Source organism: Triticum dicoccoides, chromosome 3A, assembly GCF_002162155.2.
Source record: "Triticum dicoccoides isolate Atlit2015 ecotype Zavitan chromosome 3A, WEW_v2.0, whole genome shotgun sequence".
Classification (NCBI taxonomy): Eukaryota; Viridiplantae; Streptophyta; class Magnoliopsida; order Poales; family Poaceae; genus Triticum; species Triticum dicoccoides.
Window position 1 is genome coordinate 551,806,587 of NC_041384.1, and position 53,533 is coordinate 551,860,119.

At 44.4% G+C, this 53,533-nt stretch overlaps 2 long non-coding RNA genes and 1 pseudogene across 5 annotated transcripts; all 3 read right to left on the reverse strand.

The window, feature by feature from the left end:
- Positions 1 to 17,407: 17,407 nt before the first annotated feature.
- Positions 17,408 to 18,315, reverse strand: LOC119272101. The gene is made up of 3 exons (XR_005134691.1): positions 18,193 to 18,315; positions 17,619 to 18,092; positions 17,408 to 17,530 (listed from the first exon to the last, which is right to left on the reverse strand). It is a non-coding gene; the product is annotated as an uncharacterized LOC119272101 (long non-coding RNA).
- Positions 18,316 to 25,219: 6,904 nt separating this feature from the next.
- LOC119273856 lies at positions 25,220 to 25,358 on the reverse strand (annotated as a pseudogene).
- A 12,334-nt stretch (positions 25,359 to 37,692) lies between these two features.
- Positions 37,693 to 40,267, reverse strand: LOC119269129. Of its 4 annotated transcripts, XR_005133474.1 has the most exons (8): positions 40,151 to 40,267; positions 39,761 to 39,904; positions 39,414 to 39,680; positions 39,209 to 39,311; positions 38,964 to 39,094; positions 38,794 to 38,875; positions 38,583 to 38,715; positions 37,693 to 38,519 (listed from the first exon to the last, which is right to left on the reverse strand). It is a non-coding gene; the product is annotated as an uncharacterized LOC119269129 (long non-coding RNA). The 4 variants fall into 4 exon arrangements; XR_005133473.1 differs by having other exon boundaries at positions 37,693 to 38,715; positions 39,236 to 39,311; XR_005133471.1 differs by having other exon boundaries at positions 37,693 to 38,715.
- Positions 40,268 to 53,533: the final 13,266 nt, after the last annotated feature.

Genomic DNA, 53,533 nt, shown 5'->3' on the forward strand with positions numbered 1-53,533 from the left:
GGGTGAATAGGCAGTTTTTATGAAATTCTTCACCGAGGAATTTGCCGGTGAGGAAATTCCTTAGCGAAGAACTACTAGCAGCGGAATAAGTACTCAAAAGTAAACATAACAGAATACAAGCATAGTCATCATGATGAAATGAAGACAGGCATAGAGTACATGAAGCGTAATCATAGGATAACACAGGATGAAGACAAACAGACTGAAGAAATTGAACTGAGGAAATTGAGAAAGTCTTCAGTCAAAGACTCAAAGTCTTCAAACACAGATATGAATAAACACACAGCACAATTATGAGGAAATGAAAGAGTTGAGGAAATAGAACCAGTAAGCTTGGTGAAGACAATGATTTGGTAGACCAGTTCCAACTGCTGTCTCAGTTGTACGTCTGGTTAGAGCGGCTGAGTATTTAAACTCGAGGACACACAGTCCCGGACACCCAGTCCTGAACACGCAGCTCAGGACACCCAGTCCTCACCGTATTCTCCTTGAACTAAGGTCACACAGACCTCGTCCAATCACTCGTGGTAAGTCTTCAGGCGACTTCCAAACCTTCATAAACTTGGTCACTCGGCGATCCACAATTCCTCTTGGATGCTCTAGACCATGACGCCTAACCGTCTGGAAGAAGCACAGTCTTCAAAGGTAACAAGCGTCGGATCCACTCAGGATCAATCTCTTCAGTGATGCTCAATCACTTAGGGTTTGTAGGTGTTTGGGTTTTGAGTTTTTGGTTTTTCCTCACTTGATGATTTTCGCTCAAAGTCCTTAGAGGATGGGTTGCTCTCAAATGACAAGTGTCAGTTTCTCTCGGAGCAGCCAACCAGCTAGTGGTTGTAGGGGGCGGCTATTTATAGCCTAGGGAGCAGCCCGACATGATAAGACATAAATGCCCTTCAATGATATGACCGTTAGGTGGATAGATATTTTGGGACAGCTGGCGCATAGCACAACAACGATCAGAATTTTGAGTAGCAAAATCCTCAGGGCTATCATGTTCCTCACTGTGTAGGCAATCCACACCGGCGAATTCCTAACTTCTCAGTCAGGACAAATTCCTCAGAGACCAGAAGAACTTCGTCTCTGTCACTGAAGAAATTGATTGAACTGTATGAGATTTCCAATGGCTTCACTCGAAGGGATTGGTAGGTGTAGGATTTTGAGTTGAGCATCACATGGAAATTTTTCCTTAGTATTTCCTCGACCCCCTTTAACAGTACGGTGTTTCCTATGACTCAAGAAAGAGAAAAACAAAACTATGAAAACGAAAGTCTTCAAGCTTCATATTCCTCGCATGAATATCAAGTCTTCACGGACACACCAATTTCTTCACTTTCAAAGTCTTCATGAAAGTCTTCAGAAATACCAAAATCTTCAGTCGAAGATATTCATTTTTAGGGGTTGACTTTTCCTGTAAATATCAAACTCCTCATAGACTTATAAACCTGTGTACACTCACAAACGCATTAGTCCCTTAACCTATAAGTCTTCAATACACCAAAATCACTAAGAGGCACTAGATGCACTTATAGCGCACGGCTAACAGGCTCTGTGCTCTTGCCGGCCGTGGGCACTAGAGGCGGGATCTTGCTAGCCTGGGATGCAATCCGTTTCGACGTCAACACGCTTGATGTCTCTGCGTTCGCCATCTCGGTGCAAGTGCAGCCAAGAACTGGAGAGGCTGCCTGGACGCTCACCACCGTCTATGGGCCGACCGACGATGGTTTGAAGCCATTATTCCTTGATGATCTGCATAGGATCAGGGGCCTGGTGAATGGAGCTTGGCTTCTAGTGGGTGACTTCAATCTTATTTATCAAACTAGGGACAAGAACAACGCGCATGTAAACCGTCGGCTGATGGCGCAATTCAGTGATGCGCTGCACTCCAGCGACCTCTTGGAGATCAAGCTGCCAGGGAGGAAATTCAATTGGTCGAATGAGCAACACCCACTATGGTTCGACTCGACCGTGCTTTTTGTACGCCTCAATGGGACTCAATGTTCGGTGCGGCCAGACTGCAGCCCTTTGCAACTGCAATGTCTGATCACTGCCCGTTGCTGCTCACCTGTGACGCAACCACTACTAGGCGACCCCGCTTCCGTTTCGAAGCTTTCTGGCCGCACGTAGATGGGTTCCAAGAAGTGGTTCTGCAAGCCTGGTCACAACCCTGAAGGGCGACCGGCGCCATCAAAACCCTTGACGAGAAGCTCAGGCGAACGGCACGGGCCCTTCAGCTTTGGCACAAGAATTACATCGGAGACACCAAACTGCAGCTGCTGATGGCCCAGGACACGATGTCACTGCTTGATGCTGCACAAGAAGAGAGGCAGCTTCAGCCCGATGAGCTTCAACTCAGGAGCGACCTTAAATCGCGTATCTTGGGCTTGGTGGTCATTGAGCGCATCAAGGCTTGCCAGCGGGCGAGGGTGAACTGGCTCCGCACTGGCGACGCAAACACAATTTTTTTCCACATCAAAGCAAATGCTAGAAGGCGAAAGAATTTTATTGCGATGCTTGCGGCCGACGGGGTGATTGCCACTGAGCAGAAGCACAAGGAGGAGATCGCCGCCCAAATTCTTTCGTGGGCTGCAAGGCACGGCTGCTGCTACAGCGTCCACGTTCAACTGGGACGCACTAGGCCTCCAAGCCGCCAATCTTCAGGAGCTCGAAGCACACTTCTCCTCCGATGAGATCCTGGCAGCCATTCGTGACCTACCCGGGGATCGTGCGCCGGGCCCTGACAGTTTCTCGGGTGCTTTCTTCAAAGCAACATCAGGCATCATAATCCACGACCTCTTCCTTGCCTTTCAGCAGCTACATAGATGCAACAGCGCTGGACTGCATTTGATCAATGGCGCCCACACGATCCTCCTGCCTAAGAAGGACGACCCTGCGACCATGTCTGATTTCCGACCAATTAGCCTGCTACATGGTGTTATCAAGATATTCGCCAAAATTCCGGCCTCGCGTCTGGCTAAACGGCTCGATAGCCTCATTGCGCCGGTGCAAAGCGCCTTCATTAAAGGCAGATGCATCCAGGACAACTTCTTGTCCGTCCAAGGAATGGCAAGGCACTTTCACCGCACCAAGAGACCTATGCTCCTGATCAAGCTCGACATTGCCAAAGCCTTCGACACAGTGTCTTGGACATACTTGCTCGATATGCTACAAGCCAGGGGTTTTGGACAAAGATGGTGCGACTGGATCGCCCTGCTCCTTGCCTTGGCGTCATCCAGGGTGCTTGTCAACAGGGTGGCAGGCCCCGTGATTCGGCACCGTCGAGGGCTTAGGCAAGGAGACCCGCTCTCGCCTTTCCTCTTCATCCTGGCCATGAGCCGCTGCAGCAGCTGCTCGTCAATGCTGTGCAGGAAGGAGCCCTATCCAAGATCAAAGGCAAGGTTCCGGCATTCCGAACCTCTATGTAGGCTGACGACGTCACAATCTTCCTCAACCCTGACCAGCAAGAGGTGCTCACCCTTAGATCGATACTCCGTGCCTTCGGAGATGCCATGGGATTAAGAATCAATTTCAGTAAAAAGCACAGTCCTAGCCATCAATGGCGCGAGCTTCTCAATTGATGACTTGGCTGGGTTGCTGGGGGCGCCGCATGGAACCTTTCCTTGCAAATTCCTCGGTCTCCCTTTGTCTCTTCGCAAACTGCGCAAGATTGATTTCCAGCCGCTCATTGACAAGCTAGTGGCGAGGCTAGCAGGCTGGAAATTTATGCTGCTTGCGGCTGCTGGGCGTCTGGTACTGCTCAACTCCGTGCTCTCGGCCTTCACGGTTTATTGGTCCCTTCATGAGCTGCCGGCGTGGGTTCGGCGCCAGATTGACAAGATCAGGCATGCCTAGCTTTGGAAGGGCCAGGAGTTCTGTCATGGTGGGCACTGCAAGGTGGCATGGGGACGCATCTGCCGACCGCGCGATCTCGGCGGCCTTGGCATCCTAGACCTCCAACGCTTTGGAGTGGCATTGAGGCTGCGATGGCTATGGCTGGAGCGCGTGGCCAGGGCAAGGCCATGGATCGGACTACCTATCCCCTGCTCCACATCGGATCGACTGCTCTTCGCGGCTGCCACCACCGCTACGGTCCATGACGGCAAAGCTGCCAGCTTTTGGTTCGATAGCTGGTTGTGAGGGGAGGCCCCAATCACCATTGCGCCGGGGATCTTCATGCTCTCGCGGTGTAAAAAACGGTCGGTCCAGGATGCTCTACGGGACGGGAGGTGTGTTAAGGATGTGCAAGGGCGCGTAACCCCTGCCTTTCCAATGGAGTTTGTGGCCTTGTGGTCTAGAGTTGCTTCGGCCGGCCCGCTCTCTGATGGCCACGACGAGTTCTCCTGGAACCTCACTGAATCCCGGAAATTCACCACGGCATCGGCATATCGCCTGCAGTTCCTGGGCTCTACGCGATCGCCTGCCCTTGAGATCATTTGGAAGGCGTGGGCTCCTGCCAAGATCAAACTCTTCGCATGGCTCCTATCTATTAACAGATTACTTACTGCCGATCGACTCTTAGCGCGGCAATGGCCCAATAACTATTTCTGCCCGCTCTGTCGCCGTAACCTGGAAACCAGCATACACCTTTTCAAAGAATGTCAGTGGTCAAGGCAGCTCTGGGCGGCAGCGGCGGTACGCCTCGCCATCCCATCACTGCACCCCGTGAGTTGGCCTGCCGACGGGGGTTTCCTTGTAGACTGGATGATGAGGCTTGGCGGATCAGCTACGCTTATCAAGCGGTCGCACTCGATCGTGCTCCTTGTCCTCTGGACCATTTGGAAGGAACGTAATGACAGGATCTTCAATGACGCGGAGCATGACCCAGAGGAGGTTCTGAATCGGATCGGTGAGGAGCTCCGACTGTGGGCTCTGGCTGGGGTTAGTCATCTGTTGCTGCGAGAGTAGAGCCAGGCCGCAGTTTTTTTTTCTCTTTCTTTTATTTTGTTTGCCTTGACCACGAGACAGGCCAAACCTTTGTACAGTTGACGTTCTCACGTCGTTTCTTCTGCAATGAGATCGCAGTTCTCCTGCGTTTCCTCAATCTACCTTGATCGATCAGTGTGATGTAAGTCGTTTGTCTTGCTTTGATAATACTACTGATTTTGCTTCCATCTTAAATGCTGCACAATGATTTTGTGTAGACATTCAAGTTTGCCTGCCATTGAAAACCTGAAGCATGATAGACGACCTGTTAAATAAAAACACATACAGCATAATGAATTACAAAATCAAATGAAAATGAAGAACAATAACGTGTGGCAGTTCTGGCTATAGTGGGCCATATACCCCCTTTACCCTTTCACCGAGAAAGAAAAGAAGATGTCAAGGTACAGAAAGTCACCGAGGCAACCACACAACTTTTTCCACGCGCTTATCGCCTTCCTCTCACCGACAGAGCCAAATTTTCCACACTTGTTTGGTCCATGGCCTCGACAATATTCCCATCATACTCTTCTTACAGGAGAGCCGTGCCGTATAATGCCTGCAGCAGGTATTATAAGTTGCAAGATGGCGGTGAGGTGACGCTCATACAGAAAGTTGGAATTGGTAACAAGAAACCCTCCTGACATAGGCACTGTGGTTGCAACTTGCAGTTAAACTTTGTGCGCACCTTTCGGCTGGAAGTAGCATCTGAGATAGAAATCCCCTTCTCCACAGGGACTGTCCAGGACCGGCTACATCTGAAACTCACCATCACTTCGCAGTGCTGCAGCTGGGTTTCTCCAGGTAATTACCATCTTTTGTTCCAGGAAAATAACATTGCCTCCCGCATGCATGATCGCTATCTGTAGTTCCAGGACATGCTGCTTCTTGAACGTGTTTAGGCTGCTTTGAACTAGTCATCCACACAATGTCATCTTTGTTTCAAATAAATTTTATAAGAATCAACCTTTTTGATTCAAAGGAATTGCATGGAGTTTTCGACGATTCTGTTCTTTTTGAAGATTGTTTGATTTGTAGGATCTAGAACCATATGAATTTCACTATGGACTACTTCACTTGTGATTCAAAAGTCCTCATGGATTGTTCCACTGTTTCTATGACAACTATGGCAAGTAGCTGATAATTCAAGAAAGCTTATGCCTTTTCCTATGCTGCAACCAAACAATTTCTAGTGCTTATTCATTTTAATTCATGTATGACTCAGCATGCCATGATATCTAGGAGCTGTTCGGATCCTCTCCACTCCGCAACTCCCCTCCCGGAGCGAGCAGAGCAGTGCCGAACACGTCAACTCCGCAGAGCTGAATCCGTGGAGCAGAGCGCCTTGCAATGCAAATTTACGGAGCTAGGAAACCGGCGCTCTGAGTGTGGCCGAGCGTGGAGTTGATATAATATTACAGACAAAATGCCACCGCTAAGCTGAAGAATCCGATTCAAGTGCTCTGTAGAGCAGAGTTGGTCACCAAACAAATAGCACACTTCCAGTTTTCAGTGGCGGAGTCAGAGTTGAGAATGGGAGTGCGGAGTTGAGGATTTAATGGAGTTGGAGGGTTCCTGAACAGGCTCCTAATTTGCACATTTTTTTATTCTATTTTTGCATAGGATAAAGAAAGTCAGTCTTATCTCTATTGACTGATGACTTGGACTAACTAATCATTAATTGCATAGGCAGTTGGTGCAACTTTCCGCTAGTGATGACAAATTCAAGAACTTGGCAATTACGGATGTCACACACAATATTTTCTCAAAGTTAATTTAACTCTGGGTTTAGGGAACAAACACACTTGCCTTTCATGGTATTTGTCCTGTTAATGGAGAATGATGGTGGCACAGTTTTGGCCGTCAAGGGAATGGGAGCATAGTTATCCAAACTTTTCTATTTGCAAAACAGTAGAGTGATCATCTTTGTGTAGTTCTGCCCTGAATGTAACCATCGCAAGGCTACATTTATTTCGTCCAAACTATCACATGATTGCGCTTTTAAGTAACTATATTCACAAAGTTACACTTTTTTCTTGTTTCAAGGGTATTTTGTTTGTAACTCCAAATGGATCGCCAAGCTTTTACCCCACAAAATGAACTGGAGCGTATTCTATTTGAAGAAAGCGTGGAACCAAAGGCTCTACCATTATCACTTCTGGAGCACATCACCAGCGATTTCTCTATTTACAAAGAAATTGGCTGTGGTGGATTTGCAAGGGTTTATAAGGTATGAATATTGGCAACTCTCAGCTAGTCAGCTGCCCTTGTCCTCATCATTTTTTGTGAAACTTAAGGTGATGGTGCCAAAGCACGTGCGGTTATAGGGAATACTTGACAATGGCACGGTTGCTGTGAAGAAGCTTTTCAAAATGGTTGATATTGATGACAAGAGATTCATGGAAGGGGTTCATTGTTTGATGAAGGCAAAGCACCGAAATATATTACGATTATTAGGATATTGCTCTAACACACAAGGGGAAATGATAGATCACGAGGGAGAGCTTGTCTTGGCAGATGTCCGACAAGGATACTCTGCTTTGAATATCTACCTCAAGGGAGTCTTGATAAGCAAATCACCGGTAGGATCATGTGACACATATTTGGTTCTAGCATCCATGCACTTAGGCCTTTCCCAGTTCTCCACCGTGGACAGGTGCTAAGCATGCCACATAAGCGAAAAAATGACATGGCACAATATTTAAGGAGGGGAGAGAGCATTTTGGTGACCTCGGGAAGAACCAATGCCAAGTGCGAGAACCTAGGCAAACCATTTAAATAAAACAATTTGACCAATGCATGAAAGACTTTAGGTGCTAACTCATTAAATAAAGTGTGCTTAGCAACAACAAGTTAAGCATCTATGCATTGGGGAGTTGAGTTGCTAAGGTATTTAATGCACTTAGAGCAAGTATAATAGTGGAGTTAGAGCCCACTTACATGTCATTTTTGCCTACATGGAGGAGAGAAAGATGAAAAAGTAAGGGGAGTGGGCTCTCATGCAAGAGCCTAAGCTATATGTGGGTTCCTAAACAAATACAATAAATATGAAGAAAGAGAAAGAGAGAAGGTTGAAAAAAGTAGTAATGTTATAGCCAACCTTGTAGCCCACACTACTATACGAGTGACTATAGATGATGGCTATACATGACATGGCAGTTTTTTATAGTCATCAACTAGCTATACTATTAACCAAGCTGTTAGCACCTCATCTAAACACCTTTACATTGGAAGAGGTCTTAGCATTCAATGGCTAATGACTTCAAGCATTTCAAATACTAAACCAGGCTGAACTGCTGCCTATAGATTGCGGATTTTGAAATGCAGGCACCCGTTGGTGGCGACTCGTCGGCCTCCCCACGCCTGCTGGATCCCCACCGGCTGCACCCTTCCCGTCGGTGACACCCCCCACCGCGACCCCCTCCTCTGCCGCGCCCTCGCTGGTGAGTGGCGCTCCCCTGACCATCACCGTCCGCTTGCCCGCTGTGATCTGGGCGGACATTGCGGAGGAGGAAGATGACGCCTTGGGCCGTTCAATCCACCGCCGTCTCTTGGCGCGTCTGCCTTCCATCGTGTGTAATAAATGAGGAACTAAAGACATACAAAATAATTTATCAACAATCAATGTGCCTAATAAAGAAATTACATTTATTTTCTAAACATAAAAAATATTTTAGGCTTCCTACTTGCGCGTAATTACAACGACGTAGGGCAAGTCAACAGAACCTACTAGATAGGGGGCGCGGCTTGCCGCGCGTTGCCCGCCGAACGACGGGGCAAAGAACAGCACCCTGAGATGTTAACGGAGATGGCCCTAACATCTTGAAAACATTCATGATAATGTTAATTGTCTCAAGTTAGTAAATCTAAATGTAAATTGCATGGAAGAACGTATGGGAACTAATTTGGTTGACATAGATAGAGAAATGGTACCATCATAATACGTTTACTGCATGACAGGAAATCCTGGGGGGTTACAAAAGCATGGGATCTTCAACCCGTGCAGATCTAATACAGAGTACTACAACATAGTGTTCCATACATACATACATACATACATACGTACGTACATACATAAGAACTACTCTATGTTGTGTACACAGGAAGGTAATGAGAATGCAGTACACACATCTGGCAAGATCAATCCATGTGGACGAGAAAAGTGATGAGATAAATACATCGGGAGTCCTAGAACTTGCATGTGATGTTTAGTTTAGTGCACAAACTAAATACACTGATGGTCATAAGGTAAATACACTGATGGTCATAGAACTTGCATTGGACGGTCAGTTTGATGCATAAACTTGTAAAATACGTGTTTGAAGTCATCTAACTTGAGCCGGCGTGCAAATACGGTCACAAATTCCGTATCCAGACGTATCTCACGCTTGTGTGACATGCTAGTGTGGCTATGGCCCATTGGCAGTGAATAAAACAGGCCAGAGTGATGCGCACATGTTATTTTTGGCAGAAACACCCACACTTTCAATTTATTTATGTATAAAAGCCTGCGTTGCCTATTTTTCAGCGCGTGTTAGGACGGGAGAAATTGAGGAAGATAAAACAGCATTAAGACGCAGAGCTTGCCACTACACCACATGCACGTACCAGTATGCAGACAAACCGAACTATTTACTTTGGCAACAATTCCGATTAGTGTACAACGAAGATATGTTGGTTTTGTTCCTGCCGTCATGAAATTTATTTCCTCCAACCCAAGATTTAGAGATCGGCACGACGCAATTCAATTCAAATATCCTCTAGAATGAGCGGCGTGACATCCCTGTTAAAAAAAATGTCCATGACCTGCGCACTAAAGATGATGCCAAAATTTCACTCACCCACAAAATGGTCAAATTTTCGTAATTATTTAAAGACAAATCAACAAATATTTTTTGAATCCTAATAAATTTAAAATTTTATTATATAGATAAAAATAAATAGTGTTGAGTTAATGTACGTAAATTCTTCCAGACAAATCACTGAATGTTTTTCTTTTGCGGCTCACTGAATGTTTTGTTTGAATTCAAATAATTTTAAATCTACAAATCTAGATAAAAGTAAATAGTTCAGAATGATGGACGTAAATTCTTTCAGACAAATCAACTAAGTTTTTGTTTGAATTCGAATAATTATAAATTTATAAATGTAGATAAAAATAAAAGGTTTGAATCAATGTACATAAATTTTTTGTGAAGGTTCGAGACAGCGCTGTGTAGCAAAACGGTTCCCTCCATTGGTCTGTCGTAATGGTGGGAAGCTGAAAAAACATATGAGCTTGTGAATGATGATGGGTAAAGTTTTTTGAGACGGGTTTGCAAGATAATTCATGTCTACCTAATTTTCCAGGGAATAGCATTTTGCGGGTGGTCCTCCTCTTTTTGCCGTCTTTAGAAAGCACATGGTGGATGCTGGCAATGAGTGATCGGTGGTTAGAACATAGAACTTGCAGTGGCATTGTGCGGCAATGTAATGGTAAAAATGGAATGGAGAGCACCTATTGTTTTTTTCTGTGACAGGGGTTCGCTACCTCTTGAGCACTGCGTTGGTTTTTCCCAAAGAGGAAGGGATGATGCAGCAAAGTAGCATAAGTATTTCTCTCAGTTTTTGAGAACCAAGGTATCAATCCAGTAGGAGGCTACGCGCGAGTCCCGCATACCTGCACAAAACAAATAAATCCTCGCAACCAACGCAAATAGGGGTTGCCAATCCCTATAGGGCCACTTACGAGAGTGAGATCTGATAGATATGATAAGATAATATTTTTGGTGTTTTTATGATAAAGATGCAAAGTAAAATAAAGGCAAAGTAAATAACTAAGTAGTAGGAGATCAATATGATAAAGATAGACCTGGGGGCCATAGGTTTCACTAGTGACCTCTCTCAAGAGCATAAGTATTCTATGGTGGGTGAACAAATTATTGTTGAGCAATTGACAGAATTGAGCATAGTTATGAGAATATCTAGGTATGATCATGTATATAGACATCACGTCCGAGACAAATAGACCAAAACGATTCTGCATCTACTACTATTACTCCACTCATCGACCGCTATCCAACATGCATCTAGAGTATTAAATTAAAAACAGAGTAACGCCTTAAGCAAGATGACATGATGTAGAAGGATAGACTCATGCAATATGAAGAAAACCCCATCTTGTTATCCTCGATGGCAACAATACAATACGTGTCTTGCTGCCCTTACTGTCACCGGAAAAGGACACCGCAAGATGGAACCCAAAGCTAAGCACCTCTCCTATTGCAAGAAAGATCAATCTAGTAGGCCAAACCAAACTGATAATTCGAAGAGACTTGCAAAGATAACCAATCATACATAAAAGAATTCAGAGAAGATTCAAATATTATTCATAGATAGACTTAATCATAAACTCACAATTCATCGGTCTCAACAAACACACCACAAAAAGAACATCGAATAGATCTCCACAAGAGAGGGGGAGAACATTGTATTGATATCTAAAAAGAGAGAATAAGCCATCTAGCTACTAACTATGGACCCGTAGGTCTGAGGTAAACTACTCACACTTCATCGGAGGGGCTATGGTGTTGATGTAGAAGCCCTCCGTGATCGATGCCCCCTCCGATGGAGCTCCGGAACAGGCCCCAAGATGGGATCTCGTGGATACAGAAAGTTACGGCGGTGAAATTAGGGTTTTGTCTCCTGTTCTGATCGTTTGGGGGTACTTGGATATATATAGGAGGAAGGAGTACGTCGGTGGAGCAACAGGGGGCCCACGAGGGTGGAGGGCGCGCCTGGTGAGGGTGGGCGCGCCCCCTACCTCGTGGCCTCCTGTTTTATTTCTTGACGTAGGGTCCAAGTCTCTCTGGTCTTATTCGTTGAGAAAATCACGTTCCAGAAGGTTTCATTCCATTTGGATTCCGTTTGATATTCCTTTTCTTCGAAACCCTAAAACAGGCAAAAAAAAGCAATTCTAGGCTGGGCCTCCGGTTAATAGGTTAGTCCCAAAAATAATATAAAAGTGGATAATAAAGCCAACTAATGTCCAAAACAGTAGATAATATAGCATGGAGCAATCAAAAATTATAGATACGCTGGAGACATGTCAAGCATCCCCAAGCTTAATTCCTGCCTGTCCTCGAGTAGGTAAATGATAAAAACAGAATTTTTGATGCGGAGTGTTACTTGGCATAATTTTAATGTAATTCTTCCTAATTGTGGTATGAATATTCAGATCCAAAAGATTCAAGACAAAAGTTCATATTGACATAAAAATAATAATACTTCAAGCATACTAACTAAGTAATTATGTCTTCTCAGAATAACATGGGCAAAGTAAGTTCATCCCTACAAAATCATATGGTTTAGTCATGTTTCATTTTCGTCACACAAGAATGCTCTCATCATGCACAACCCCGATGACAAGCCAAGCAATTATTTCATACTTTAGTAATCTCAAACCTATAAACTTTCACGCCATATATGAGCGCGAGCCATGGACATAGCACTATGGGTGGAATAGAATATAATGAGGGGAGTTATGTGGAGAAGACAAAAGAGGAGAAAGTCTCACATCAACGAGGCTAATCAATGGGCTATGGAGATGCCCACCGATTGATGTTAATGCAAGGAGTAGGGATTGCCATGCAACGGATGCACTAGAGCTATAAATGTATGAAAGCTCAACAAAAGAAACTAGTGGGTGTGCATCCAACTTGCTTTCTCATGAAGACCTAGGGCACTTGAGGAGGCCCATTGTTGGAATATACAAGCCAAGTTCTATAATGAAAATTCCCACTAGTATATGAAAGTGACAAAATAAGAGACTCTCTAACATGAAGATTATGGTGCTACTTTGAAGCACAAGTGTGGCAAAGGATAGTAACATTGTCCCATCTCTCTTTTTCTCTTATTTTTTTCTTTGGCCTTTCCCTTTTTTTATGGCCTTTCTCTTTTTTGGGGCCTTTTCTTTTTATGGCCTTTCTCTTTTATTTATTTATTTATTTATTCCTCACTTGGGACAATGCTCTCGAAAATGATGATCATCACACTTCTATTTATTTACAACTCAATGATTATAACTCGATACTAGAACAAAGATGACTCTATATGAATGCCTCCGGTGGTGTACCGGGATATGCAATGGACCAAGAGTGACATGTATGAAAGAATTATGAATGGTGGCTTTGCCACAAATACTATGTCAACTACATGATCATGCTAAGCAATATGACAATGATGAATGTGTCATGATGAACGGAATGATGGAAAGTTGCATGGTAATAATATCTCGGAATGGCTATGGAAATGCCATAATAGGTAGGTATGGTGGCTGTTTTGAGGAAGATATAAGGAGGTTTATGTGTGAAAGAGTGTATCATATCACGGGGTTTGGATGCACCGGCGAAGTTTGCGCCAACTCTCAATGTGAGAAAAGGCAATGCACGGTACCGAAGAGGCTAGCAAGGATGGAATGGTGAGAGTGCGTATAATCCATGGACTCAACATTAGTCATAAAGAACTCACATACTTATTGCAAAAATCTACAAGTCATCAAAAACCTCGGTACTACGCGCATGCTCCTAGGGGGATAGATTGATAGAAAAAGACCATCGCTCGTCCCCGACCGCCACTCATAAGGAAGACAGTCAAATAACACCTCATGTTTCAAATTTGTTGCATAACATTTACCATACGTGCATGCTATGGGACTTGCAAACTTAAATACAAGTATTTCTCAATTTCACAACTACTCAACTAGCACGACTTTGATATTATTACCTCCATATCTCAAAACAATCATCAAGCATCAAATTTCTCTTAGTATTCAAAACACTCTTAAGAAAATTTTACTAATCTTGAATACCTAGCATATTAGGATTTTACGCAAATTACCATGCTATTAAGACTCTCAAAATAATCTAAGTGAAGCATGAGAGATCAATAGTTTCTATAAAACAAATCCACCACCGTGCTTTAAAACATATAAGTGAAGTACTAGAGCAAAAGTATATAACTCAAAGGATATAAGCGAAGCACATAGAGTATTCTAACAAATTCCAAATCATGTATGGCTCTCTCAAAAGGTGTGTACAGCAAGGATGATTGTGGTAAACTAACAAGCAAAGACTCAAATCATACAGGACGCTCCAAGCAAAACACATATCATGTGGCGAATAAAAATATAGCTCCAAGTAAAGTTACCAATAGAAGTAGACGAAAGAGGGGATGCCTTCCGGGGCATCCCCAAGCTTTGGATTTTAGGTGTCCTTAGATTATCTTGGGGATGCCATGGGCATCCCCAAGCTTAGACTCTTGCCACTCCTTGTTCCATAATCCATCAAATCTTTACCCAAAACTTGAAAACTTCACAACACAAAACTTAAAGTAGAAAATCTCGTGAGCTCCGTTAGCGAAAGAAAATAAAAGATCACTTCAGGGTACTGTAATGAACTCATTTTTTATTTATATTGGTGTTATAACTACTGTATTACAACTTCTCTATGGTTTATAAACTATTTTACTAGCCATAGATTCATCAAAATAAGCAAACAACACACGAAAAACAGAATCTGTCAAAAACAGAACAGTCTGTAGTAATCTGTATCTAGCGCAAGATCTGGAACCCCAAAAATTCTAAAATAAATTGCTGGACGTGAGGAATTTATCTATTAATCATCTGAAAAAATAATTAACTAAATAGCACTCTCCAAATAAAAATGACAGCAGTTCTCGTGAGCGCTAAAGTTTCTGTTTTTTACAGCAAGTTCAACAAGACTTTCCCCAAGTCTTCCCAACGGTTCTACTTGGCACAAACACTAATTAAACACAAAAAACACAACCAAAACAGAGGCTAGAAAAATTATTTATTACTAAATAGGAGCAAAAAGCAAGGAATAAAAATAAAATTGGGTTGCCTCCCAACAAGCGCTATCGTTTAACGCCCCTAGCTAGGCATAACAAGCAAGAATAGATCTAGGTATTGCCATCTTTGGTAGGCAATTCTTCAATTAGGCATCTACCATCTTTAGGAATTTCTTTCTTTTTATTTATTATCAAACTTTTAGGCACAAGATCGAAAAATTCATTTGTAACAAATGGTTCCTTAATGATAGCAAAAAGATTGGGATGAACACTTATAGATTTGAGATCCGCATTTTCCTTACTAGATGATTCACCCTTATTTTTAGGAACGTACATAAGCTTGGCAACTTTAGTGGAAGGACTTGGAGTATTCTTTACGGAAGAAAAAGCGGTTCCCAAGTTGGTAATAATATTCTCAAGTTTATCGATCCTAACGGAATCGTGATTTATTTTCTCATTAACTATGGGTTCCTTTTCTTTAATATCTTTCAAAGTAACTCCTACTTTAGATCCATATTGAGAGATTCGGCTGTGGATCTTTTTATCCAAATTTTCAATTAACTCTACGATAGCAACCTTATTTTTAATAATCTCAAGCCTTTGCATTACATGCTCCAAGTTAATATAGTTCCATTAATCAAGAGAGGGGGTGAGCCAAATAAATCTAACATAGCATTATAAGAATCAAAAGTATGGCTACCCAAAAAGTTCCCTCCGGTAATAGTATCAAGAACATAACGGTGCCAAGGAGTAATGCCTACATAAAAATTGTGAAGGAGAATGGTAGTAGATTGCTTCCTAGTAGATCTATTTTGAGCATTGCAAATTCTATACCAAGCATGTTTTAGATTTTCACCCTCCATTTGCTTAAAATCTAGAATTTCATTCTCGGGAGAAGATAAGGGACTAGACATAACGACAAGCAAACAAACTAACACACAAGCAAACAAAAAGCAAGCGGGCAAAAAGAGGCAAATAGAGAGGGAGAGGGAGGATAGAGAGAGAGAGGGCAAATAAAACGACAAGGGTGAAGTGGGGGAGAGGAAAACGAGAGGCAATGGCAAATAATGTAACGCGGGAGATAAGGGTATGTGATGGGTACTTGGTATGTTAACTTTTGCGTAGACCTCCCCGGCAACGACGCCAGAAATCCTTCTTGCTACCTCTTGAGCACTGCGTTGGTTTTCCCCGAAGAGGAAGGGACGATGCAGCAAAGTAGTGTAAGTATTTCCCTCAGTTTTTGAGAACCAAGATATCAATCCAGTAGGAGGCTACATGCGAGTCCCTCGTACCTGCACAAAACAAATAAATCCTCGCAACCAACGCAAATAGGGGTTGTCAATCCCTATAGGGACACTTACGAGAGTGAGATCTGATAGATATGATAAGATAATGTTTTTGGTATTTTTATGATAAAGATGCAAAGTAAAATAAAGGCAAAGTAAATAACTAAGTAGTAGGAGATCAATATGATAAAGATAGACCCGGGGGCCATAGGTTTCACTAGTGACTTCTCTCAAGAGCATAAGTACTCTATGGTGGGTGAACAAATTACTGTTGAGCAATTGACAGAATTGAGCATAGTTATGAGAATATCTAGGTATGATCATGTATATAGGCATCACGTCCGAGACAAGTAGACCGACTCCTGCCTGCATCTACTACTATTACTCCACTCATCGACCGCTATCCAGCATGCATCTAGAGTATTAAGTTAAAAACAGAGTAACGCCTTAAGCAAGATGACATGATGTAGAGGGATAGACTCATGCAATATGAAGAAAACCCCATCTTGTTATCCTCGATGGCAACAATACAATACGTGCCTTGCTGCCCTTACTGTCACTGGGAAAGGACACCGCAAGATTGAACCCAAAGCTAAGCACTTTTCCCATTGCAAGAAAGATCAATCTGGTAGGCCAAACCAAACTGATAATTCGAAGAGACTTGCAAAGATAACCAATCATACATAAAAGAATTCAGAGAAGATTCAAATATTATTCATAGATAGACTTGATCATAAACCCACAATTCATTGGTCTCAACAAACACACCGCAAAAAAGAAGATTACATCGAATAGATCTCCACAAGAGAGGGGGAGAACTTTGTATTGAGATCCGAAAAGAGAGAAGAAGCCATCTAGCTACTAACTATGGACCCGTAGGTCTGAGGTAAACTACTCACACTTCATCGGAGGGGCTATGGTGTTGATGTAGAAGCCCTCCGTGATCGATGCCCCCTCCGGCGGAGCTCCGGAACAGGCCCCAAGATGAGATCTCGTGGATACAGAAAGTTACGGTGGTGGAATTAGGGTTTTGGCTCCTGTTCTGATCGTTTGGGAGTACGTGGATATATATAGGAGGAAGGAGTACGTCGGTGGAGCAACAAGGGGCCCACGAGGGTGGAGGGCGCGCCTGGTGGGGGTGGGCGCGCCCCCCTACCTCATGGCTTCCTGTTTTATTTCTTGGCGTAGGGTCCAAGTCTCTCTGGTCTTATTCGTTGAGAAAATTATGTTCCCGAAGGTTTCATTCCGTTTGGACTCCTTTTGATATTCATTTTCTTCGAAACCCTAAAACAGGCAAAAAACAGCAATTCTGGGCTGGGCCTCCGGTTAATAGGTTAGTCCCAAAAATAATTTTAAAGTGGATAATAAAGCCTAATAATGTCCAAAAAAGTAGATATTATAGCATGGAGCAATCAAAAATTATAGATACGTTGGAGACGTATCAGGGTTGATGTGGTTTCTCCTCCAGTGGCATCCTGTGGATAAGAAATGATCAAGAGAAACGAGCATTAAGCACTAGAGGATAATACACAGGGACAAAAGTATCGTGTCGTGCGAGTTTACCTTGGAGAGCACTATCTGGCTGGTCTATGCAGTACTCTGATGCTTAGGAGGCAACATAGTAGCTCCTTGTTTAGCCTCAGGCTAGGGTTTTTGGTTGACGACAGTCAGTAAAGAGGGCTGGCCGCGCAGGGCGCTGGCCTTATCGTAGAGAGCCGAGGACCAGAACTCCTCAGCCTGAAGTTTTCTTTTGCACATTTTCAGCACTGCAAAGTTTGCATCATCGATTGTGACTATACCTGTTCTCTGTAGGTACACGAGGACGGCAACACATGCAGATTCAATGTATGGGGCATGAAATTCCTTTCTTGTGTTTGAGACGCTTTTGCTCTGGGGAGGTAGGTCAATGGAGACAGAGACGTCAACATCATTGTTGCCCGTGCCGGTAAAAGTGAATGGATGGAGTGTGCCACCAATTGTTTCAATTGCTCATTCAAGAATGAATTGCTTGCTGATGGTGACACAAATTGGAGATAGCTTTGATTGTACGAGAGGTCAAATTTCTATATCAGTACGCCATGAGCCATGAAATTGAGGAACAAAGAGAAGAACGATAGGATAAGAGATTGGAACTAACCGGAGGAAGGCCCTTGACCCGCAGTCCATCATTTGTCTGGACATACACAGACGAGGATGCCATTGCAGAGGATCTGTCATCCATGGCGTCGCCTGAACTGAAAGAAGAGCCCGGTGAAAGGAAGAGGGGAACGGATCTGAAAACACTGTATGCAAGGGAGCTGGTATATATCTAACCTAATTGGATGGGCCTCTTTTGATGGCCCATGTACTTCTCTTTGTGATTTGCGACCCGGCTCTACATTGGTTAGGAGCCTTTTTTTGTGCCGCATAATAAGTGTCATGTAAAAGAACCAAATTTACGTGCCATTAGTCAACCAAAATGACAGTGTTTATAAGTTAAATGAGATGGGAAATATAAGCTGCCAATCGTTGTTGATATTCATGGTATTCACTGGGACACATGCCACAGCCTGGCATTGATGCAAAGTATACAACAAAGTCAGTTTAAACGAGGGATTGCGTAGCCCAGAATGGTATTAGTGAAAACTATAATTTACATAAATTAAATTTGACAGGGCGTTAGATAGTGGGGCAGAGCCCTGGTACACACCATATAATTTACATAAATAAGTTCAGTAGACCGAGGTAGGGCATAAAATAGTAGAGTCACGCATCAGCAGATGCCACATAATTTACATAGATAATAAGTTTAGTAGGGGAGGGCAGTGCATAGTAAATCATCGGTCGCAGCATAAATGTGAGATGCACAGGCTAGATAGCAGAAGACGGCAAGCTGGTACCATGAAACGATTGTTAAGATAACCATGTTGACCTGTCGTTGATGTTGGATCAGCAGTGCTCCTCGGGCATAGTGTCGAAGTCCGCAGAGCAATTCCCTTCACTATCAAAGATCTCCTCGTCATCCAGAATGCTTCTCATGTAGGGTTGATGTTTTGGTGGCACGGATTCAGGGTTCACCAAGCAGTTATCCTCATCATCAGTACAACCTGACTTTGGTTCATATGGATATGTCCCAATGGATTGCAGGTACTCAACAGCAAGGATTGTGTTCTGCTCAAGATACTCGTAGATCTTCTGAGCACTAAGGAGAGTTGCATTTAGCTCAATTTCTGCGTCTGTTGAGCCAGGGGACATGGTCTCATCAATCAGACGCTGAAGCTGGGTGGTCGCTGAAAACCCAGTATCCAGTGAGTTGTCCCATCCGTTGCTGAGGCTTTTTATGATCTCCATTTTTTCATCAAGCTCCTTGTGCAGAGTTTTATTGTCCTTGTTGAGGGCTTCAATGACACTATCCTTTTCAGCAAGCTTCTCCATTAGATCTCTGTTTTTCTTCATGGTAGACTCAAGAGTGCTGCTCTTCTCGGCTAGCTGCTGCACAAGAGATGTATTAACCTTTTTGAGTGCTTCAATACTTTGATCTCTTTCTTTCAGGCGCTGACGCAGAGCCTCGTTGTTAAGCCTAGCAGACTGAAGCTTAGCATAGTTATAATCAGATGGGACCACATTGTGTTCCTGCTCCATGAATTCCATGGCTTTATGCGCAACATGATTCTGTGCTTCTTCCAGATCAATAAAAGCGGAGGTTGAAATGTAGGTCTGACTAACAGGACGCTCCAGTTCACTGGCAATTGGATGGAAATCAACCGTGACTTCAAGGCAGCCGTGATGAATGACACGTGCAGAGTAGGCAGCCGATGGATGGCCAACTTTCTCAAACATAACATCCAAGATGATCTTGGATGGAAGGTCCATAGGAGGCATGGCGAAACCTGGTTCAGAAATCATGACACAGTAAGAATGGAGTGAATGGATTATCGCAAAGGCAGGGAGTAAGGTACACGACATTCGATGTCAACCTATAAACTTCTATAAATAAACAACTCTCCATGTGATCTCATACATCGTAGCTTTAATGTGGTTCAGGCCATGACACATGATGCTTGTTTTTCACTAGGGAGCAAATCAGTACATGTGGTGGATGCAGTAAGATAACAAAGACGTAATTTATAGAATGTAGCTAAATTCAAGGCCCACTTTGGTAGGAGAACATAAATAAATCAAGAAAGATAGCCGCAACCCCTTCTCTGGAAGCACAGTGGATCGAGAATGTAATTTCTGTGATTTTGAATGTATAAATATGCTCAAAGTTAGGGTTTCATCTAGTAGAAATCACATTGGACTTGATAAGGACCAAAGATTATTCATGGAAACAGAATGGATTGGTATAATATATAGACAGCACCATGAGTGTCTCGATGCTATAAATCGAATCATTTTAGCAATAACCAAAAGACTGGGGATAAAGCCGTAATAGTTAAATGTCAGTATGCATATGACATGACAAACCACATTATTTTATCACTATAGAGAGATGAGGGCGACTCCAAGGAAAAATCTTTGTTTTCTTTATAGCAGAGATGTTTCATTTAGTTGCATTTTACTGTTCGCAGCAAGCCCTGACTATGCAAGCGGGGCTAGACCTGAGAAATTACCTTTTGAGAAGAACCGAACACGAGTGAATGATTCAGCGTGCCTACAACAGTCACAGAGGGCGGATCGAGGGGAAAAACTTGGGCTGTAAGATGGGGAAGAACAATGTTTTGCAAAGTTAGGAAACCCATGTGGATAGATCAAACAAATCGAAATGCAGTGCCAGGAGGAGGAATACCTGCCGTAAAGATCAGTCGTAGTTAGACGCAGCCTTCTCCATCCCGAATCGCCCTGCGATTTGAGCAGCAGCACGGATCTAGGTACTGTGAGAGAACGTCGTACCCTGCCTAGGGCGACGGTTGCGTGTTATATAGAGCGGGGCGCGACTCCCGTATAGCGTACAGAGAAGATTACATTGTTAGGATCCTTAACTTGGAGCTCAAGGGATAGACTAGAGAGATAGAGATAGTTACAAGAGATAAGATGAAATCACAACTAACTACCCTAGTCTAGGCTCGGTGGAGACGTCCTGGTTGAACCGGACCTTGCACGCCATATCTGTCGCTTAACACCCTCCCTTAATCACAACTGTATAAGGTTGAGATTACGCTTGAATTCTTCAAAATTCCTTGTGGGCAACGCTTTTGTAAAGCCATCTGCAACTTGGTCTCGTGAATGAACAAATCTGATTTCTAATTGTCTGTTTGCAACTCTTTCTCTGACAAAGTGGAAATCTATCTCAATATGCTTTGTTCTTGCATGGAAAACTGGGTTAGCAGATAGATAGGTAGCACCCAAGTTGTCACACCACAAACATGGAACTTTGGTATGCTTCACACCAAGTTCTCTTAACATAGACTAAACCCAGATAATTTCTGCTGTAGCATTTGCTAATGCTTTATACTCTGCTTCAGTGCTTGACCTAGATACAGTAGCCTGTTTCTTAGCACACCATGATATCAAGTTTGGTCCAAAGAACACTGCAAAACCACCTGTGGATCGTCTATCATCCACACATCCTGCCCAATCAGAATCAGAAAATGCACTGACAAGATTTGATTATGACTTGCTGAAAAAGAGACCAAGCTTCATAGTATGTTTAACATATCTCACAATGCGCTTCAGCAGTCCAGTGAACTGTGGTGGGTGCATGAAGAAACTGGCATACTTTGTTGACAGCAAAAGATAAATCAGATCTAATCAAGGTTAAATACTGAAGAGCCCCAACTAAACTTCTGTATCGAGTACTATCTTCTTGATTCAAGAGAACTCCCTCTTCAAGTGATAATTTTTCAGTACTTGAGAGGGGGGTCAACGATGGTTTGCATCCTTGTAAACCAACGCTTCTTACCAGGTCAGCAGCATATTTTTCTTGAGATAGGTGGAGGCCATCTTCATGTTTCTTTACATCAATACCTAGAAAGTAATGCAGGTCTCCCAAATCCTTGAGATCAAACTCAGCATTTAAGTCTTTTAACAGCCCTGCCACTACTTCATTTGATGAACTTGTAACAATGATATCATCCACATAAATCAACACAAATATTGATGTATTTGACTTATTGTAAATAAACAGAGATGTATCAGACTTGAAAGGAGTAAAACCAAGTGCTTGCAATTTCTGACTCAGGCGTGAGTACCATGCTCTGGGAGCCTGCTTTAGTCCATATAGAGCTTTATCAAGCTTGCACACATAGGAAGGCTTACTCTTGTTCTCATACCCAGGAGGCTATTTCATGTATACTTCCTCTTCCAGAACGCCATGAAGAAACGCATTCTTGACATCCAGTTGTCTAAGACTCCATCCCCTGGATACAGCAATAGACAGTACAAGACGAATAGTTGCGGCTTTAACAACAAGACTAAATGTGTCCTCATAGTCAATACCATACCGCTGTTTGAAGCCTTTTGCAACCAACCTGGCCTTGTAGCGATCTATAGTTCCATCAGATTTTCTCTTTATTTTGTAAACCCACTTGCAATCAATTAGATTTTTACCTCGCCGTGGGGGAACTAAATGCCAAGTTCTGTTTTTCTGAAGTGCCATGTATTCTTCTTCCATGGCTTTTTTCCACTTTTCATCACCAAGTGCTTCATCAAGAGTGTCTGGCTCACCTGTAGAACAAGCTAGACCAAATTTGGTTACTTACTTATAATTAAGAGGTTTAATTACCCCTTTTTGCAGCCTTGTACGTGAAGGAACAGGAGGAGCTGCACTGTTGCCCTCCACAGAGGATCCAACCTCTGGTCGAGGCGCTCCCGAGGCGGATACTCCTGGCGCCGTTTCTGGAGCAGCAGGATCTTCTGCGGCACCATCGGTCGGTGTGGTAATGTCGAGCGGAGCAGAAGATCCCGAGCCATGCATGCGATCTGCGTCAGACCCATCATGACGCAATGATTGCGCGGGCCCGACAGAATCCACGCCGGATCGCGCGTCCGCGGCAGGATCGACACCGGATCCCGTGCCTGCACCAGCTTCCGCGCCTGAAGGCCCACCTGGCTGGCGGCGCACGTAGTGGCGGGGTCCGCCCGCTGGCCAGCGAGGCGGAGGCTGGCATGTGTCGCCAGCTGATTTGCGCGGAGCGGATGGCGCGCCTGGCGCAGTGGGAGGTGCCCGCATGGCAGTTGCGGGCTGGCTGCTGCCGCGCCCGACAGTTGGGGCGAAACCCGACACGCTGACGCCCTGCTGCAGCACAGATCCCGTGGGGGATTCACTGGCGCGCTGGTGGGGCACCGATCCCGAGGCGGATATGTCCCCCGTTCGGTGGCACATGAAATATCGCTCGTTTGGAGCGTATTGTGCACCGTTTTGAGGATTTCCTTCGCCATTTTCTTCAACATTTGCATCTGCATCAGTACAGGACTCAAGAGCAAGGTTATGAGGATTAGTCAATAGTGGATCATCACAATCATTTTCCCCTTGATGACCGCCGATGAGACTGGATGGTAGAAGAAGTATTTCTTGACGTAGAAGAGCTCCGGCATTGGGGTGAAGATTTGCGAAGGGAAATTTTGTTTCATCAAACACTACATCTCGGGAGATATAGACACGACCCGTGGGAATGTCAAGGCACTTGACGCCCTTGTGTTGAGCACTATAATCAATAAAAGCACACTGTTTGGATCTAAGCATGAGTTTGCGATCATTGCAAGATTTGGCCAACAGGCGCATCCAAACACACGAAGTGACGTGTAGTCTGGTTTGGTGTGAAGAAGCCTTTCCATGGGAGTTTCATTGTTAATCACACGACTAGGTAGCATGTTTATAATGTGGACAGCAGTGAGGAATGCCTCGTCCCAAAATTTAAGGGGCATGGAGGCGCCGGCTAGAAGAGAAAAACCAACATCTACAATATGTCGATGCTTGCGCTCGGCTGACCCATTCTGTTGATGGGCATGAGGACATGAAACATGATGGGATATGCCAAGTTTCTGAAAAAATGAGTTTAGCTTCTCATATTCCCCTCCCCAATCAGATTGGAGAGAAAGAATTTTACTGTCAAATTTTCTTTCTACAAGAGCTTGGAAATTGAGAAAAACTTGGCAAACACCCGAACGTTTCTTAAGGAGATAGATCCACGTGAACTTGCTATAGTAATCAATGAAACTCACATAATATGTGTGTCTACCAACAGAGGAGGGAGCAGGCCCCCAGACATCAGAAAAAATGAGCTGTAAAGGTTTGGTAGAAATACTTGTAGAAATTGGATAAGGCAATTGGTGGCTCTTGGCCCTTTGACACGAATCACAAATTGTTTCAACATCACGATCCCAAACATATGGGAGTTTATTTTTCCTAAGCAAACGCTCAACTAAAGAGAAACTTGCATGACCTAATCGATCGTGCCACCATGTTGAAGACACTTTGGTGGCACTAAGAACTTGTTTATTGGATCTTCTAATCTCCGGAATCAATGGGTAAAGCCCACGAACGCATCTACCTCGATACAGCACCCTCCTCGTTGCCTGATCCTTGATCAAAAAGAAGAAGGGGTGAAATTCAAGAAAGACATGATTATCAATGGCAATGCGGTGGACAGAAAGAAGATTTTTGTTGGCACTAGGGACATGCAAGATGCGTTTGAGATGAATTTTTCTATGAGGGGTTTTAATAATTGAGTGACCAATATGACCAATCTTCATAACTTCTCCACTAGCAGTGTGGATGTGATCTTGGCCGCGGTACTTCTCCCGCATGGTCACCTTCTCTAGCTCACCGGTGATGTGGTTTGTGGCACCGCTGTCGACGTACCAATTTGTGTCGACGCCGTAGGAAGCTTCAGCAGCCCCGGCCACCTTTTCATCTTGAGATGATTCTTCATCTTCATCAAACCGGTACCAACAATCTTTTGCAGAGTGGCCCAGCTTACCGCAGATTTGGCAGCGGATAACATCAGGCCGAGACTTGTTGGTGGAGCCATTAGATCGGCGGCCGCCCTTGGTGTTGGAGTAGGAGGGTCGGCCACCGCTGCGTGCGTTGTTGTTGCTGCTGATGTTGCCCCCACCAGGGCCCCTGCTCTTCCCGCGAGGAGGGCCATGAGGACGAGAGGCACCGCCACGCCCGCGGGTGGCGACATTTGCCGAAGACTTGAAGCCGCCACCGGTCCCAGCCCCTTGGAAGAGGGCCACTCGTTGATCGAAGTTGCTCATCTGAGCGAACAGTTCGTCAAGAGTGACCGGGATGACACGAGCATCAAGGGCAGAGACCAGTGGCTGATATTCCATGTCCAGGGCGTTGATGATGTAGGAGATGAGCTCGTCGTCGTCCAGGGGTTTGCCGGCCGCCGCGAGCTCATCGGCGAGAGATCGCATGTGTGCGAAGAAGGTGGCCACGGATTGTGTGCCCTTCTGCGCGTTGGTGAGCGCCGCCCGGATGTTGTTGACGCGGGACAGCGAGGTCGACGAGAACATCTTCGCCAGCGCCGACCACAGCTCGTGTGCATGGACGATCGACGTGACCTGCACGAGCACTTCCTTCGAGAGGTTATTCAGGAGATATCCCAATACCTGTTGATCCTCCCGGATCCACACGTGGTGGAGCGGATTTGGGATGGACTCCTCCTTGCCATCCTTGTCCTTGGTGGCGACGACTTTGGCCGGCTCGGGTATGCTTCCATCAACATACCCGAAGAAACCAACACCTCGGAGCTGCGGCGTGATCTGGATGCGCCAGAGGATGTAGTTGGTGCGGGTGAGGCGCTCGGTGATCTGGCCGAAGAGGGTTGAGTTGGAGGAGCCGGAGGAGGCCATGGTAGGAGGTTTGTGGCAATGGAGGAACTAGATGAGATGGAAGAGGTAGGCTCTGATTACCATGTGAGAGAACGTTGTACCCTGCCTAGGGCGACGGTTGCGTGTTATATAGAGCGGGGCGCGACTCCCATATAGCGTACAGAGAAGATTACATTGTTAGGATCCTTAACTTGGAGCCCAAGGGATAGACTAGAGAGAGATAGTTACAAGAGATAAGATGAAATCACAACTAACTATCCTAGTCTAGGCTCGGTGAAGACGTCCTGGTTGAACCGGACCTTGCACGCCATATCTGTCGCTTAACAGGTACACGTTTGAGGAGAAGTGAGAGGAGTGAAGAAGGAGAGTGAAGTGGAAAAAGGGGTGAGGCCGAGTGGGTGGATGCGTGTGTGGAACGGTGAGGGGGTAGAATCACCTCGCTCACCGCTACTAAACAGTAGGAGCCGCCGCTCTGGGCAAGTAGGGAGGTAGCACGTGTTCCTCTCGGGCGACGGTGATCTAACCAGCAGCCTAGCTTTTTCCTGGTGCTCTTAAACCAGAATCGCTACCCACACGTTGGCATACCATGGGGCCAACTGAGACGAGCCCACCGGACAGTGAGAGCGACACAAGACAGTCGCGAGGGACCGCGTAGGAAAAAGGAGACACAACCATTGAAAATGGGCGGCGCTTATTCCTATGAGTCGACACGCTTTTGGGCAGGCCTGGTGAAAACCGGCGGTAAATCAGAAGATAAGGGTAAGGATTGTTTTATGTGTCTAAAAAAGAAGATAATGTTTTTTGATCCCGGGAAATAAAGCTAAGGATCTTGTATAGCGGTTAATAATCGAATTAAACAGGGGAATTTCATACACCACACTTAAAACAAAACAAGGTAATTATATGTTTGCATGCACTAATTATGTTTGATAGCAGAGTGCTGGGGTTACAGTACGTGAACCAAAAGAGCAGCAGGTAAAATAACAAAGACTTGGACTGTAGCTTAGCGGTCTGCATTTAACAGTTGGGTCAGCCAATACTAAAGGCTAGGCATATTGGCATCCAAATCGTCATCATCATGTTCTTCTGGATAACCAAATGAAACCCTAAGGAATTGAACAACATCCTACGAAAGTTTGCTCAGCCAGGCAACAATACGTTGAATTTCTGAGTGTTTCTTGGCCATCTCACCACTTGGTGTGGACCCAACTGTAGGTGATTCAGATACAACCAAGCGACAAATCTGATCACAGGCTGATAACACAGTACCTATGTACCTACCCATGGTTTCTGCTACCCTTTGATCCTTTCATCATTCTTGGCCTCCTCTGATCTTTTCAATTCAATATAGTTGTAGTCTTGCAGGACCTTCTTCTGATGATCTTCCATATAATGTATTGCCTTTTGAGAAACCACATCTATTGTGCTCTGTAAGTTGTGTAGGGGAGAGCTTGACAGTTTGACAGGTGTAGGAGGGTGTAGCAGATGTTCTTTTGATGGATAGAGTGTAACATCAGTCACAAACTGTCCTCTTCGGTGTGTCCAAGAGTCATAGCGTGGTTTTGGAAGATCGAGTTTATCTAATATACCTTCGAGCAGAAATGTGCCTGAAACCTCGACGATCTCCATATCATCGTCTATGAAAAAAAGAAGACCAGCTCATGAGTGTGAAGTGATGATAGTACTCATAGAGAAAGAATATGTATAAGTGAATAGTCTAAAGTGCGGGAAGCATTGCAGAGATTAGTAACAAGAGAAAGCATATAAATAAAGGTGCAGGAGCACGCAAAAAGAAAGGGAAATGTTGCCTTCATAATACCGAATGATAACAAACATGTTTGACAGGGTCTAGCTCAACATAGATGGTAAAAACAGATAAACAAAAGTAGGCACATGCTGTACACAAAACCAAAAGACACTTCGATGGATGATGCAACTGGTTATATCCCGGACCAAACGATATGCGAATCACATTCTTCTCTGCAGCGCCCTGGCGAGACGCGCGCTCCTGTATTCAATTATATCTGGGAGGTCTCCAAAAGGGAGGTTCATCGTAGCCGCATTTTGCATTTGTTCAGAAAAGTAGTACATATATCTGGTAGATAGGAGCCAACCTCTGGCAAGCTTCTTGCCCCTGATGTCTGATTCTTTGAGCTGATTTTCAAGGAAGCCAATCCGATTTTGCTGACGCTTTGTTTTTGCATAGTTTATGTCCCTGACAACCGTGTTGGTCATAGTCTCTATGTATCTGACAACTTTGATGGCAGCACTATCTTCGGCGGCATCATTGTCTAAGCAATACTCTCCAGGCACAGATATGTCAATAATCGAACCTCCAAGATTCAAGGCAGCAGTGTTGAAGTTAACAGTAACCTGAACCCTCTTGTCCTCATGGATAGCATGATCGTAGTGGGCTGGGTTCATGCCAAGGTTGGCAAGGAGCATGTCAAGGATCACCCTGTGTGGAATTTTGAATATCCTTGGAACATCCTGTAGTAAGACAAAGGGTGAATTAGCAACAGATGAATAATCAGAGGTTGAGAGATATATCCTTTATAAGTAATATAAACAGTACTAAATGTATAAGATCATTTTTGATAATAATATGGAGGTCAAAAAGTGAGGCTAAAACGATTGGCAGTTTATAGATGTTCCGATCAATGTAATCAAAAAAATGATACGACATCTAATGAGCTGAGAAGTTGAGGACAGAGCAGGCGTACTGAATTTTGTGCAACCTTTTAGAGGGAACACATCAAACTGCTAACCTATCTAGTCTGATCGATGAAAATACATGGTTTATGGTTTAATTAAACCGTTTGTAGATACACACAAACATTTAGAGTTAAGTATCTTTTTCGTCTGTTTCACTCTGTGTCCAGGATATATATCATTGTGTATATACTTAGCAAAGAGAAAACATTTTTTCTCTTTTTTTTTTCGAAAAGGGGGGCTTCCCCGGCCTCTGCATCAGCATGATGCATACGGCCATCTTATTAAGCATAAAATAGTCCACAAAGTCTCCAAGTCTCAAGGTTGTCAACAAGAAAAGTAAGAAAAGGCTCACACAGAGCCCGAAGGCTAGATACACAAGCTAGCCAAAGCACTTATACATCACAGCCGTTTGGCTCCAAAATAGACAGGTAAACTAATTGCCTATCCTGTTACACGACCGCCATCCAAACCGGCTGAATATATCCCGAGCTACCATCTCCCATCGGATAGCAGCAGTAACCAAAAGCTCCCTGGCCTCCGTCGGAGTGAGTAGCGACCAGGAACGGATAAGAGCCGTTGCTCGGAAGATAACCTGCAAAACATGGATATTTGTTGATCTGTTAAAGACGAAGTCATTTCTGCAATTCCAAAGCGCCCACAAAAAAGCGCAAACCCCCAAGCGAATATGTTTTGCTAACCCGGGCTCTACCCTAGTTAGCCATGTCCCAAACAACATGTTAACCGACCTTGGTGGGGTAATATTGAAAGTGACTTGAATAGTCGTCCAAAGAATTCTAGCTAGTGGGCAGTCAAAGAAAAGATGTTTAATGGTTTCACCCTGATCACAGAAACTACACCTAGTAGGTCCTGTCCAATTACGCTTAATAAGATTATCCTTTGTTAAGATCACCTGTTTATGTAGAAACCACATAAACACCTTGATCTTTAAAGGAACTCTGACGTCCCACACATGCTTTGAAGTAGGAATCGAGCTGGAATTAATAACATCAACATACATTGATTTAACCGTGAATCCCCCCGACCTAGTGAGATTCCAGCGTAATTTATCAGGTTGTTGAGATAGTTGTACCTGCATCAGTCTCCTAACTAGATGCAGCCACTCTTCCCAACGATTGCCCACTAACGATCTTCTAAACTGGATATCCAGGGGTATCGAGGCGAAGACCGATGCAACCAAAGCATCGCGCCTTCGAACTATACGATACAGAGACGGATACTGGATTGCTAGGGGAGCCTCTCCAAGCCAAGTATCCTCCCAGAATCTCGTGCTTGCACCATTACCAACTAAATGCTTTGACCTCTAAAAAAATGAAAGCTTCACTTTCATAAGCCCTTTCCAAAAGGGTGAATCAGTTGGTCTAACCGACACCTGAGCCAAAGTTTTAGTTTGGAGATACTTGTTACGCAGGATTTGAGCCCACATGGCGTCAGTTCCTGAGGATAACTTCCACAACCACTTACTAAGAAGGCACCGGTTCTTGACTTCGAGATTCTCAATCCCCATACCCCCTTGGTCTTTCGGTCTACAAATGATATCCCACTTCGCTAACCGATATTTTCTCTTAGGCTCCTCCCCCTGCCAAAAGAACCTCGATCGATAGAAGTCCAGTCGTTTCCTAACTCCAACTGGGACTTCAAAGAAGGACAAAAGGAACATGGGCATGCTCGTGAGCACCGAATTAATAAGAATTAAACGGCCTCCATACGACATGAGCTTGCCCTTCCAACAACTTAGCTTCTTCTCGAAACGATCCTCAATACACTTCCATTCATTATTCGTGAGCTTGCGGTGATGAATAGGAATTCCTAAGTAGGTAAAAGGCAGCTCACCCAAACCACATCCGAACAACTGCTTGTAATCCTCTTGTTCCTCTTTGGCTCTCCCAAAGTAGAACAACTCACTTTTGTGGAAGTTAATTTTGAGCCCACTTAGCTGCTCAAACAAACAAAGCAGCAGCTTCAGATTTCTAGCTTTTACCAAGTCATGCTCCATGAAGATGATAGTGTCATCAGCGTATTGCAGGATGGATATACCCCCATCCACTAAGTGTGGCACCAAGCCCCCTATTTGGCCAACTTCCTTGGCTCTCCCTAACAACACCGCCAACATATCGGCTACTATGTTGAACAGAATAGGGGACATCGGATCTCCCTGCCGCAGGCCCTTATGTGTCTGGAAGTAATGACCGACATCGTCATTCACTTTTATGCCAACACTACCCTTTTGCGTAAAAGTTTCAATCTGGCTCCTCCAGCCCTCGTGGAAACCTTTCATACGCAAAGCTTGTTGCAGAAAAGGCCATTTAACTTTGTCATACGCTTTCTCAAAATCTACTTTAAAGATGACTCCATCAAGTTTCTTAGAGTGAATTTCCTGGAGCGTTTCATGCAACACCACCACCCCTTCAAGGATGTTTCTGTCTGGCATGAAAGCTGTTTGGGATTGCTGCACCACAGAATGCGCAATCTGTGTGAGCCTATTAGTCCCAACCTTGGTAAAATTTTTGAAACTGACATTCAAGAGGCAGATAGGACGGAACTGCTCAATCCTGAGAGCGTCGGTCTTCTTTGGAAGCAACGTTATCGTTCCAAAGTTCAAATGAAAAAGTTGAAGCCGTCCAGCAAAAAGGTCGTGGAACATGGGTAGCAGATCCCCTTTGATGATATGCCAACATCTTTTGTAAAACTCCGCCGGGAACCCATCCGGCCCGGGAGCCTTATTGTTCTCCATCTGAGAGATGGCATCGAAAACCTCCTTTTCCGTAAACGGCGCAACTAGCATGTCATTATCAGCAGCAGTTAATTGAGGCACATCCTCAGTCCTGGACTCATCGAGGGACACAGCGCTATCCTCCGGCGGTCCAAATAACTGCTTGTAGTATTCGGTGATGTATAGCTTAAGATTATCGTGACCAACAATTGTGCCTTCATCTTGCTCGAGCTGAAATATTTTTTTCTTTCTGTGTTTGCCATTCGCAATCAGATGAAAGAATTGAGTGTTCGCATCCCCTTGGATTACTTTGCGAACCTTTGCTCTGAGCGCCCACTTCAGCTCTTCTTCGCGGAGAAGTTCCTTCAACCTCTTTTCCGCATCAATCTTACAGCACATATCCGCAGATTGAAGAACCGCTGATTCAGCTTTAACATCTAGGTATTGAATAATCTCCAGGAGTCTGTCTTTCTCCACCTTATAAACTCCACTTAGATGTTTAGCCCAACCTCGAAGAAAGCACCTCAAATGCCTAATCTTATTCTGCCATCTCTCGACAGGCGATCTACCCCTAGACTCTCTAGCCCACTCTCTGGCAACAATATCCAAGAAACCTTCTCTTTCAAACCATGACGTTTCAAAGGAGAAAGTATTCTTGTTTCCCACATGCCTTGGCTCCCCTGAGTCAACAAATAGCGGTGTGTGGTCCGAAATTCCTCGCGTTAGAGCCTGCACCGTGACCAGAGGGAACTTCTGCTCCCATTCGGCACTTGCAAGAACCCGATCCAACTTCTCATATGTCGGGTTTGGTAAAGAGTTAGCCCAGGTAAATTGTCTACCAGAGAGTTCGATTTCTCTCAAATCCAAACTCTCAATGATGGTATTAAACATAAAGGACCATCGCCCATCAAAATTATCGTTATTCTTTTCATCCCGCCTCCTAATAATGTTGAAGTCCCCCCCAACCAGGATAGGGAGTTGTTCGGACCCACAAATTCGAACCAGGTCAGCCAAAAATTCAGGTTTAAGCTCAGGTTGTGCAGCCCCGTAGACCGCCACCAACACCCAGTTAAACCCATCTATTTTGGACCTGACTCTGAATTTCACTGCAAAGTCACCCATAACAACACTCCGGACTTCAAGGGAATCACATCTCACACCCAGCAAGATGCCCCCAGACCTCCCTCTTGAAGGAAGACAATGCCAATCGAATTCCACCCCTCCCGACAACGTGTTAAGAAACTGAGGTGCAAAATTATCCCTACCAGTTTCAGAGAGAGCAATGAAATCTAAACGGTGCTCTAAAGATGCCTCCGCTAGAAACCTACGTTTAGCCAAGTCCTTAAGACCTCTGCTATTCCAGAATATTCCTTTCATAGGTCATCATGGAATTTTTTGGCCTTACGAATTCTAGCACTCCTGCGTACCGCGGATGCAGGGTACACCTTCCGCTTCCACTTACGTTTAGGAATGTTATCACCTGTAGCCCGGTCCTCATAACCGTGCTCTGGTTGAACATGGGCTGCATCATCTACCTGGAGTTCATCCTCATCAGGCTCCGCAGACGGAGGAACAAGATCCGCGCAGAATTTATCAAGCACCCTAACACCCAAGGCCTCAATCTCCGCATCATTCAAAGGTTTTACAGCCGCTAGGTTTCTAATAGACTCCAAGGCCCGTTCCGCTTCCAAATCTAAAAGATCATTAACCGAGTTTTCAATTTCCAAATTATTATTCCCAAAAGACACCCCCACTTGGTTTGCATTATTAATAATCTCATCCTTAGAGAAATGCAGAATAGAATTTGAAACATTAACTGACATACCTGTTGTGCTCTCCACATCACGCAGCTTGGCCGCCCGCATAGCGCACCTCTGCTGCAAATCATCAACCTCCGGAAGGTCCTGGAGACGAGAGCTCATCCGCCTCCCCTCGGAAGCAGGGTCTCGGATCCCTCCGAACGCGATCACCTCCTCCCGAGTAGCGGCTCCCGGAGTAGGTCTGGGAGAGGGGGACCGCGTAGGAGATGTGGAGATGCCTGACGGAGTTGGCACCAGGGCCTCCTGCCCTAGTCCGACCCCCCCAGCCGACGCCGTGGCAGCCGTGCGCTCCACCTGCAGGACCGCCGTCGGTACTAGAGGGTCAGGGGCCACCTGCCCCTGACGCCTGCCTAGCACCTCCGGCGACCCCACCACCAACGAGGCTCCCGCGAGACGGACCTCCAGGGCCTCCTGCCCCAAAGATATGTCGCCCCGGCTGGACACAGGTACCTGCGCCGCCTGCTGTGAAACAGAAGAGTGAGAGGGAGTCGTGGCCACCTGCCCAGACGCCCCTCCCCTCCGCAAGGAAACCGAAGACCTAGATCGCCCTGGCGACTCCTGAGGCTCCACCTCTTGAACAACACGGGCACTGAAGCTGGCCGACTGCCGGGGTGACCGCCCAAAGTCCAAGACCGGTAGCGAATGCTCGAACGCATCGTCAGAGTCAACCCGATCACTCCACAGACGAGGAGGCGCCGACGACGGCAGAAAAGATCCAAACCGCAGTGAGTTATGAGGCAAAGACGAAGCCGGGGACTGCTCCATCCCGGCTCCGTTCTCCGGCTCCTGAGCAGCAGGCCCCGATCCATTGGGCTCCTGTGCTGCCTCATCCGCCTGCTCCCTGGGAGCACCTGTATCATCACCCCCATCGTGCATATCCACGTCAGTGCCAGCAGCAACCTCAGCAAACAACTCTGCATCCTCAAACTCAATATCAAGTGGAAACACCTCGCCTCTATAGGTCCAGTTGATGACGTCTGGGACATACTCAATATCCAGAATGCTGACTTGCAGTCGAGCCACCCCCTGAGCTCTAGTGAACGCCATATCCACTTTCTCCGTCTTACCAACCATAATCCCCAAACTAGCCACCACACGCACATCAGAAAGAGCCTCAGACGGTGCCCCCGAGAAACGCAGCCACACCTGAGTAAGAGGCTTCCCCTTAGGCTCAACTTTCTTCCACTCGTGGAACTCCAAAATACCTTTGGTGCCTGGCACCTTACACATCCCAAAGCTCAACAAACGCTGCAAGTCCTCAATCGAAGGAAACTCCACTCTGAATACTCTATCCTCAACGGGTACGAGGTCCCACTGAAAATCACCTGGAGCCAACTCCTGAAGTCTCTGCACAATCTGAGCCTGGGAGACATCTCCCTGTGTCACCTTGACCAAACCAGAAGTAAGGCTCTGTGTATCAGCTGGGATCTCCCTCGCAGCCGCTGACTCGAAGAACATCAGCTCCGCACAGTACACACCATATACAGTAAGAGCTGGAATATGGTCCCTCAGCAAAGGACAATCCCCTGAAGCATGCGCAGGCTTACCACAGGATTCGCACAGCTGGGCCACACACTCCGCGATGAAGTGCCCCTTCTCTCCGCACCGGTAACAAAGCATTCTCTCTTTCTTCCGAGCGTACTTGGATGCCCTCTCAGAATCAGCCACTTGAACCACCTCAGCCTCCTTCGCAATCCCAGGAACCTCAGCAACCGCAAGTGCATTCACCACCTCCATCGCCTGGGGAGGTAGCTCCTGTGGTGTCTGATCAGTCTCCATCGCCGCCCCGTCAGAGTCAACATGTCTAGGGGGAGGCGGCCGGCGGAACCTTCCGCGGCCTCCACCACGACCACGGTATCCGCGATAACCTCCTCTGTGCCTGTTATCAGGTCCTGAGGCCCCCTCAACGAAGCCTCCAGCCGGCCCCAGGAACGGTCTCTCTGCAGACCCGTCACTCTGCCAAGCATAACCCCGACCTCCTCCCGCTGAAGATGAGCCCCGATGCTGGCCTACTCCATACGCATCAAACCCGTCATCACCCCACTTGCCTCGAGGTGCATCAGTCGGTCTCCCACTGGTATTACTCTGATTACTCTGAACCTGATTCTGCCCCGAACGATTCTGCGCCTGACGAACCGCAAGGTGTGGCGGGGGTGCACGCTGACCCCCGGCAGCGTCCTGGGCAAGCAGCCGTAGATTGTTGTTGGTGGAGGCAGCCAAGCTCGAAGAGCCATGATCCTGGAGCTCCTGGGTTGACATAGAAACTTGAAAGTGCAATCGATGGATCTTGAAGTTTAGGCAAATGAAAGGATCGAGGGAACGAGAGAAAGAACCAAGATGGTCCGTACATGTAAGGGCCACTGTACCTTCACTTAGAAGCCGAGTCAGGAAGAGGCAACGACAGGTACACACCAGAAGGCTGATGTTAGTCGGCGGAGGCGCGGCGAGAAGCGGAGCCAGAACACAGTCGAGCGAGGAAGTGTAATGAACCACGCGTGACCTAGCCAGGGGAAAACAGAGAAGGCGCTATAACGTGCTGATACGTCTCTAACGTATCTATAATTTTTGATTGCTCCATGCTATTATATTATCTGTTTAGATGTTAATGGAATTTATTTTACACTTTTATATCATTTTTGGGACTAACCTATTAACCGGAGGTCCAGCCCAGATTGCTGTTTTTTTTTACCTATTTCAGTGTTTTGCAGAAAAGGAATATCAAACGAAGTCCAAACGGAATGAAACCTTCAGGAACGTGATTTTTTCAACAAACGTGATTCAGAAGACTTGGAGTGAGCGTCAAGAAACAATTGAGGAGGCCACGAGGCAGGGGGCGCGCCTACCCCCTGGGTGTGCCCTCCACCCTCGTGGGCCCCTCGTTGCTCCACCGACCTACTTCTTCCTCCTATATAAGTCCACATACCCCGCAAACATCCATGAGCACCACGAAAACCTAATTCCACCGCCGCAACCTTCTGTACCCGAGAGATCCCATCTTGGGGCCTTTTCCGGAGCTCCGCCGGAGGGGGCATTGATCACGGAGGGCCTCTACATCAACTCCATGGCCTCTCTGGTGATGTGTGAGTGGTTTACTTCAGAACTTCGGGTTCATAGCTAGTAGCTAGATGACTTATTCTCTCTCTTTGGATCTCAATACAAAGTTATCCTCGATCTTCTTGGAGATCTATTCGATGTAATCTTCTTTTGTGGTGTGTTTGTCGAGATCCGATGAATTGTGGGTTTATGATCAAGTTTATCTATGAACAATATTTGATGCTTCTCTGAATTCTTTTATGTATGATTGGTTATCTTTGCAAGTCTCTTCGAATTATTAGTTTGGTTTGGCCTACTAGATTGATCTTTCTTGCAATGGGAGAAGTGCTTAGCTTTGGGTTCAATCTTGCGGTGCTCGATCCCAGTGACAGTAGGGAAAACGACACGTATTGTATTGTTTCCATCAAGGATAAAAAGATGGGGTTTATATCATATTGCATGAGTTTATCCCTCTACATCATGTCATCTTGCTTAAGGCGTTACTCTGTTCTTATGAACTTAATACTCTAGATGCATGCTGGATAGGTCGATGTGTGGAGTAATAATAGTAGATGCAGAATCGTTTCGGTCTACTTGTTACGGACGTGATGCCTATATACATGATCATACCTAGATATTCTCATAACTATGCTCAATTCTATCAATTGCTCGACAATAATTCGTTTACCCACCGTAATACTTATGTTTTTGAGAGAAGGCACTAGTGAAACCTATGGCCCCCGGGTCTATCTTCCATCATATTAATCTTCCAACACTTAGTTATTTCTATTACCGTTTATTTTACTTTGCATCTTTATTTCTATTTATCATAAAAATACCAAAAATATTATCTTATCATATCTATCAGATCTCACTCTCGTAAGTGACCGTGAAGGGATTGCCAACCCCTTTATCGCGTTGGTTGCGAGGTTCTAATTTTTTTGTGTAGGTGCATGGGACTCGAGCGTGATCTACTAGATTGAAACCTTGGTTCTCAAAAACTGAAGGAAATACTTACGCTACTTTACTGCATCACTCTTTCCTCTTCAAGGAAAACCAACGCAGTGCTCAAGAGGTAGCACGTGCTTCTATATGCGGGCTCGGCAAACGAAAGCCCAGCAGAGCATGAATGGGCCGCATGTATCTCTACACTTTATAAAAAATCCATTCGATTTGTTTATTTTTCCGGTTGGTCGTTTGTTTTTCCTCTAGTTCTAGAAAAAAACTGAACTCGTGCTATTTGTGTCTTCCCGAGGTCCTGTATTCATGAGCATGCAAGCACCCATGAAAAAATTAGCCATACACAAATTTTAAAAATCCTTTAAAAGGAGGGGTGGACCAGAAGTTAAAATCACATGTTGATATGATCGTTTCTCCGTTAAAAAAACATCGGCACCGACCAAGTGCAGCAAAACCGGAGACTGAAGATGTGGTTTTAAGTGTCAAAGCTTAGCATGCAAATCCACACTCTACATATAAATCAAAAGTAAAATTATCAAATTAACCTAGAATTAAAAGAACATATATATGACACGGTGATGAATAGACATACAGTCAAGTGAATAGATTGATCTTTAAGTGAAAGGAAACGCACATGAACATTATATTTAACCATGTTTTCAACAGCAGCCTAGTCCCAAGGTAAAAGACCATAGTGTCATAGTTAATACAATACTGTTTACAGAACCGATATATTTACAATCCTACTAATAAAAAGGTTCATTATCAAAAGATCTAGAGATCGGTCAGGAGACCGAAAATCAACTCTAGGGAACATCCACACTGATCTCATAAGAAGTTCCTTGCGTGCATCACTTCATGATGGCGTAAGAAAATCTATCATAGAGAGGTTCGATTTGACGGGCTCAAAGGACTCAATAGCATCGACATGGAACATCGGCCACCTTCCGAAGAAACTTTCAGGCGATGCACGAACAACAAACTTACATCTCATGGAAAGGAGACCACTGAGTTCAGGCGGGGTTTTCCTTAGCATTGAGGCCACTACATGAACATTGGGAATAGCAGGGCCATGCGAGTGCTGTTGCGAAGGACCTGGCTAGCAGATCGATCGATGATTTGTTGAGCCTTTGTGCCAAACAATTCAAATTCAGCCTCTCCACTTCGATCTTTCGCAAGGACAAACAATGTGTACCTGAACATTAACATAGATGAAATGAGCAGGGAGAGCAAATGACCATTGATTGATATAACATTGAATTGTTCTCATCCAATTGTAGCGCTAGTGCATGAACAAGATCGACGAGAGCACATATAAACATCTGGCTGGGTAAGCGATGTTGTAGCTGGCATGGACATGTGATGGCAGTCTGCACAGAAGGTAGCCCATCATTTTTTCAAATGTGAAACCCTGGTAATCACCACATTGCATCGGAAGGTTCCCGCCTGAGAAGTAAATAGCAAGCACTATGGGAAGACTGCCAAAACTGCATGGTGTTACAATGGTACCTCCTTTTGATATAAGTTGATGTTTATGAGGTGGGTCAATAACACCATTGGATGCACATCGGCATGTTGGACCTGGAGAATAATCTTCGACGGTGCAGGAAGATGCTCAATGGCAGGGAAGATGACTGGGAGCCTAAGAAGCAGAGAGAATACAATACTTGAGTACAAAATAGAGAAAACAAACGCCGTATGAATAGACCGTGGCCCTCACCTGCTCCTAAATATGTTTATATCTGGTATATCATGGTTAACATATCATTTGCAAGCACATCCACCAGATAATTCCTTGGACCCTAGCTCATGACAAATAATAATACCATTAAATAAATCGAAGGCAGCGGGAAACAAGCAAGCACATTCATTGGGTTGTTTCCTAGTCACCTTCATACATACAAACGGTGGTGCCGACAAAGATAACGACAGCCGGGTCTGTTTGACCCATGACATGCACACTCTCTCCATTAAATCGAATAGCACTCTCACCCCAAAGGGTTATTCCAAGTTCGTGGCCACTAATGTAAGATGAGAATAAAATGGCAGAAGAGGATTCAATATAAGCTTTTTTAATAAAATGGACAACAGGAAAAAGAGAACGACGGTCAAATATAACAGATCAGATTACATACTTATTGTCAGAGAGGATCAGACGGCACCTGAATACTTGTCTAAGAGTATTGGGCACCCGACTGGCTTTCACAGGAGAAATCGCCATGATAACCCCGATAACATCTACACAAGTAAATGCGCAAACTATAATTTAGTGTACAGAGGTGTCCACCGAACATCATATCATAGATCATAAGAAGAGACAAGGAGTGTAATCTGTGTCACCTATGTAGGCTTGGGGAGTATCATTTGCAAGGGGTAATTCATTTAGTGGGGTCAGGTTGAATGCCCACTCCGGAAATACGTCATTCAGATCGAAACAATTCTTCACAATTGTAAATTGTGTAAATTGGATCATCAATGACGCATCGACGGGGTTCATGATGAAGACATCACGCTGAAACGACTGAACTCATACACCACGCCTTCATGCAGCATATCAATATAAGTGACAAGAAAATCTGTCGGAACAACTGCATAGCCATGGTTACCCTGTAACAGTTTCGTGCTGCATCAGACATAGACTAACACAAAACAAAAGCGATACATTTCTAAAGAGTCATGGATCGTACATGAGCGTCGATGAGGATCATGTGCAGAAGCTTGACAGGTCCATTCTCTAAACCACCACGGTAATGCCATAGGCGAGACACACGGACGCACACGGTCTGTTTGTCCCAACCAGCACGTAGATCGGACAGAGCCAGACAAGACATCTAGCAAGAGCAACAACAAGAGGGCGGCAATTAGATCACAGATGCTATAGCAAGACAAGAATCAATACATTGTTGCTCTAGATCGACATAAATCAAAAGTTCTTCAAGGCAATCCCTAACAAAACTAATAATGTAAGGAACACACCAACAACAGAAGAGAGAAGCAAGACCACGAAGCAAACAAGTTGGATACATCGTCCGAGGACATCGACCTAGACAAGCGGATCGAAAGCAGAAGAAACTCACCAGGAGGGTGAGAAGGTGAAACCCTAGAGGCGGCGCTGACTGGAAAGGGGAAACTGAGCTGGAGATCCACCGAAGGAAACAAATGTAGATGGACGTTGGACAAGCGGTAAATGCACAGGCGGGCCGAAATGTGAAGCCCACGGTAGGGGAAGGCCTTTTATTGGCCCAACGGCAAAATACAAAGGCAATAACAGGTGGACCGCGAGAATTTCCTTTTTCTTTGGGCTCTTAAAAAGATGCTGTAAAAAGCATCATATATTTTTGATCAAAATGATTCTTCTCCTTTGCTAGCCAGGACACTCGCTAAAGATACGAATCAGAATGCGCATTAGGAATCGGATAACCAAAGTTTCGGTGAGAGTCCAGAAACATGTCCATGCAAGATAAGAAATGAAGTAAATATAATCCACATGATAACGGGATGCTAACAATCTCCCATATCAAATGGCTCATTGACCAGAGCAATGTACAAATCTCAGCAGATAGAACTGAAATTCGAGGTAAATCAAGTTTAACAACAACGAAGAAGCAAGCCAAAAGTAAACGAATAAGTGCAACACACGTAAATGCAAATTTAAAGAAGAGCATCAACATTGATTAGGTTCAACGATTCATAGGAAGTTGGGTTACAACACAGGGGAACAGCCATGTGATCATAGTGTATCAATAGCCCATACATTTACAAAGGTAGGAACCCTCGCATAAGCACTCGCTAGTCTCTACACACGGAGGTCGTCGTGTCCGAAACTGAAACAACAGAGCTTGAAGTGCTTCGAAAGGTATGCCCAGGCACTCAACTTAGTTCACTTTGCGGCATCGAGTCCAGGGCATGCATGGATACATCAATCTTATATCCTGGATAGATGCAACCGACAAAGAGTAAGCACAGGGTATCGCACAAAACACAAACTGAGAAATGGAACTGCAAACAGCAAGCCAAAAGCACTCGAACCTGACAAAAATATGGCTTCTGACCAAGCAGCTTGATAGTCCAGATGGACAACAACATGACTGTGATAGCAGCCATTGTTACTCATAAGCAACCAAGTGATGTAGCGGTAAGTGCCCGCGAGTCAAAGCTCAAGCAGGGGAATCGCTCCTACAAGCATACTGGTAAGAAACTGTCAACTCATAACGACATTAACCAAAAGGTGTGAATATACAAAAGTTCCCTTGCCTCCTGAAACATGTGGAAGAACAAGAGGAAATCACCCATTAGAACGTGACAAAATGCATATCATCATAAGAAGACCCAAAAGAAATTGAAAAGAATGCATTATGCTTACCCAGGCACCATTTTCACTTCCTGGGCCGCTTGCCCGAATTGCTTCGAGCATAAACAGAAACAGATGGGTGAGACCTGAAAACAACACACTAAATTAGAAAGATTTACAGTAGAACTATACTACTTGGACACGAGCAGAGAGACGGAAGGTACTTCTTTGCATCAGAAGACTGATCGGGCGATAGAAAATCATCTTTCTTGGTGGAAGCGCCAAGCTACGGTGACCTCCCCTACTCAGTGACAGACCCAATAGCCTACGATAGGGAACACACATAAACACATAAATACTGGTAGGACAGAGATATTTGGAAAGACAGATGATCCATAAGTTACCAAGGTATCGTCATTTGCATCAACAAGGGTACTGTCAATTGGATCAGATATCACAGGGGTAGTTGAGGCAGACACTTTCTCTTTAAAAATACCACGTTGAGCCTTTGGTTTAACTTCAGATGCCACACCACTATGAAAATTAGAGGGAACACATATCAAATACAATGGTGCATCACCAATTCAAAAGGAAATGCCAAGATCGGTGTGATTATACGGACCCAGTCACACTTGGCTTGGTGACAGAAGGAGGCGATGATAAAGCAGGTAGCAGAGCCTGACTCGAACGAGAACAACACAAAATAAGTGACAGGAGGAACCAAAGACATGGAGTAAGTAGTCAATCTAAAAGAGGAACCGTGAGAAAAAGAGAGACGAACACTAGGAGTGCCAGTGATTGAAGGCGGGGGTGTGGAGTTGCCGGGCAGTAGACCACTGGATGATGCAATTATAGCAGGAGGACATTCATTTGGCAACGAGGACGAGCGAGTGGCTCTAGTTGTAAAACTTGAAGCCCGATACACTATAGAGGACTGAGGCTGCTTTCCAAGAGGGGTGTCTATTCGAAGCACTTGGAATGACAGCTCATCATCATCACTGGTAAAACACTTGCTTGAGATGGAAACAACAAAACGGAACTTCCTTGATATAACAGCAGAGAGCTCACGCGGGATGGCAGGGTCTCCACGTGCAGACTAGACAATCTCTAGAAGTGGAGCAACCGGTGATCGCCCATGGCGCAAGATACTTATCAGGGGCGCTCCAAGCAGCTCCCTTCCCACTCTGTCAAAGAAGACAAACTTGGCCTCACCAGGCTCATTAACCTCAGCGTCATCATCTCTTGCAACATAACAAATCCGGTACCTTTAAGACAAGGCAAAGATGCATCCCAATGAATACAACAAATCAAAAAGCATAGCTCACATGGTAGCAGTAAAAGTCTTGTGAATACACAGCTACCTTAGTATCGCATCTACTCCAGCACAAGCTATATCAGAACATTTGTAGGCAGTACCATCTGGAAGAGAAGACTTGTGACAGGTAGTGCATGAAGAGAACCACCAACATTGAGAAGGAGTAAGTCTGCTAAGAATGGCCGTGCAAAGGAATCGGGAATCCTATAATAAAGCAGAGGAAAAACATCAGGCAACAATTGTTAAAGATCATTTTTTATCGAACGATAAACACAGCTGGGCAAATGGAGTACCCGGTTATCAAACATATCCAGATCAGCCAACTCTCGCACAGTTTTTGTCTCTAAGTTAATCTGTGCATCAACCTCAGCAGCTGACTGGCCAGGTAAATTAATATGTTGAACAGGAGCGAAATTCTCACGCAACCTGCAGGTCAATGGTAGGCAAGATTATAAGCTGAAATATGGATGACCTAGGCAATATACCAAACCAAGTAAACAGAAACAAAGATACAAAACAAAGTATTGATTGACAACAACAGTTATCAGAAGATGTTTAAAAGGATCCAACTTAGTGAATATTAGATCACATGTGCACGCAGTAAAATATTGACCGTGGAAAATGAACAAACCAAATCACCTGTTGCGGAAATCACGTATACTAGGAAGGTCTTCATTTATGTACCATCAGCAGGCAGTGCTACCACTAACACCCCTGCATCCTGTTAAAGGACAAGTTCACGATCATTAATATGATACCAAGAAACCAATGTGGGTAGGTAAAATTACACATGTCCATTCAGATAAGCAAAACAAAAGCTTCTCACCATCGTAAGTTTTCACCAATGTACCAACAAAGATGATTATGACAGGTTCAGCGGTGCCGAGCTCCATAACCTCATCAGCTTCAAATGCCAAGGCCGACTCTCCCCACAGTATGACAGTGATTTGATGCCCCCTGTGTAAAACAAATTAACAATGGCTAGGAATAAGGCGACAGTGACAGAACACATATAGTTCGAATGACAAAGTAAATATGAAAATCATACGTTAGATCTTTCAAATGGATAACTCTCTTAGTGGAAGGTTCAGGTTAGCTTGCACTAACACATTGAATAGCCTCAGAGACTCCAGTAACCAATTCAATGACATATATAAGACCCAAGATAACCTTCTGTAAAATTCCCATCAAGTCAAAGGAAAAAATATGATTGGTCGCAGAATTACCTGTGAAGCGCTCTGGCATATCTGTAGGCCTAGGGAGTTGAGCTATTGGAGTCAATGCGTACATACAGAAGGGGAACTCTGCCTCCATTCCAGTTCTCTCCACAAGTTCAGTGCGTCTTGTAAACTTGATCATTGAATGACCTTCAACTGGCCTAAAGACATACTTCCTTGGGAACACCAGGAACTTCCGAATATCGTATATCTTACCCTCTTCGATACGATCCATGAAGTTATCAACATTCTTTTCTGGGATCTCAGCATACATGTGGTTACCCTATCAATTGAAGGGGCAGAGCATAAAAAACCATGTAAACAGGGAGTCGGAAATTACGATGGAACATGGTAACCGTAAAGATGGAACATGGAAACTCTACCTGCGCATCCAAAAGGACCATATATGTATGCTTGATAGGGCCATGATCAGTTCCCCCACGATGCTGCCACAACCTAGAGACATAAACACGAATGCGCCAAATGGTGCTGCCCTGGCCAAGCTGAGACAAAGGGATAAAGTCCATCTACAAAAAGAACAACAGATTAATATGGGTGAGGGCTCACACACACAACAACATTTTGGCAGTGTTATAGAAAATAACCTTAGACGAGGAACAAAATCACCACTCAAACTGTAACAATGAGCACAAGTAAACAGCTGTGCAAATAAACACAAGTAGATGCACACTACAGAGCCAGCAGTTTGTATGAGGCTTAACAAAAGAGCATGAAGATAGATAAGGCACCAACAACAAGTACAATCATGGGGTAATAGTAGCAACCATGGTAATCAAACATAGTATAAAAGCATAGATCAGTATAGACAACAAGAACAAAAGTGAAGCCATATGTAACTACTACAGGACCAAGGCGAGAAAAATCAAAAGGAGCTAGCTGAGGCATAAACCTCGGGGTATACAATATTTCGTGTCTCAGACGAACATTTCTCATCTTTATCTTCAATAAGAAACTTAAGCGATTTCCTAGACGCGACTCGTGACACAGCAACATACAACTGCCCGTGGGTGAACACAGGTTGCTTCAGATATACCCCAACAAAGGATAAGGTCTGACCCTGGCTTTTATTTATTGTCATCGCATAGCAAAGCCTAATAGGAAACTGTTGTCGTTTCAAGATGAAAGGCCATTTGGTTTTCTTTCCCATCAATTCTATTCTGGGTATGTAGACAACACTTCCTATATGAGAACCTGTCATAATAACAGCCTGAATCACACGATCGGCCAACTCTTTAACGATCAGATGAGTCCCACTACATAGCCCATTGGCTTGGCTAAGATTTCTAAGAAGCATAATAGGCACACGAGGCTTTAAGATTGTTCTATGCTCAGGGAAATTTATCATAGAAACCGCATTTAACACCTCAGTAGGATAAAACACATTACTTTCTTTAACAGTATCAGCAAATTCAAATATCGAGTCACAACTTAAATACTCTCGTCCACTCTGCGGCACAAGCGAGAGCACATGAATATTAACCTTCTCAGCCACCTCATTGTTAGGAGTTAAAATAGCTCGTTCACGAAGATACCTAGGGTTTTCATAGTTTGCAAGAAATTTCGTGTAGGTTGATGAAACTATCGCAAAAATGTTATCACCGTCAGCATGAATAAGAAGGTCATCGGGTATTTTTATCCACGTGGCTTCAGTCTCCCCTTCCCTCTTCGTTGTGGGCAGCTTTCCATTTCCAAGATCCAACACCCACTTACTAAATACTGCCACACCTTGCTGCAACACAGGATCCGCGCCAGGTGTCGGTGTCAAAACCGGCGGATCTCGGGTAGGGGGTCCCGAACTGTACGTCTAAGGCGGATGGTAACAGGAGGCAGGGACACGATGTTTACCCAGGTTCGGACCCTCTTAATGGAGGTAATACCCTACGTCCTGCTTGATTGTTCTTGATGATATGAGTATTACAAGAGTTGATCTACCACGAGATCGTAGAGGCTAAACCCTAGAAGCTAGCCTATGGTATGATTGTATGTATCTCTATCGACTAGCCTGGCCCTGGTTTATATAATGCACCAGAGGCCTAGGATAACAAGAGTCCTAGCCGAATACGCCGGTGGGGAGGATTCCTTGTCTTGATCACCAAGTCTTGTGGAATCTTCCGTGTATGTGGCAGCCGTCCGAACTGGCCCATGAGTATACGGCCATGGGGTCCTCGGCCCAATCTAACAGATCGGGAGATGACGTGGTGACACTACTAGGAAAAGGGCTATAGATGATATGGCCACTAATGGCGCACCAGACATGTGGTGCACCATTAGTATATACTAATGACGCACCATGTGTTGGTGCGCCATTAGTGGCCAAGTACTAATGGCGCACCACATCCACGCTGCGCCATTAGTAACAAAAAAATTCATTTTTTTCAAAACTAGTAATGGCGCACCAGTGGATAGCGCACCAGTGGATAGTGCGCCATTACTAGTTAAACTAATAATGGCGCACCACATCCATGGTGCACCACTAGTAAATTATTTTCATTTTTTTTCAATTTTTTTTATTTTTTCAAAACTAGTAATGGTGCACTAGTGGACAGTGCGCCATTACTAGTTAAAACTAGTAATGACGCACTGTCAACTGGTGCGCCATTACTAAGTTTTTTTCAAAAAAAAATCAGAATTTGTTTTATTTTTTTCAAAACTAGTAATGGCGCACCGTGGGTGTCGTGCGCCATTACTAGTTTAACTAGTAATGGCGCACCACTCCCACGGTGCGCCATTACTAACTTGGCCCAAAACTTCCACCGAATGCACCCCCCCGGACCGCCTCTTTAGTTTAAAAAAAATAAAAAAATGATGGAAATGTCAAAAAAAAGAAAATAAGTTTCCCATGTGATATGTGGTCTAATTGTTGGGAAAATTTACAAATATGAATTTCAACTTTATTTGCAAAATCTCTCTGAAATTTGTAAAATGGGCATAACTTTTGCACACGAACTCGGATTAAAAAGTTTTCTATATGAAAAATCATCTACTCGAAAAGTTACATCCGAACTGGAATGGAGGCAGAGTTCCCCTTCTGTTTTTTTCCTTGTGTTTGAGTTCTACAGAAAAGGGATACCAAATGGAGTCCAATTGACGTGCCAATTTTTGACGATTTTTTATGGACCAAAAGAAGACCCCGGAGTAAAAGAGTTGGGCCAGAAGAGTCCCGGACCGTCCATGAGGGTGGGGGGCGCCCCCCGCCCCCCAGGCGTGTGGACCTACCTTGTGGACGACTCGGGCACCTTCTTGACATGAGACCTACGCCAAAAATTCCTATAAATACAGAAACCTCCAAAAAATAACCTAGATCGGGAGTTCCGCCGCCAGAAGCCTCCGTAGCCATCGAAAACCAATCTAGACCCGTTCCGGCACCCTGCCGGAAGGGGGGAATCCCTCTCCGGTGGCCATCTTCATCATCCGGGCGCTCTCCATGACGAGGAGGGAGTAGTTCACTCTCGGGGCTGAGGGTATGTACCAGTAGCTATGTGTTTGATCTCTCTCTCTCTCTCTCTCGTGTTCTTGAGTCGGCACGATCTTGATGTATCGCGAGCTTTGCTATTATATTTGGATCTTATGATGTTTCTCCCCCTCTACTCTCTTGTGATGAATTAAGTTTTCCCTTTAAAGTTATCTTATCGGATTGAGTCTTTAAGGATTTGAGAACACTTGATGTATGTCTTGCATGTGCTTATCTATGGTGATAATGGGATATCATGTGATCCTCCTGATGTATGTTTTGGTGATCAACTTGCGAGTTCCATGACCTCGTGAACTTATGCATAGGGGTTGGCACACGTTTTCGCCTTGCCTCTCCGGTAGAAACTTTGGGGCACTCTTTGAAGTTCTTTGTGTTGGTTGAATAGATGAATCTGATATTGTGTGATGCATATCGTATAATCATACCCACAGATACTTGAGGTGACTTTGGAGTATCTAGGCGACATTAGGGTTTTGGTTGATTGGTGTCTTAAGGTGTTATTCGAGTACGAACTCTATGATAGATTGAACGGAAAGAGTAGCTTCGTGCTATTTTACTACGGACTCTTGAATAGATCGATCAGAAAGGATAACTTTGAGGTGGTTTCGTACCCTACAATAATCTCTTCATTTGTTCTCCGCTATTAGTGACTTTGGAGTGACTCTTTGTTGCATGTTAAGGCATAGTTATATGATCCAACTATGTTATTATTGTTGAGGGAACTTGCACTAGTGAAAGTATGAACCCTAGGCCTTGTTTCAACACATTGCAATACCGTTTTAGCTCACTTTTATCATTAGTTCTCTTGCTGTTTTTATATTTTCATATTACAAAAAACCTTTATCTACCATCCATATTGCACTTGTATCATCATCTCTTCACCGAACTAGTGCACCTATACAATTTACCATTGTATTGGGTGTGTTGGGGACACAAGAGACTCTTTGTTATTTGGTTGCAAGGTTGTTTGAGAGAGACCATCTTCATCCTACGCCTCCCATGGATTGATAAACCTTAGGTCATCCACTTGAGGGAAATTTGCTACTGTCCTACAAACCTCTGCACTTGGAGGCCCAACAACGTCTACAAGAATAAGGTTGCGTAGTAGACATCACAACTCAAGGTGAGATCCGTGTCAAATTTCCCATGGGCGTGTTGAATGAATTTATTGTTCAAATTTCTCTCGAATTTAGGAAATGTGTAGGAATTTTAGTGTTTGCAAATTTGTTAGAAGTAATTTTAGGAAATTTAGTGTTAGCAAATTCGTTAGAAGTAATTTGTTAAAAATTTAGTGTTTTTTCATGAAATTTTTTGTTTTAAATGTGAAATTTAGTGTCTTTTCATTAAAATTTGTTAGAAATTTAGTGTTTTTCATGAAATTTGTTAGAAATTTAGTGCTACATGCAATATTTTTGCTAAGTAGAACTTGTTACAAAAGATGCAAATTATTATATAGTAGAATTTAGGGGTTAGGGTCTCCGAGTTCGCTGTCACACCCGAGGTGCTTTGTGGCTCCCGACGCTGCTCCCTGCCCGAGGTGCTCTTGCAAATGAGCACTACAAGAAATATGTCAATTTTTGACCATCACTATTGGTCACTGAATGGTCATTGTTTTCCATTTGCGACCTTTTTATGACCAAAAACAGATGGTCAAAAGCTGGCTGTCGTAAACTGAAATTAACGACCTTTCTTATGAAATGGGAAAGGTAATTGGTTCAACAACCTTTTGTTTTGGTCACTAGCTATCTGCCCAGGCCACGTCGGATCCGAGGTGGCAAGATGACGTGGCAATTGCGACATATTGAAAAGGTCGTTGACAAGAATCAGCCCGGTCCGATTAGGTGTCTATATGGGCCAAGCCCATTAATTCAGCCCATTTATTATTATTTTTCCTTGTTAATTCTGGTTGGCTTCATGGGCTAAGCCCAACATTACAGCCTTTTTATTTTTGGGCCATGGGCTTTTTGTCTCAACAGTTTCAGTTTTCCTTTTTTATAAAATGGGTTCACTAGTCAAGTGGGTCCCCATTGTCAAATTCTGGTACTGGGTCCTAGCTCTGAGGGCCATATTCTTCATTTTCTAATTTGACGTAAATAAATACCTAGTATTTATATTGGCACACAGAAAACACATGGAATACTTCAAATATTATCAACCAAATTCAGTACAGAGCTCATGCTGTACAAATAACACGTAATAAGCTTTAACATATAAGCTCCACAAGTTCAATAACTAGATACAATACTTTACAATCTCTACAAGTGTTATGTTCTTCAGCATGGAGCTCTTCTTGCCACTCTGAGGAGCTGGATGATTTCCATGGTGTGCTTTAGATGCACACATCCGTGAGCTTCTTGTTGCTATTGCATCCGTTCGCTCGATGATCGGGGTACCAATGCATCCAAGTAGGACAAAATCACCATCAGTAACCTGCAGCTTCAAGTACAAGATAAGTATGTATCAAGTGATAGTGAAAACAAGTTGAGAAAAACAATGTAAATATCTATTCATGCAGAGTTCAAACCAAATAAACCTATGCATACAAAGGTGAAATGTTACAAAGAAAGCACTCATCAAGTAGCAGTGCATACAAAATCTCTGTGTTAGCAGTAGTAAATACTCTCTGTGTTAGCAGAAGTAAAACACATGCAGTACCAAGTTAACAACTTTGAGTCAGAAAAGCTAGAAGTGTCTCTTAAGAGAGACCAGAACTTAGAATTATGGCACATATCATATTGCATTAGCACCATGGTAGTAACAATTAACAGTAGTAGGACATCAATGGGGCACCTTAGTTAACTACAGACGGGTGGACGGACAGAAAAGCTAGAAGTGTCTCTTAAGAGAGACCAGAACTTAGAATCATGGCACATATCATATTGCATTAGCACCATGGTAGTAACAATTAACAGTAGTAGGACATCAATGGGGCACCTTAGTTAACTACAGACGGGCGGACGGACAGATAGATAATTACCTTCTCAAGGCAGGGGCGGGCATCCTTGAAGTCAAGGAATATGAGCGTGAGGGCGGCGGTAATGGCACTCCAGGACATGTTGAGGCCGAGCAGGAGCACCACGAGCATGCCCAAGGTGCTGGCGTACATGCCGAAGGTGATTTTCTCCCTGGATTCGGTGCATGGAACAACTCCCTTCCGTTCCCAACAATAGCAAGGTACTGGTGCTGCTGTCGTGCAAAGAAAAATCTTGTAATCATGATAGAAGGCTGGGATGGCAGGAAGTGAAAATCTTGTCTTACAACATGAGCAGAGCACTAGTTACAAGCATGATAGAAGGCTGGGTGAAGAATATACGAAACTGGACCAATCAATTCAATTCAAAGGGTGTATCTTGTGTAAATGATGCTAGCAATCTCAGTTTCATGCATATATATATATATATATATATATATATATATATATATATATATATATATAGCAGACATTTTATTAGATAATCCCGTTGTTGCTGCTGTGCATCATGAGCGAGTTGGGTGAGGGGCAGAATGCTAGTAAAAAACAATGAAAGACAACTAAAGCTGGATGGAAGAATGCATTCATCTTGCAAGTCAATAGTTATCACAGAGAACATGATACCATAATATGAATGATGGCTCTCAGATTCTAACCTCACATAGAAAAAATTCACTGCAGTAGTAATAGTACATCTTCATTTGAATATATCTAAGAAGTCCAATTGGTTCTCATAAGCAAGTGTTTCTCAGGTTAGCCTTAACATGGCAGCCTAACTTATAGTACTTAATTGTGAGCAAAGAGTACATATCAGTAAAAGGATAGGCAAGACCGTAAAGAAAGACAGAGGTACCAGAGTGAGAAAAAACTGGTGATACAAGTAGCATAAGCATAATACAACAACATATAATTGACGTGTGGGTATATATATATATATATATATATATATATATATGTGTGTGTGTGTAGTTCAGTTGGACATGTCAAAGAAGTCCAGTGGATCATAAGCAAGTATTCTTCGTAGGTTAACCTCAATACAATGCCCCAACTTTATTAATTATCAGCAAACAACACATGTCAGCCATCTACTTTTGTTCTACTGAACCAATTGGACAATAGCCATCTATTTTGTAACAACTACAATTAACTTGGGAGAAATCCAACCAAACCAATTGGTAAACAAAATTGCACTAAATTTTTGGGGCATTAAGCAAGCAACTTAATTGGAAAACAATGAAATTTCATCAAGCATTTAAGCAAATTTGGAGTAGCAGAAATCAGGGACTAAGCCTAGGAAATCGGAACAGGGAGATGTAGAGGGAGGCCTTGAAATAGAGTTGTTGCTTCCACGTGGCTGGGCATATTCCATGGAACAACATCACTCAGGTACTTCCACTTCTCACCATCGGCCTTGCCAATCTGCGATTCGACCAACCCAAACCAGATCAGGACACAGAATTCACAAGGAAACTCAGCATTGCACAGTATAAATAAATGAAGTTTGTCGTGGTTGAAAGGAGCGTGTATATTTCTTGTCATGGCACCGTAAAAGTTGCAGATTAGGTAGGCAACAAGGTTGGTCAAGTAAAAGCAACCGGAACTGCATGACCTACACAACACCAAAATTAAGTCCGAATCATACACCCGTAGATAGCAGACAACCAAGGCAACAATAGCTAGTAGCACTGAAGCAATTGAACTGAATCTCCAAGACATGTGGATATGCCTGCCAGACAGCAGGGATTCACATCTGACAGATCATTTCATCCTCACCTCATATTAATCGAAGACACTTATGAGGGTAGGACACCGTGCGAACTTTTCAGTGCAAAATCTCATAAAAATAACCTACATGCCTGTTTTTACTACTGCAAGGGCTCTATTATAACTATTTTGTTGATATTAATTATTATCACAGGAAAGTGAAAATGTATTTCAGGAAAGAAAATGGCATAAGCCTGCAGGAATGTAGGTTATTTTTAGAGTAGCATTTCTTATGAGATACCTAAACCTGCAGGAATGTTGACCAAGCCCGACTCCTCATGTCATACCACCTTACTAATTCAACACACATAAGTAAATCTAGATATAAGCAACATATTATAGGTAAATGCTTGCAAAGATACATAAGGTTTATGCCTTTCTTGTGTATAAGATTTGCATAGACGGATGGTAACTGAATTTCATGACCAAATGAAAGTTCATAACTGAAGATATAACTTCGTGAGTGCTACAAATGGTGCTAATTAATCACACCTAACCACCTAGTAAGGCAAGTTTCATTGTACGAGAATCAATGATCCTCAACAGGGGAATTTTAACGTACTCGTATCGTATCCAGACCCCAAAAAAATGTGTAGCAGCTTCCTACTGATCCACAAGGGAGCACACCAGAATGAGATGTTTGTCAAAGGTGAAAAGAAAGAACAGTTACTCATGGAGTCATGAGAAATGCTACTCAAAAAATTCCTGAGAACAAGAAGAAACCGAGCAGGTGCGTCCAGATGTTGATGGTCTTGTTGTGCCAGGAGAAGACGTTGATGAAGGCATGCAACATCAGTGCCCTTAGCGTTGAACTTGAACCCCAACGCTAGATCCTGCTCCCCAACCTGCACAGAAATAAAACCTTTCATTAGAGCAGAGTAGCACATGACTTGCTCGACGAATTGTGCGAGTAGAAAGGAGGGTAGGCCTCAGTAACAGGAAGACACGAAGGAGCGACGACCAGCAATGGGGTATCCCTCGACGGATCTGCATCCACAAGGCGAGGTGAGAAAGGGGGTCAGAACAGCTTCCTACGGATCGATCGGATCGGAGGAAAAAACAAGCGGGGATGAGGGGCACCTACCCGGGCTGGTCCGCCACCGCGGGGCCGAGGCACTCCGCCAGGACGGCAGCGGCCTTGTCGGGGAGGAGGGAGAGTTGGGGAGGCGTCCGGGCAACTTGGAGGGGTAGAGTCCAACAGCAACCATCGAGGACGTGGCTGTCTCTAGCGTGGACGAGAGGCCGTGACGAAGGGGGAAGTTGGCAAGGTGCAGAGCCCGGAGGAGCGGCGGACGGTGAAGGAGTCGTGGCGGAGCGTGGTGTCAAGTGCTCGGAATGGCGCCGCCGTCGCGCTCCGGGCGCGGTCGTCGGAGGCGCTGCGGAGCAGCCGTGGAGACGAGGCTGCGGTG